The following is a 68,595-nucleotide window of genomic DNA, read 5'->3' on the forward strand; positions in this document are numbered from 1 at the left end:
ATAAGGCCTGATAAATGGCAAATTTAGGATTTGAATTCAGGGCAACCCAATTTCAGAAAGCAGTGGGCAAGAAAACCAGAAACTAAGGGCAGAGTGAGGGGCCAGCATTCCTGGGACCCCTTCCTGGGGTACTTTTTAACTGACCCTTTGGGCCTGGGTGAGCTTGAACTGCATCTTCCATGGAATTGCCCGATCACGTGATTCTTTAAACTTCATCACTCAGCTGGGAATCCTGTGGGCAGGGACCTTACCTGTTTTATTCACATTTGGTTCCCCAGCATCTTGCCCAGAGCAGGGACACAGTAAACAGTTGTGGAATTAGGTAGTGAATGAGTCGGTGAATGAACTGGTGATCAACAAATAACCATCTCTCATGGACACACCTGCCTCTGGGGTGTCATTTCTTCTGAGCAAATGGATACAGGGACTTGCACTGCTTGTGCCTCTGGTGGGGGTGGGCCTGATAGGATGGTGGCTCTGCTGTGGGAACCACTTTTCCCTAATGATGCCTCTATGTACAGGAAGCAATGGGAGGGGAATAGGAAGGGGGATGCTGTAAGGATTTGGAAAATAACAGGAATAATGGCAGGAGCCAGACTAAGTTTGTATTTGGCCCACAAAGGTCTAATGACTAATTTATAATGATAATAACAAAAAAATTGTATGAAAAAGTGATTGGGGATACTTTTAAAAGAAAATATGTAAAATGTATTCCATGTTTTCATTCATTAACACATTAGCAAAGCAGATTTCTCTGTAAAACACATCCTGCTGACAGGAATTCAGTGATGATTGAGTAAAACTACTTCCTGCCATTACTGTACTTAAGTACGAGGGACACAGACACCAAACAAGCAGTCTTAAACCTAGGCATATTTGTGTATGAAGCAGATATAGCCTAGTGGTTAAGAACATGACCCTGGAGCCAGACTGCCCAGGCACGAGGCCTGGCTTGCTCCTTCCTGGCTATATGTTATAGGGCAAATTTCTTAACCTCTCTGTGCCTGTTCCTCATTTGTAAAATAGGAATCATAACATATTTGTTATGAAGAGTTAATAAGTTAATCCATATAGACCTTTAGAAGGTTACCTGACAATGTTAATAAAGCAAGTACAAGGCATGATGGGAGATTATGACGGGAGTAAGGCATGCCTTCATGAAGAAATGATTTTTACCACTGAAATGGGAAGGACCAGGAAGAGATGGAAGAAAGGGAAGGATTGGGAGAGCAGTTCCAAGGAGAAGTGTAACCAGTGGATGCAACTGGTCACAGGTTGTTAGGGGGCATCTTGGGGAGGGGTGAGTTCTCCCTCCAGGCTCCTCTCCCCGTGCGGGGTATCCCAGTGTCCTGTGCTCTGTTGGGGATAGAGGGACTTCCAAGAGATGAGGACTGAGCTCCCCAGGGTGGAGCAGAGGGAGTATCCTCTGAGCTCCTTCCACACTGCTCCCTGGCTGCCTGTAGCACTGGAGGGCTCCCATTTTTAGTTAACTTCTTTCTGCCCACACTCATCTTAGCCACAGTCCTGGAGGTGAAAACCCCTTCACCTCACCCTTAAGTCCTTGCATTATCTTTGAATTTTTGTTTTGGCTTCAAAGTGGGCTGGGGGAGGAAATATGGTTTCAAGAAATTGGGGAGGGAAATGCACAGGACCACCAACTTCTGAGACCTAGCCCAGCACAAGGGCAAATTTCAGTGATAGTGGAGCAGAAAGTACGAGGGAGAAAGTAAAGCAAGTGAGGCACCTGATCTAGAGAGCCTAGTTAGTACATACAATGTTATGCAGTTGGGGCTTATCATTTTTTTAAGATTTTATTTATTTGTCAGAGAGAGTGAGAGTGAGAGCGCACAAGCAGGCGGGGTGGCAGGCAGAGGGAGGAGCAGGCTCCCTGATGAGCAAGGAGCCTGATGCGGGACTCAATCCCAGGACCCTGGGATCACGACCTGAGCCAAACGCAGATGCCCAACCGACTGAGCCACCCAGGCATCCCCCCCCCCCTTTTTTTTTAAAGATTTAATTTATTAGAGAGCAAGCACGAGTGGGGGGAGGAGCAGGGGGAGAGGAAGAAGCAGACTTCCCACCAAGCAGGTAGCCTGACAGAGGGCTCTCCTGGGACCCTGGGATCATGATTTCAGCCAAAGGCAGATGCTTAACGGACTGAGCCACCCAGGTGCCTCTGGGGCTTACTTAAGAAAAATGGAAAGTGTGTTTGGGGGCAGGGGATGGTTTTTGTTTTGTATTTGTTTTAAAGATTTTATTTATTTACTTGACAGATAGTGAGAGCAGGAACACAAGCAGGGGGACTGGGAGAAGGAGAAGCAGGCTTCCCACTGAGCAGGGAGCCCAATGCGGGGCTCAATCCCAGGACCCTGGGATCATGACCTGAGCCGAAGGCAGACGCTTAACGACTGAGCCACCCAGGCGCCCCGATGGTTTTAACCTGGAGGGTGGGATCATCAGACTCAAATGTTAGAAAGACCACACTGGCTCCAAATGAACTGGAGGAAAATCTGACTGGAGGCAGGAGCAACTGCTAGGAAGCTAATGTAGTAGGCGGATGACAATGGTGATCTAGACCAGGGTGAATTCAAGAAACGTCAGATTGAACCATATGAAAGTGCCACTTTTGTAGGTCAACAACTGTCAAACAGTCCCATTTGGTTCAACCTGATAGAAGGTGGTGGATTAAAAATAGCCACAGATACTTCAAGCTCCTCCCATGAGAAGATATTTATTTCCCTACCATCTCTGCACTGGCCTTGTCATTTTCTTCGACTAAAAGAATGTGACAGGAGTGTACTGGGGAGGGGCTCTCTGGTGGCTCAGTCAGCTAAGTGTCTGCCATCAGCTCAGGTCATCCCAGGGTCCTGGGATCGAGCCCCACATCGGGCTCTCTGCTCAGCAGAGAGCCTTGCTTCTCCCTCTCCCTCTACCTGCCACCCCCCCTGCTTGTGCTCTCCGTCAAAATCTTAAAAAAAAAGTGCACTGGGGAGTTCTGAGCCAAGCCTTTAAGAGAACTTAGAACTTCTGCTCTCCCCTCCTGAAACCCAGAGACCATCTACCATGTTATGAAGATGAAAGACCATGTGGAGGGGCGCAGCTGTCTCAACTGAGCCCAGACACCGGCCAGGGGAATACAGCTGCATGAGTGAGCCTGGGAGAGACCAGCAGAGCCACCCAGACTAAGTTCTTTTGAACCATTGTTTTGGGGGTTATGTGTTACACAGCAACGGATAATAGATACAAAAGGACTTGGAGATTATTGGTTGGGGGGCAGGAAATTCCTGATGAATCCAGATTTCTGGCTTAAGCAACAGACAATTGTAGTGCCATTTTGTGAGATAAAGTTAGAGGAAGAGTCAAGAGCAGAACATGAATTTTTTGGAGTGATGGTATTTGGTGGTAGTACAAGATGATGGGTTCAATTTTGGGTATGTTGAGTACAGGATTCCTTGAAGACATCCCAAGTGCAAGTGTCATGTGGGCAGTTTGTTTGTTTGTTTGTTTTAATTTATTTATTTGACAGAGAGAACAAGTAGGCAGAGAGGCAGGGGTAAGAGGTAAATTAAGAGGTAAATAAAAAAGCCTACCAAGGAGACAAGAGAAGTGGTCAGAGTAGAGCAAGACCAGTGAGTGTGGTGTCACTTTAGTCACCAGAAGAGTGGTTAGAGGAAGGGACTGTTACAGTGCTAAATGCTGTTGAGGAGTCAAATATAATTCAAAAGTGTTTTTTAGGGGCTCCTGGGTGGCGCAGTCGGTTGAGCGTCTGACTCTTGGTTTTAGCTCAGGTCATGATCTCAGGGTCGTGAGATCAAGCCCTGTGTTGGGCTTTGCACTCAATGGAGAGTCTGCTTCTCTCGCCGTCTCGCTCTTCCCCTCCCCCTACTCCTTGGGTATAGTTTCAGTTTTGCAAGATCCAAAAGAATTACGGAGATGGATGGTGGTGGTGGTGGCTTTACAACATTATGAATGTATTCAATACACTGTACACCTAAAAATGGTTAAGATGGTAAATTTTGTTGTGTGTATTTTACTACTACTATTACTACTACTACTACTACTACTACTACACACACACACACACACACACACACGGAAAAATTGAGGGGAGGGGGAACCAGCTAGTGGGGTGGGAGAGGTTGAAAATATGAGAGGGAGTAGATGGAGCAAGTCCTTAAACAGCCACAGGAAAGGGAATTTGGTGCACTGGTAGAGAAATTTAGATAATAGGGACTTCTCCCATTGTAATAGGAGGGAGAGGGAAGGATAGGTGTGCTTGGGGAAAGGTCTGGTGGCAGAAAGCTGAGGGAGTTTCCTTGTGTTGATTGTTTACTCCAAGTATGGAGATAATGGAGTTGGAAGGTGGAGGTGAGTGAAAGTCTTAAAATGGTAACTGGACAGAGTGGAAAAGTTAACCTGAAAGGACTAATGAGGGGCACCTGGGTGGCTTCATTGGTTAAGCATATGACTCTTGGTGTCAGATCAGGTTTTGATCTCAAGGTTGCGAGTTCAAGCCCTGCGTTGGGCTCCACACTGGGCTGGAGCCTACTTAAAAAAAGAAAGGACTAATGAACCAGGAGGCTAGAGGTACTGCAACTGTTTCTGAGGTTGTCCCCTCCATCGGCATTAAAGACGAAATCAGATGAATAGAACAGTATTTGTCCCTCTAGCATAACCTTACTTGTTTTAGAAGCTAAAACAGTGCCAGAACACTGGGACCTATTCTGTTGTTAAACCTGGATTCAATTGGCATTGGTTTATCAGGACATTTCTTGTGTAAATTTAGAAGCTGTTGGTGTCTGAGAGGAACACAGACCAGAGGACAACACACCTACCACACTTGACCACACACCTGACCAGAGGTGACTCTTGTTCTTTCAAGTCTAAGCATGGGGATGTGTGCTCTCAGGGATAAGCTAACCTGAGACTACTTGGCTTTTCTCCAATTGGAGAATTCCAAGGATGGTGGAAGCATATGAATAAAGATAGAACAGTACAGTTCTATCTTTATGTGTACTGGTACTTCCAGGAGAGTTCCATTTAAATACTGCCCCCCACCCCACCTTCTTAAGGGAGCTGACAGTAGCCCTGGGCTATAGATCTGCATGAACAAAAGATCTGCCATCCTGCCTGAGAGAGATGGCTAAAGTGGAAAAGAGAATGATCTCACCTGAGCAGCTGACACCCAAACAGTCACCAATCTCAGACCACATCTAATATTTTCCTCCACCTACTCCTATCACCCGTCTTACAACTAGAACTACTATGGAGAAACCCCTTGCTCCGATGAATAATCACACCAGAATGGTTTCTAAGCCAAGGCAGAAGCATCTAGCAACAGGGGCCGGAGGACGAGAGGGCATAGGTATTGAGTGTGACAAATACCCTCCAAGCAGATCTCCACTTGGTCTGACTTCCAACAAAGTGTTTGAAGCTACTCTGGGAAAGCCCTGGCCCAGATTTAGGATTGGGAATGCAAGGTACTGGAGTCTCCTAGCATCAGCCCCTCTGGTTCCCTTACCTCCATTGTGTCATTTTTGGAAGATGCTGCACTCTGATTCGATCAACAGAATAAAGAACAATTATTCTCAAGCAGAAAAAGCCAAGTCAGGTAAAACTGCAAAGTTCCTAAGAACGTGACATCTGTGTCTAGGACCAAGAGAAACCTGAAGACCCCTGAAATCTACCAGATGTTGAAGAGGGGCCAAGTCCCTGCTTGCAGAGGTGACAGGCCTGAAATCATACATGCTATATATGAGACTCACTCCTGATGCATCTGTTCTTTCCAAACCTTCCCTTTGGGTTTCTCCCCAGAATTTTATACAATGGATCTTTTAGAGCCACAAATCCTTTTTGGAATAACAAGTAGGTATAAAAGCCCATCAGTTTTGCTGTGATATCCCTCCAGTCCACTTCTTTTGTGCTTTCAGTACAACCAGTGGCACCTTGGCACTTGCTTTGTGATGGGACTGATGCGATCATCTTCAAACTGTTTTCTCAGATGCCTGCCTTTTCCAGCTCCAATATATCCTACATACCTCTGCTAGACTACCCACCCCTGCAAAAACCCCCACCAATTTCACCACTTCCTTTCTGTGATTTAACAATCTGTGACTGTTCACTAATAAATCCAAACACTGTTCAATCAGGTTTTCGTTTTGTACCTCATGAGACTTTTCTCTGTCCACAGGGCGAAGCTGCTCTCCTCACTGCCCTTCCAGGATTTATCCTGGAGAAGCTATTTTAGTTTTAATATTACTTTCCACTGCCTGTGGCAACTCTTGTCACTTTTCTCTCAGAAGCAAACTCCGCTCCTTCATGAAATCTCTAGCCTAAGAAATCCTTACCTTCTGAATACCAGTGACACAAACTGCCTTCATGTTAGATAAACAAGATGAAACAAAGGGAGAAGACCTGCTTTCAAGGCCTATTTGTATTTCTTTACTAGGACTAGAAAAATAGAATGTAAGGACTTTGTTTTTACTGGCATCTACCTTCTTTCTAATTAGGTAACCAGTATTCTCTGGTTTACCAACAGGAAGAAAGAAACGTGAAAAGCCCTGTGGCAACTGAGTAGGGCCCTTGGCCTATAGAGACATCACAACTGGTCATGCTGGAGCAGTGTCAATTCTGAAATGGAATAGTAGTATCAGGTGATGACTAACCTATGGAATCATAAATGTCTCCACTTCGGCATGATCACTAATACCGGCAACCCAAAACATACTGGTTTTTTATACTCATTAATGGTGTCCTGGTAACATGCACACTTCATAATTAAATTCAGTTAACATCAATAACAAATACATCACCAGTTGACTACTTCTTATGCACACAGCCATTCAATGACACTCCAAAAAAACCCAATAAAATCCACTGTTTATGGATAATGAACATATCTAGAATCTTCCACTGGACCAAAAATCTCCTTTTCCAAGTGAGTTTCTCTGTTCTAGGACAGTTTATCATTCCATACATGGGAACTTACTAAAAATAGTAAAAAAAACTTGGGACTGAAGCTTATGAAGGGCTCAGTACATTCCAGTACATCACTGATGTCTCAAGACAACACGGTCACAGAGGCTGTGGACCACTGAGCCCTGGGAGCCAAGCTGACGGGGATGAATATGGATTGTGAAGAAATATGGACTGCAGTGATACTGGGGTGACACTGCAGAGCCATCCATAACAGTGAGTCTTTCCTTATTAAAAGACATTCCTTTGGGAGTCTGTCCCCAGGAAAATGCATTTAAACTCAAAATATGGCATACACTTCGTAGACTCCATGAAACCCATCTAGTGAATTCTTAGAGGAGTCCAAGCCCCCAGATTCAGAACTGTTGATCTAGATTTCTGCCAGATACCTATTTACTCCTACTATTGAAAAGTCTGAAGCCTATTCCTTCCCATTTTCCTGCTTAGATTTAGGGCTACGCAGTAGACAGATTATAAATGTTGTGAGAAGTGAGGAATGTAGGTCAGCCTGCAGCCTTGTGAGGAGTCAGTACTACTCCTTTTTAATTATTGCCTTTGTTTTAGTTATTTCAGGGTTGGTCCACAGCACTGCAGAAGATGGGAAACAAAAATTTCTTCTCTTCTTAAAAGACTCCTAAGGTGGGTCAGAGTTGGCCAGAAGCAGAGAAGACTCTACAGTCAAATGCCTGCTGGGGAAATGTGGCAGGACTGGCAGTCTGTTGGTCTCTCTGCAGTGTCTGTAATGTCAGATTAAGGAAACCACCTGGAGGCTGGCATTGGCCCCTTTCCTTCCCAGGAAACAGATCTGGTCCTAAAACATGGAAACACTTATAAGGATAGTCTGGGATTGGAATAGTTTTCATCACAGAAAATCCCTCTTCCAGGGCTGGGCCTAGACAAAGTAGCCATTCTGTATCAAGGTCAAAGAGCTGGAGAGGACTCCTTGTGGCTGGGGTTTCAGTTTCATCTCATCCTTGCTCTGTAATTCCGTGGGTACCATCGGCCTTGGCCAGGTATGAGGAATCGTCCGTTACTAATATTCGCTCTGACTGTTCTGCACAAAGATGCCCAGTAAGGAGGGAGCCAAGTCCTTGGCAGTTACTCCTGCAGTGCACAGGTGAATGGCCATAGTCCTTCTAGTCCCTTATTGTACTCTGTATTCCAAGAACTGTGAACACAGTCGTTCGGAATCACTTTACAACCAAGACACCAGATATCTGAAATCATACCCCAGCTCTGACAAATCTTGCCTTCTGGGATCTGGAGACAAAGCAAGTATTTGGGACTACTGTTGATCACTTCTGGAGCTGCCTTGAGGCTGGCCATGAGTGACCTGAAGCACAATTTTCACTGAAGATCCAAACCTTAGATCACCTTTTATTTGCCTGGGGCTCTAAGGGGTCAAGGTGACATTAGGGATTATAAAAAAGATGCTGCAAGTGCCTGTGAGCCCAGGTTGTGCGGCAAGCTAGGGGGCCACCACAAACTCCACAATGATTTGTCCACAGGCCTTGCTCAAGCACAGGCAAGGGACCACCAGTAATCAGATGTGCACCATACAAAGATTGCACCTGCTGATGAGAACCAGGATGTTGTGGTCCTGCTACACAAGCCTGCATACACCAAAAGTCCCAGCGTGGCATTTTGGTCCATGCTTAGCAAATCCCTTCTTGCTGTGGGCATCAGGACAGAGGGAGCTGACAACACTCAGATGAGCTGTCCCACCCCAAATCCAAAGCACCAGCTCAGAGGCCTCATGCCATACTCCAAGCATGATGGCTGGCTTATACACCTATCCTACTTGGGGCCTCTCTCTCCGTCCCTCTTCACCTCTATTCTGTCTGGTGGCTGTCCTGAACGCTCCTGGCCAGAAAATAGGCAGGGGCTGCCACAGGGATCTTGAGCAAGTGATTAGCGACAACATCAGGATGGGGAAGAAGCTGGCCAAAAAAAGGACGGAATTTCCAAAAGGTAAATTTCTGTGTATTCACGCCTAATCCTTAGAAGTTGTGTAAACAATTTTTTTCTACCTTCCCCCATCAGTTGCACAATTTTTGTCTAGTCCAAACGTAATTTAAAATGAGGTAGGTAGTTTCTCTCTCCTCTGCCTTTGTCTTTGTGGGACTGTCGAGGCCTGTGCCGTGAAAGCACCGGTCTCCCGTGCAGGCGGAGTGCCGGGGGTGGGCACTGGCGACTGGTGGAGCGTCTCAGTTGGCTATCTTCTCAATCTCGTCCAAATCATCCGTGTCCAATCTTTCTATTTTCTTATCTGGGGAGAAAAATGAGAATTCGGAGAGAAATCAACGCGGGGCTCCCATGGAGACACACACCTAGGGAAGGGACAGCACGGCAGGGAGAGAGGAAACACACAGGGTTCTGCCCGGCCTAGGAACAGGGCCATGCCTCAGGCCACAGCCATCTTTCCCTTGACCCCAAAGACTCCCGGTGCCTGAGCGAGGGACAACCCTAGGCCCTTCGGCCTGGCCAGGGGGGCACTGTCATTCGAGTCCCTGGCCCTGAAAACTCGCCAGGTGTGCTCTTTGAGACTTCCATACTGTAGGAAAGGAGGGGACTGTTACAGGGACACAGGCTTCTCTCGGGGCCACGGGAGAACCCACCCTTCCCCCCTCCTTTGGACTCCCCCTGTGAGGAAGGGCCCTGGCGGGGGCCACTCCCAGCCACTCACTAAAATGCTCCTGGATTCTGTTGAGGATGTTCATGCTGTGCTTGCTGTCAACCATGTTCACTGCCAGGCCCCTCTTGCCAAAGCGGCCCGTGCGCCCGATCCGGTGCAGGTAGGTCTCGTTGTCCGGGTTCCCATCCTTGTCCACGGGGAGGTCAAAGTTGATGACGACAGAAACCTGTTCGACATCAATACCTGCATGAAAGGTGGAGAGGAGTCAGGACGGGAGACGAAAACCACCGCCAACCAAGCGAGGCTGACACGCACCAGCTTCAGGTGGAAGGACGAGTCTGGGGCAGGCCGGCCCTGGGATTCGGGGACGGGGGCACGCAGCAGAACCCAGAGGGAAAAACAGAACTTGGGCAGGTGCTAACAAAATTACACTGCCAGTGAGCGAGCCTCTGCTAGACACCAGTACCTGGAGATGCGGCCAGAACCTCAGTGGGGGCCCCAGAGAGAGCAGGCACTGTCCTGAACCAGTGAGACGCTGGTCCGTGTCCTTCCAGCATCGGGGCCCCTGGCTTCTGTGACAGTTCTTATCTGCCGGGGGAATCCAGTCTCTCCAGCACCAACCCCACGTGGACTCCCTCAAACCAGCGGAGTGCCCTGTACAGGACGACTTCCCTGGCGACCCGGGGCCTGGCGGACAGACGCATTCCCTGCTCACCGCGGGCACACACGTTGGTGGTCACCAGCACCTTCTCTTTGCCCTCTCGGAAGCGCTCGATCACCGCAGCCCTCTGCTCCACCATCATTTCGCCACTCAGCAGGGCCACCTGGTGGCCTTCTTTTGAGAGCTCTGCTGCCAGCCAGCTCGCTGTTTTGCGGGTCTGGAGTGAACAGAATTGTTTTAAATGAATGTTTTTAATGTTTAAAAAAAAAAAAAAGATACCTGCAAAAAAGTGGTTTATTGCTGTTAAAGTACATGAAGACCTGCTGAGTTGAGTCAGCAGGAAAGGCTTACCAATTTCACAAATAATTTTAGCCATGTCATTTTTTTTTTTTTTTTTGATGAATTACATAAAATCATCTTAGTGTTCAGCTAGGAAGAGTGAGGTGTGAGCCAAAGGTCTTCATTCTCAAATAGTCTATATTCTTAATGTTTATAATTATTTCATTGGGGTGCCTGGGTGGCTCAGTCGTTAAGTGGCTGCCTTCGGCCCCGGTCATGATCCCAGAGTCCTGGGATCGAGTCCCACATTGGGCTCCCTGCTCAGCGGGAGGCCTGCTTCTCCCTCTCCCACTCCCCCGCTTGTGTTCCTGCTCTCGCTGTCTCTGTCTCTGTCAAATAAATAAATAAAATCTTTAAAAAAAAAAAGAATTATTTCATTGGATGTTATCTGGAGTATTTTCCAAGTTATCTCTAAGAAGTAGAACCAAAGAAGGTTCAATTCTTCACAGTCTTTCCTTCATAACTTATTACAATCTGAGAATACTCCCTGAGGCAGGTGGAGGCGATTCATCATTTCCTTTCTGGCCACACAGGGCACCTGGTCCTCCTCAGCACTGACGAGGAGCGGGCTGAGAGGAGGGGCAGGCACCCCCTCCAGTGCAGCGCCTCCCCCGGCAGGGCCTCCACTGCTACTCACATGGCAGAAGATCATGGCCTGAGCAATGGTGATGGCCCCGTAGAGGTTACACAAGGCCTGGAACTTCTCATCTCTGTTATTGCACAGGACGTAATACTGCTTGATGGTGTCCAATGTCTCCTCCTCGCGCTTCAGTTTGATAATGTTTGGGTCTGGGACCACTTTCTGGGCAAACTTCCATACGGAGTCTTCGAAGGTGGCAGAGAAAAGCAGCATCTGGCAGTTCTGGGGCAGCATCCTGCAAGGGAAGACCCAGGTATGTGGCATGATCCCGAGTCTTTCCCTGGAAGGAACAGAAGAAGGCCGCCCCGGCTTGCATGGTCTACATGCCCAGGAAAGTGGCAAAAGGGGGAGGAGAACAGCAGGGAGGAGGTGAGAGCAGCCATGGGGCAGGAATGGGGCTGTTGTTAGATTCCCTAAGTCTCCTTCCTCAACCCACGGTCAGTGCTGATGAGGAAATGGCCCATCAAACAAATGCTTCTGGAAGTACTAAAGAACCTGACGGGAGCAAGAAGTGTTTGAAGTAAAAGGAGAAGATGCTGCAGATCAGGAGGCTGAGAAGTTCCTCTTGGCTCAAGAGTTCCTACCTCTGGATGCGGATGCTCTGATCTTGGTGGCCCTGAGTAGCTATCATCACGTCAGCCTCATCCAGAACAAACACCTTGATCTTCTTGGGGTCAATGAACTTGAGCTTGGCGCACCAGTCCAGAACAGTCCCAGGGGTGCCAATGACAATGTGCTCACTGATCTTCTGACCTCTTTCCACTGTGGAGACAAGATGTTTTCTGTGGGTATTTCCATGGTAAAGCCAGCTTTCCTCTCTGAGAAAATCTAAAGCTATGATGTATTTTAATGCAACTGTTTTGATGTTTGCATTAATATCTTAAGGAAAGGTTATAATATCATTATAGTATTTAATAATGCTGAAAAGACATCGTAAGGATAGAAACAGTGACAAGATGAAAGCCTCTTCAGTAGTGTTCTTCTCCATTCTCTGTAGTCATCCAGTTCTCTTTCAAGGAGGATCTGTTATCTTTCTTTCTTCTCTGTCAGCATCATTCCCCCAGCCCAAGGTTGCACTTCCTCACAAGCTCTCTCCAGTGCACTCTGCCCCTCAACTATCCTGGCATCTACATCAAACAAGCCGGTTGCCTTTACACACCCCTTGCCCAGGTCAGAAAATAGGATTCATCATGAATGGCTTTGCTTTCTCAAACACAAACTGCTTCTCTTAGGTAAAGTGCTTCCCCAGACAAGACCTGGTGGACCATGGCACATTCTTGACCGTGTGCGGTTTGAAACTGAGATGTGCCTCTTCATTTTGAATTAGATGGCATTTATAGATTGAATTTAAGTCCTTTAATTACAACCTTGAGCTGACATACACAAACTCCTCCTAATCACTGCCAAAATTTTGCCCAAATGTGAATGTTGAGTCAATTCAAAGCCAATAAATGCTGCCTCTTACTTCTGTTAAACAAACCAATTACTGCCTCCCACAACAGTTACTCAGACTCTGGCATTCTAACTTCGACCCAAACTGCAAAATTTTAAATGTATTATGATCATCTTCCACTAAGTTTTATAATCTTACTACTTTTTAGAAGCAACTTCAAGTTGGTATTAGGATATTGTACGCTGAGTGGATTTCTATGAGTCATAGTTACACGTGTTAAAGATTCATGGCCAAACTTTCAACACTTTTTATTTTTTTTTTTATTTTTTTTATTTTTTTAAAGATTTTATTTATTTATTTGAGACAGAGAGAATGAGAGAGAGAGAGCACATGAGAAGGGGAGGGTCAGAGGGAGAAGCAGGCTCCCTGCCGAGCAGGGAGCCCGATGCGGGACTCGATCCAGGGACTCCAGGATCATGACCTGAGCCGAAGGCAGTCGCTTAACCAACTGAGCCACCCAGGCGCCCCTTTCAACACTTTTTAAATTACTTAAATATTGTTAATTTGTTGCAAAACAAAAGTAGGAAAGATGAATAAAGAAAAAATAATAAAAATAAGCTCCAAACAAAAAACAAGACTCTTAAATACAGAGAATAAACTTGTTTGCCAGAGGGGAGGTAGGTGGCAGTTGGGTGAAATAGATACAGGGGATCCTTTACATTTATTACACTTATTTTGATGAGAACTGAGAAAAATACAGAATTGCTGTATCATTATATAGCTGAAACTAATAAAACACTGTTAATTATAACTCAATTAAAAAAATTAAATGCCAGGGCGCCTGGGTGGCTCAGTCGGTTGAGCGACTGCCTTCAGCTCGGGTCATGATCCTGGAGTCCTGGGATCGAGTCCCACATCGGGCTCCCTGCTCAGCGGGGAGTCTGCTTCTCCCTCTGACGCTCCCCCCTCTCATGTGCTCTCTCTCTCATTCTCTCTCTCAAATAAATAAAATCTTAAAAAAAAAAAATTAAATGCCAGAGTTAATTGTCATGAATATTCTAGAACATTTTTGTTCTTCTAATATCATTAAAAAGAAATTAGGCAATTAAACAAATCCAGAATGTGCAGCATTTTATGAGCAACTGGTCTGGCCTGTTCAAAAAGTCAGATGTACTGGGGGGAGGTGGAGGTGGAGGGACTATTCTAGATTTAAAGAAATGTAAGATACACAACACCAAATGCAGTGCATACACACCAATTTGATCTTGGTTCAAAAACAAAACCGTCATAAAGACTATGGGACTTTTAGGACTATTGGGGAAAAATAAAAATGGACTAGATACTAGTTATTAGAGAATCTGCTAATTTTCTTGGTTGTGATAAGGGTTTTGTGGGTATGCTGAAGAACGTCCTTATTATGAGATGCATGCTAAAGTATTTATTTAAAAAAAATTTTTTTAAAGATTTCTTTAAGGGACACCGTGGTGGCTCAATGGGTTAAGCATCTGCCCTCAGCTCAGGTCATGATCCCAGGGTCCTGGAACTGAGTCCCACATTGGGCTCCTTGCTCAGCAGGGAGCCTGTTTTTCCCTCTGCCTGCCGCTCCCCCTGCTTGTGCTCTCTTTCTGACGAATGAATGAATGGAATCTTAAAAAAAAAAAAAAGGAAAATTTAAGTAGGCTCCACTCCCATTGTGGAGCACCATGTGGGGCTTGAACTCACGACCCTGAAATCAAGACCTGAGCTGAAATCAAGAGTCAGCTGCTTAACTGACTGGTAGCCATCCAGGTGCCCCAAGATTTTATTTCCAAGTAATCTCTACACCCAATGTGGGGCTTAAACTCACAACTCTGAAATCAAGAGTCACATGCTCTCCTGACTGAGCCAGCCAGGTGCCCCCATGCTAAAGTATTTAGGAGTAAAGATCCACAGTGTCTGCAATTTACTTTCAAATGGTTCCCCAAAAACATACACACACATATAGAGCAAATTTGGCAAAATGTTAAATTTTCAAATCTAGGTGAAATGTTCATTTTTATTATTTCAACTACTGTATATGTTTTGAAATTTTTAAAATAGAAGTTGTTAGGTTAATGAATTAGGATCATATATTCAGGGCGCCTGGGTGGCTCAGATGGTTAAGCGTCTGCCTTCGGCTCAGGTCATGATCCCAGGGTCCTGGGATCGAGTCCCACATCGGGCTCCCTGCTCCTTGGGAGCCTGCTTCTCTCTCTCTCTCTGTCTCTCATGAATAAATAAATAAAATCTTTAAAAAAAAAAAAAAAAGGATCATATATTCATACTCACATTTATTGCCTCGGACAGCATAAGCTAGCTTCAGTTCAGGGTAAAATTTGCCCATCTGCTCAATCACTTTTCCCGTTTGAAGGGCGAGCTCGTAAGTTGGGGAGAGGCACAGACACTGGCGGGGAGAGAGTGCAGAGTGAGATGTCAAGGGCAGTGGGGACTCACCACCAGGACTTACTCCTCCAGCTAAGGCTGAAGAAGAGCATGTAAATTAAAGTGCACGCCATTTGATTCTTTAAGCTGCAAAGTCATAAGTTAGAATTCCTAAGGGTTAGAACTCTGGCTGGGTAAATACACTTGAAGGGATCGAGTCCCGCATCGGGCTCCCTGCTCAGCAGGGAGTCTGCTTCTCCCTCTGGCCCTCCCCCCTCTCATGTGCTCTCTCTCTCCTCTCATCCTCTCTCTCAAATAAATAAATAAAATCTTTAATAAAAAAAAAAAAAAAAAAGAAAATAGCTATTGGCCACAGGAATACAAAAACCCACATGAGAGCAAGGATCTGAAATTCCAGGTGGAGATTAGCTTCCTTTTCACTTAGAAAGTTCTCAGAACTTTCCAAAGGATGATAGTTGTAGATGGAAGAGGTTTTTTCTTTCTTTCTTTCTTTTTTTTTTTTTAAGATTTTATTTATTTATTTGACAGAGAGAGGGAACACAAGCAGGGGGAGCGGGAGAGGGAGAAGCAGGCTCTCCGCTGAGCAGGGAGCCCAACGCAGGGCTCGATCCCAGGACACTGGGATCATGACCCAAGCTGAAGGCAGATGCTTAACGACTGAGCCACCCAGGCGCCCTAGAAGAGTTTTTCTGAAAGTAAAGGTGCCAAGCCTGTCAGCAGTATCTCAGAACTGGCAAACCATGGAAAGGGAATAGGATGCATGTTGCTACTGGAAGATCAACCATATTGTTTGTGCTAGACAAGGTGTTCTGGTTTATGTAAAAAGTAATATGCATCTTGGCTTTCAGTCCATCAAATGTAATTTCTAGCTACACATTAGCAGAAAATCCAAATTTACCAAGCCCTTACCTGGGGGTATCTGTTTGCAGGTTCTACTTGGCTGAGCATGGCCAACACAAAGGCAGCTGTTTTACCAGTGCCAGACTGAGACTGGGCAATTAAATTCTGTGGGCTGCACAAGAAAACAAACTGTTTAGGGGCTTAAATCTCAAGTATCCTTTTAGTTAATAACAATGAAGAAGAAATTAGTTTACAGAAGGAGGCTTTGATTTCTGCAGTAGTTATACATGCTTGCCCCACAAACACAAAGCACCACAGAGAGAAGACTGGTGGGATTTAAAGCACTCCATATCTTTTATTCTCGACACGGCAGCCAGTGATTCTTTTAAAATGTGAGTCAGCACATGTCACTGCTCTGCTCAAAAGCCTTCCAGTCACTCCCCATTTCATTCAGAGTAAAAGTAAAAATCCTGCATTACAGGGTCCCACCTGATCTGGCTCCCTAGTAGTTCTCTGTTCTCAGCTCCTACCACCTGCTCCCTTACCCACCCCACCACAAAGGCCTTGGTGCTGCCCCAAAAGCATGCCAGCCATTCCCCCATCCCAGGGTTTCTGTACTCTGCTGGGACAGCTGTCCCCAAATGACATGTCAACTCTCTCTCCTTCAAGGTTTTGCTCACACATCACCTACTTGATGAGATCCTACCCTAAGCACTTGATTAAAATTGCAAGCTACTTTGAAATGCCTTAAAAAATGAGGTATTGGTGGATAGATATGTGATAAAGTAGAGTAAAATGTTAGTGACAGCGTCTAGGTGATGGACATATGGGTGTTCACTATAAAATCCTTTCAATTTTAGGGCACCTGGATGGCTCAGTTAAGCATCCAACTCTTGATTTTGGCTCAGGTCATGAGATCTAGCCCTGTGTGGGGCTCTGTGCTGGGCATGGAGCCTGCTAAGATTGTCTTCCTCTCCCTCTGCCCCTCCCCACCCCACTTTAGTGCTCTCTCCCTACTCTCAAAAAAAAAATTCTCTCAATTTTGTTTTTTGACAATTTTCATAATATAATGTTGGGGGAAAATTACAGTCAGTTCCCTTGGTATTCCTGATCTCCCTTATTATGCTCTTTTTCTCATTAGTATTTATCACTTTTTTTTTTTTTAAGATTTACTCATTTGACCCACAGAGAGAGAGCACAAGCAGGGGGAGTGGCAGGGAGGCAGAGAGAGAGGGAGAAACAGGCTCCCCACTGAGCAGGGAACCTGATGCGGGGCTTGATCCCAGGACCCTGGGATCATGACCCGAGCCAAAGGCAGATGCTTAACTCACTGAGCCACCCAGGCGCCCCAGTATTTATCACCTTCTTTAAAAACAGCTTTTAAGTGTACAATTCAGTGGCATTAGTTACATTTACAATTTTCTAACACACTATATACTATATATATTTATTTTTAATAAAAATACATTTAATAAATTTAATAAAAATAATCTATACTCCAGACTAAGCTCCTTATAGGCAGGAATTTTGGTCTGCTTTGTTTACTAATGTAACCAAATGCCTAGGATAGTATGTTACATACCTGCATTCAATACATATTTGTTAATGAAGAAAGGTACTAGATAATTCTCTCAGGTCTCTTCTAACATTGATGATTTAAAAATTGAACATACTTAGAGGTGCATAAATGGAATATTTATTTGTTTCACATTGGTCATTCGTATTTATAGATCTTAATGCTTTTCATAGATGCTCAAAGTGTCAAGCTAAAAAGAGACATTATTCATCATGAAAAAAGTCACTATTAAGACACAGAACAAAGAAAAAGAAAATACAGACCTAAAATGTCTATTTTTAGACTATATGAGAGGAGTTTCAGAATTTAGGATTATATGCAGTACAACTTTACATAATCATATATAATGTAGGGATCAGTTTTTATAACAAGTTCCGCATGCTCTTGAATGTTCTTGCTCAAAATGTGGTCTGAAACTAGCAACATCAACATCACTTTAGAAGCTTCTTAGAAATAGTGAACCTCAGATGGACTGAAATGAGAATCTGCATTTTAATAAATTCCTAGGAGATTCATGTGCCTATGAAAGTATGAAAAGCACTGCCCTACAAAAGCACCTTAGTAATTACCCTATTCTGGTTTTCCAGAATCCTACTTGGTTTTTGCTTACTATATTTGACATAATACATTTTATATATCCATCTAATGAAAGCATGGTGTTTATGAATGATGAATGTTTATTTACCAACATAGAAAGATAACCATCTAAGTTTTTAAAAAGCATTTAAGATTTCATATGGTTCCATTTTTTAAAAAAGGTATAAATATGTGAGTTTATGTAAAAAAGTCTAGAAGTCTCTAAATATTAGTATAGTGGGTGGGGGAAGATTACAAACAATTTTTCTTGTTTTTTATTTTCTAACTTTGCTAAAATAAGCATGTATTACCAGTATAGTTTTTTTAAAATAAAGAAATTTTAAAAAATGGAAAACTAAAAATGGGCTAGAGTTGTATCAGGATACACACGGCTCGGCAAGCATCAAAGGCAGTGCGTTCTCTTGTATCTTGGATGGACGGTTGAAGCCCATGGCGTAGACTCCCTGGAGAAGCTGTGGTTTCCTGGGAAAACAGAGATGAAAGTCACTGTCTCTTTGGTTGAGGAACGAAGCCAAATGTCTGAGGGACTTTTTCCTCTCTTTCTTACTGTTGTTACACACAGTTTACTTACAACTAATAATACTTGAATTGTGCACTTGGCACAATTCACATTACCTGGAAATTTTACTTAACAGCCCAAAGCAGCTAAATTCTTTGATTAAACTTGTATTAGCTAGCAGCAGCTCTTTCTGCCCATGGGTCCTGTGCTCCTGCTTTAATAAAATCACCTTTTTGCATTAAAAAAAAAAAATTAAAAAAATAAACTTGTATTAGCTAAAAATGTTCTGTGATAAAATATATATACACATACACACAAACATAATAGGCCTAGGGTCTCTAACACAAAGGGGAGAGTCAGAAAGTAAACACTCACAACCGAAGCTCCTCAAAGGACTTCACTGAGTAGAGCGGGGAGTTTGGGTCCCGCTGCAGGACTTCCACCTGGTTTGTGTTATCCACAAGGTTGCTTCTGATCAGCTTGTTGAGTAAGGACTGGGCAGCTCTGTCCTCTGTCAGGAAAAAGACAGCAAAGAATTTCATTTTTGTAATTTTTTTTGAGAGCAAAGAATTTTAAAAGGCCATGAAATCCACCATGAGCTCATCTGAATTCACTTGTCATTGGCATTTTAAGCACTAACATGTATTCATGCTAGGACTTCTAATTCAAGACATCATAATTTTGACTTATAAATAGAATTAAAATTGCTTTATTAAAGATTAAGATTTTGATACTGATACCATGCAGTTGGGCCTCATACTCCTCTCCAGGACTCTATTCCAAACCCTCCTTTCTGGAGGTTATCTACTCTTCCTATGTCAACCCAAGTACTTACTCCCCAGTTTGTGCTCAATAGAAAATTGAAAATTATTAGCTTGGCCCAATGAAAAAAACCCCAGAAATTAAAAAGTTTGTATCTTGATATCATATAAGCTGTATGTTGTTATCCACCTTTAATGTGTCCAAATAGCATTAACTTTAGTAGACAATGGGGATGCAACTTAAAATTTCTTTTATAATGCCCTGTAAAAGATCATCATTCAGGGCATATTTCCTGCGGCTGTTGAAGTCCATCAGTTGCTCAAAGTAAAATTTCTCTAAAATGTAAACATTAAGAATTCCTTCAGCAACAGCTATGTTGAGTGTTTATTAGCACTATGACTCCCATTAAAGTCAAGCCAAGTTGGGTATAAAAATGAAGCCTTGTAACAATCTATTCTCTTAAGACTGTAGAACCTCGTGGGTATAGCTCTAGGCTGTGTTACCTTTCTCTTCTTCATCTGCCTTCTCTGCATGAGCACTGGTCTTGACAACAGCACCTTTATCAGACACAAAGTGGCCGTCATTCAATATTACATCCCATACCCAACAGCTGAGACAATTCAAATTCTATGAGACACTAGAAATGTAAAGGCCTGGGGAGCAGAAAAATAAATGAGGAAACCAAGCCACAGATAAAAGCATTTTATTGTTCTTAAATAAACAAAGGTATGAAACAGTGTTGCTTATATTTCAGTTCTTCCCTATTCCGAGTCCTCTCATGGTACATCAAACACTAATGGGACTTTCCCTCATAGCATCGGTATTTCTGAATGTTACAGAAGATGATCACAGCAGGCAATGATCACAAACCACCTTGATGCTCAACAGAGGAGTATCTATGCAAACCATATTTCATCAGTATATGAACACTGTAATGCCATTAAGATTCTATGTATATAAACTGTTGTTTAATAGAAATGTATATTCAAACAACATTGTAGGTATGAAAAAATTACAGAAAAAGATTGTAAATGAATTTGGAATGAGGTAAATGTTACTATCCACCCCCCATAATATTATGTACATCAACAAAAATTTAATGGAAATCTTGGATTTTGGGTAGACATTTCAGAATGGCAATAGGTTAACTCTCAGGTTGCTCATACTTTGTTGTATGTTCTCATGGTCAATATATAAGTCAATTAGGCATCCTCATGCTTATTTTAAGCACAATACAAAGCAAAACAATCCAGTTTAGTTCCCAAATCAAATGATTGCCAGTTTCTGCCAGCCCCCTGCTTGGTACATATATAATTTTTTTTTCCAGATAGTTATTATGTCAAAGCAGAAATACTAAAGGAAATCACATTTGTTTTCAAACTAGCTTTTACTCACCATTGGCATCTGGTTTGATTTTCTCTTCCTTAAGATGCAAGTTGCTCAACTAAATGGAGAATATGGGGGGAGGGGGGAAAGTGTCAGGAAAATCACTTAAAAGATTTTGAATCAACAGAGCCTCCCCAGTGAAGCTGGAGAGAAATGAGCTACTCTCAGGATCTATTCATTAAGTTGTTCTGCCGGGCTCCTTTTGTCGACTAAATGAGTGAGAATAAACAAAATTTCCCATAAACATAGCAGTAAAAAAAGAACTGGTTACCTAAATGACTCAAAATCCACACTCCCTAATTACAGTTCCTAGAGAAAATTATAATTTATGAGTTTGCTTAATGCCCTGATTACAAAGACTCTCTCAGTAGAATACCATTTGTCATTCTCTCATATTCCAAACAACGGGAAATTTTAAAAGATATTGGAAAAGGCAGTCACACTTCAGACAAGAACATCAAGGTGGGAGGGCTGCAACAAAAAGCATCTGTGAACAGGAATCAGTTACGTTGCACGATAGGTTTGAGCTTCAGGACTGCAATATGCTGATATGCACCCTCATATTCAGGTTGCCTTGTTTTTTGCCTTGTGGTGGAAATCTAATATTTGAAACTGAACAGTCTGGGGCATTGTGGCACACTGTGTAATCAAAATACCTAACAATCTGAAGTAGGAATACAAAGGAAGGGTCAGAGCAGAGAGACATTTCAGAGAAAGAATTATTAGGACTTTGATCAAACACCGTAAATTAGGCATATCCTGGCAGGACTTATCTCCTCTATTAGAATGAAAATACCCTTTTATTTGTCAGTTTCACCTCATAAAAGCTGGGGGGGTGTAGAAAATACCTTAAAGACAGGAGTATTTTTGTTTAATTGATCTTTGGATCTAGCACAAAGCAGGTGCTCTAATCATAAAATATTAAGTGGGGCTTAGGACATCATCTAGTGAAGGGTAAGAATGAAAATGGCTATTTCTTAAAGCACCACCTACAGTGGTTCTTTATGTTTTGAGGTTCATTCTGCCTTTCCTCTAAGTCCAGGAAAGGGGAAAGGCAAGAGAGGTATGAAACAAACGTCTCTTTTAATGGATGGTTAGTTGGGATGGAGGAACCACACTTCTATTGTTGGAAACTGAAAAGGGAGTTTCTGGTGTCTCTGCTTTGGTGTTAGGGGAAGGAGAGTAGGGGGGAACACACTGGACAGACTGGCAAGAAAGGAAATGGCAAAAAAGGAAATCATCATAAAGCAGTAAAAATCCTTCATTAATTCCACATGATAGCAAACACACTAACAGACAATGAATATGAAGTGACCAGCGCAGTGCATGATACACAGCAGGTGTTCAATATATTTTAGTCTTCTCTAAAACACTTCTCCACATCCTACCAACAAACCCTGTTTAAAAATGTGTAGTATCCAGGTCTATTAAGAGGGAGAGAGAGAGAGATTGCGCAGCGGGGGGGGAGAGAGAGAGAGACAAACACACAGACAGACTGCCTGACTTACTGGCGATACTTACAACAGTTAGGTTAATAGTACTCACTCCTAGGGTGATAATTGCTAGCTAAAACAAATGCTAGGGCTGAGGTATAAATGAGTTAATGAAGTATAAATGAGTTACAAACATCTATTACTGTAAAACATTTTAATAATGATAAAAAGGACAAGCCATTCTTTTGTTGATATACTGTTCAAACTGAAGTTAACAGAGTAAAGTAACAGTTAAAGTAACTAAAATGCAATATGTAGTAAAGGTGGTAGTAACAATGTAAGTGAAACCAATAGATGTTTTGATTACAACGTATCAGGATTCTGGAGAGGTTCCAGCGGAATCTAAAAACAGGAATCTAAAAACAAACTCGCCCCTCACTTGGCTCTGAGGACCTCCAAGCCTGTAAAGCAGAGACAGTGAAGTCTGTATTACCCAGTGCAATGTCCGTGAACTGAACACTGAAACTTATATTGAAAGTACAGTTTAGATACCTTCCTTTGCTCTATTTACTTGGACCAAAGAGGAGAAACCAATTTCTCTTGTAACTTCATCAGAAACCATTCTGAAATTAACCAAAAGGCAACAAAGCAAAAAAATCCACTTTTTAATAGCCATATTTTCAATACCTTTAATATTTTAGTTTTTAAGATATGTTAAAATGATTGCAAACTCTACAGTTACACACTGCATTTTATTCAAAAGCTACTTAAGAAAGGATTCTTGAGACAAAAGATTTAAAGGTAAGTGAACTATACAGAATAGGGATTATCTTTGGCAAAATGGTGAAGTAGAGGACATAGAGTACGGTCATACTCATCAGTTTTCTTATCTGTTTGCCCTCCTCTAAAAAGAAATCTCCCAAAGGAACAGAGGGGAACAAAGAGAGGAGCCACGGGGGGAGGAGGAAATAAATATAAATAGAATCTAGTATTTTCTTATCTAAAATAAATAAGGAATGAAGCTTAATGAATATTTAAAATACAGTAACCTTGCACTACACACATCACTGTCACCTATGTCACGCAGTGTCCTCAGTGAGAGTTCGTAAGGCAGAGGGTAACAGAGGCATCTTTACTCATTTGCTCAGTTTTGGAATATTGTGATCTAATTTACTTGTGCATGGTTAAGTAGATTCACAAATCTTACCCAGGTTCAACTTTCTAATCCATAGGATATGGACAAGTAATTTAAAAGATTCCTGCAGGGACACCTGGGTGGCTCGGTTAAGCGTCTGCCTTCAGCTCAGGTCATGATCCCAGGGTCCTGGGATCAAGCCCCACGTTGGGCTCCCTGCTTCTCCCTCTCCCCCCCCCTCAAATAAAATATTTTTTAAAACATTAAAAAAAAAAAGATTCCTGCAAAGGAACTGTGATTTATGCATAATAACAACAATTGCGGGCGCCTGGGCGGCTCAGATGGTTAAGCGTCTGCCTTCAGCTCAGGTCATGATCCCAGGTTCTGGGATCAAGCCCCACATCTGGCTCCTGGCTCGGTGGGGAGCCTGCTTCTCCCTCTCCCTCTGCCACTCCCCTGCTCATGCTCTCTCTATCTCTGTCTCAAATGAATAAAATCTTTAAAAACAAAAAAACAACAATTGCTATTATTTACGTAGCACTTATAACAGGCATGTCCATAACTCAATGAGGTAGGTATTATGATTATCTCCATTTGGAAACCGAGGCACAGAAAGATTAAGCAATTTGCCCAAAGTCATATAACTAGTAAATGATGGACCTAGAATACAAATTCTAGACTGTCTGGCTATAAAGGCTAAGGTTTTAACCTCTACAGAATGGTGCCTGTCATAGTTAATACTAATCTCATAGAAGATAATCATTTTAAGGATGATACAACGGTGCAGCCACTCTGGAAAAGTCTGACAGTTCCTCAAAAGTTAAACATAGAGTTATTATATAATCCAGAAATGCCACTTCTAGGTGTATACCCAAGAGATTTGAAATGTCCACACAAAAACTTGTACATGAATAGTCATAGTAACATTATTCATAATAACCAAAAAGTAGAAACAATCCAAATGCTCATCAATGGACACTGATGAATGGATAAATATGATATATCTAGACAGTGGACTATTATTTGGCAATAAAAAGTAATGACACCTACTGCAACATGGACAAACTTTGAAAATACTATGCTAAGTGAAAGCAGCCAGACACAACAGACCACATATTATGATTCAACTTATGTAAAATATCCAGAATAGGCAAATCTAAAGAGACAGAAAACAAATCAGCAGTTGCCGGAGAAGGGTGGGGAGAAGGGAGTGACTGCGAAAGTTTGAGGGAACTTTTGGAGGTGGTGGAAATGTTCCGTATCTTGATTGTGGTGGTGGTTACACAACTGAATGCCTTTGTCAAAATTCACTGAACAAGGGTGAGTTTTACTGTATGTAACTTATACCTCAATAAACTTGACTTAAAAATTGGGCCAGTCCAAGAGATCCAACAGTCAACTAGTAAGAATTCTTGAAAGAGGGCAAAGAAAAAACAAAGGGGGAGAAATGAACAACAAAATATTTCAAGAAAATTTCTCATAACTTAAGGACAAGAATTTTCCAGATTGAAAGGACCCACCCAGGGGCGCCTGGCTGGTTCAGTCAGAAAAGCATGAACTCTTGACCTTGGGGTTGTGTGTTCGAGCCCCACATCGGGTATAGAGATTACTTAAAAATAAATAAATAAATAAAGGATGATACAACCCACCCAGGGCCAGCAAAATGGATGAAAAAAGACCCATACCAAGATTCATTATCATAAATTTTCTGTATACTGGAAACAAATAGAAGATTCTTCAGGATTACAAAGAGAAAAACAGGTCACATCAGGAATCAGAATGGTCTCAGACATCTCAATAACCAATAAAGAAGTCTAAAAGACAATGAAACAATGCCTTTAAAATTTGGTAGGAAATTAATTTCCAACCTACAGCTCTATACCCAGCTATCCAAATGAAGGGCAAAATAAGGTATTTCCAGAAATGCAACAGTATCATAAAAAACAAACAAAAAAAACTTCTGATACACCTCTAGAAAACTGATGGGTGGTTTCACCAAATCAATAAAGATGGAGAGAGGGGATATAGAAAGGAGGGGATCCAACACAAGAGAAGAGTAAATCCCCAGAATGAAGGTGAAGGGAAATCTGCCTGTTCCCCTCCAGTCACCAAAATGAATTCTGCTCTAAGCATAGGGAGAACTAGTCCAATATGAAGCAGGCTAAAAGACCTAGGGGAAATAGAATTAACAGAATACTTTTTTTTTTAACTAAAGATTTTATTATTTATTTTAGAGAGAAAGCAAGCCGGGGCGGGGGGGGGGGGGGGGGGGGGGGGGGGGAGAAAGAGAATCTTAAGCAGACTGCACGCTGAGCGTGGATCCCCATGTGGGGATCGATCTCACCACCCCAAGATCATGACCTAAGCTGAAATCAAGAGTCAGACGTTTAACTGACTGAGCCACCCAGGCGCTCCAAATTAATACTTAATGTGTCTGAACATCCTGAGATAAACTAAACAATTAGCAAAGAGCTTGGGGTTGAGTTGGGATAAGTACCAAAAACATGAAGCAAAAATGCAAGGCAATTATAAATTCCAAGGAAAAACAAAGTTTTATAGGAAAGTAAAAGTATTCATAAACTACTAATAATGTAAACATGAAATACTGATCTAACTAAAATTATAATATAATGAAAAGGTAGGGAGTGGGAAGGTGTGCATCTGTGGTGGAAAAAGGATGGAGGAAAGAATCAAAATCAGAAAAAAAAAAATCAAAATCAGTAAATACCTAAAATTGAAAATTCAAAAACTAGCAAAACAAACATGCTATTTAGAGAACAAGGAGGTCAATGATGTAAATTAGCTTCAAAAGAACTATTAGTTGTCTCTGAGGAGGAAAAAATTGGTGGTGGTGGAACCAGTTTTTAAAACTATTTGACTCCGGGCGCCTGGGTGGCTCAGTCGTTAAACATCTGCCTTCAGCTCAGGTCATGATCCCAGGGTCCTGGGATCGAGTCCCGCATCGGGCTCCCCGCTCAGTAGGGAGCCTGCTTCTCCCTCTCCCACTCACCCTGCTTGTATTCCCTCTCTCGCTGTCTGTTTGTGTCAAATAAATAAAATATTTTTAAAAACTATTTGATTCTTTGAATTATGTGCATATATTATCAGTTATATAAAAAATAAGACAAAATCCTTGTTCTCAAGAAATTCGCAGAAATAAGTACTAACAGAAGTAGGTTCAAAGCACTATCAGAACTTAAGAGTGTTTAGGTGGAGGAATTAATTCTACATAGTCACGTTTAAGTCATATCTTGGTTAATGTGTGTGAGGCCCAGAATAAAGTTAAGGTGATCAGAAGAGGATTTACTTACTGACTACCAGGCCTACAGAGTCGATCATTCATCATCATTAAGCGAGCAAGGAAGTACACAAAGATGAGTAAGCCACGGTCCCACAGCCCAGGAAGCTCAGAATCCAGAGGTGGAGAATGACACAAAGGTGATTATAATCCAAGTGGGGAGAGTGCAACAATCTACAATCAGTCTCGATTCCCGGAAGACAGGCGGCTGGGCTCTTCATCCATGGGAGCACTCACCTGCTCTTATGTAACCCAGGAGGCGGATGGATAAACAAAGCCAGTTCAGGGTCCAGGCTCCATCCTCACACGCACCCCATACCCGTCCTGACCAAAATAGCGAGTGTCCTATCCAGGAGTGATCCCCGGCCAAAACTGACCCCCTGACCCTTTTACGGCTGAAGCCAACTCACCGACTCGGCCGCCGCCTCCTGCTCGTCCACCGCCAGAGCCCACGAGTCGGTGGCCATGGTCCCAGGCGCCGGTGAGACGCCGGTGCTGGCAGACTCCCTGGCTGGGGCGGCGCGATCGTGGGCTCCCTGGGGTCGCAGCAACCCAGCTCCAGCCCCACCGAGGAAGAAGTCATTCGCTCAGGCGCTGGGGACCGGAAGCGGCGCGCCGTAGTGACGTCAGATCTGCGTCCGCCCAGTCGCCCCTCGCCCACTTCGAGCTGTAGTTTCCATCGCTTTCAGACCCACAACCCTGACCCCTGCTTAGCTCAGGCTTTCTTCTCTAACGTCCAGAAACTCTGACTGCCAACTGGCTCTCCAACCCACGAGCAAAACCACCTTCCCACCCAGCACGCCGGCATAGAAGCTCATATAGATTGAATATATCAAAACACAGAACCATTACAGATACGGTAGTCACCAAAATGCGTATTGAAACAATATCTTAAGGTTGGTCATTTTCAGTGTCCAGGGGTTGGCAGTCAGCCATGTCAAACACCATTTGGTTAAAAATTTATCCCGCAAACTATGTGGCAACACGACTTACAGGAATGCCACCTTCAAAAATACTCAAGGAAGGTGCTAGGGAAATGTGTTCCAGCTAGAGGATCGGACACAAGAAAAAGCAAGGAGGTTTGTGTCTGAAGGACATTCTTGGGATTGACAAGAGCCAGGGATGAAGAGATTGGTAGGAGATAGAGGCAAAGGGCCATGCAAAGCGGCTTAATGAGCAAATGAGTTCATTCCAGGGAACTCTTCCCCATCTGGCGTGACTTTTGGAGTTAGCTGTGCCTGGGTTGGAATCCCAGCGCTCCCATGTAAAAGTTGAATGATTGGGAGAATTTTTTAAAAGGAAAAAAAAATCTTGGGCTTTAAAAGAGGTAAAATAAGGATTAAGTGTGACACTCCCTTTCCCTTAACTGGAAACAAACAAGGTTCTCTCCCCTTGTTACTTCACTATAAAGAAGCTGGGCATTTTCCTGCAAGCTGAGAAAATGAATCCCCACTTATCTCTCTTTGCCATTATTCTACTTCAGTAAATTAATTTCAAGCAGTAGTGGGCTCTATGTGGGAGTTTTACCTGTAGAGTATGAGTAAGAATGTTCAGGAAAGGGTAAAACAGTTCCAGGCAATACTCTATTTGCCATGATTCTTTTTCTCCTGTACCCTTGAGGGGGTTCATTTGGTGAAGATTTTTTGGAACCTACAGGGGAGGATGTTCAAAAAGAAAAAGGCAAACACACAGCCAGAGAAGCCATGACCTACATCTCATCATATCAGAAGCAATCCTAGGAATATTTTGCCAGCAAAATTATATTGATCACAGGGCTAATGGAGGTTATGGATTTTTTTTTTTTAAGTTTAATGAGGTTAAAAAAGAAATCATCCAAGGTGCAGGACTGTATATAACAGGATCCACTTGTGAAAAAGAAAACCCTCATGTGCTTGTAGATACTATAGAAAATGTATGAGATACACACAAATCTGCTAACAGTAACTGCTTTTAGTGAGGAGCTCTAGAAATCTGGGGAGGGAGAAGACTTTCTTTTCGTTGTGTACACTTCATCCTCTGAAATTTATTTTCCACGGGCATATTTTCCTTTTAAAATTGTATTTCAGACAAACAAGAAAGGGGATAATATAATAAACATCTAGGTTCCCACGTTAGGGCTTAAGAAAGAAAACAATTAAGATTTGATTGAAGCCCCCAAGAGACAGCAGCTCTCCTGAATTATGGTGCTTATCCTTCCCATAAATGCTTTTTACCATGTGTTGCTTTCTCTATTTACAAAAGAAAACAGGGGTGCCTGGGTGGCTCAGTTGCTAAGCGTCTGCCTTTGGCTCAGGTCATGATCCCAGGGTCCTGGGATCGAGCCCTGCATCGGGCTCCCTGCTCAGCAGGAAGCCAGCTTCTCCCTCTCCCACTCCCCCTGCTTGTGTTCCTGCTTTCGCTATCTCTCTCTCTGTCAAATAAATAAATAAAATCTTTTAAAATAAATAAATAAATAAATAAATAAATAAATAAATAAATAAATAAAATCTTAAAAAAAATAAAAAAGAAAACAACCCAAAACTTAATAAGCATCAGGATGCTAGGGTCTCCTGTCTCCACAGATACCAGCACGACGCGAGACACCTGCTAAGAAGAAATCCGACTTCCAAAGCGGAGCGTGGAGAGAGGAATCAAGGTTATAAGAGCAGCTGGATTAGAATGCAGCCTCCTGCATTTACTCCCACATGACCTTGGCAGCCTCCGTATTCTCTGAAGTCATGGTTAAGTACCCACTGCATCATTCAATGATTCAACAGTCAAAAGGTTATGTGATATAGCGACTGGCCTATGGCGAAGGCTTGATAAATATTAGCTATTATTACTATTCCTGGCTCTCCCTTCCAGGGGTAGGGGTGAGGAAGACGCCTAAATGTGGAAAAAGAGGTCTTGTTTCTAACCTCAGAGATACTCACATCGCCCACAGGCAAGGCAAGTGGAAAGCGCCCCAGGGCGCGGCCTCGGATGCGGCCAGCAGCCCCAGCCATTGCCCCTCAGCATGGCGGTTACCTCCGCCAACTGCCCACTGCCCCAACCTCATTGGCTGAGGCCTGGAAGCTGGTCCGGCGAGCCAATCAGCGGAGGGGACGGCACAGCCTCGGGCAAGCCTACCCAGGTACCTGGGGGCGAAAGGCTGAGTCTAGGCTCCAGCAAGGTGTCCTTTGTGCATTGAACTTTGTCATTTTTTGCTGAATATCCTTTGCTAGACTGGAAACTTTATGAGGGTAGGGCAGTGTCTGCATTCCTTAATGTTGACCTTCAGGGACTAATGCATAATTGACACCCATTTGGTGAATGACTAGATGAGGAATACACATCCCCTAAGTAGGTCAAACTTTTAAGTCTTTATCTCTGAACAAATAGGTGAAGAAGCTCATTCCTAGTTTATGCCCTTGCTACTCCAAGTGTGATCCTCCTCCTCCAGCAGCAGCTGCAGCACAGATATCAGTACCTATGGGAGCCCATTAGAATGCAGAATCTCAGGCCTCACTCCTAGACCTACTAAATCAGGATCTGCATTTTAAGATATCAGGTGATTTCTTAACAACTTATGGTCTGAAGAGTATTCAGTCACTCCCATTTGACCTGATAGCAAATAAATGAACGATCTAAGTCCATTTTATAGATGATAAAAATATTTTAGGTGTCACGGGAGAATTAGAATCTAGGACTACATATTTCCAAAACTAAGTATTTAAGTTGCACTATCTTGAGCTCTATTAGCTTCCTCATCTCCCAAGAGGTTCAGCGAATGTTTTACTTCAGAGTGAGCCATGTATAGAGCATGGGACTCTTAATCTCAGGGTAGCTGAGTTCAAGCCCTACATTGGGTGCAGAACTTATTTAAAAAAAAAAAAAAACATGGGGCGCCTGGGTGGCTCAGTTGGTTAAGCGACTGCCATCGGCTCAGATCATGATCCTGGAGTCCCGGGATGGAGTCCCGGGATGGAATCCCGCATGGGGCTCCCTGCTCAGCAGGGAGTCTGCTTCTCCCTCTGACCCTCCCCCCTCTCATGCTCGCTCTCTCTCTCTCTCTCTCTCTCATTCTCTCTCAAATAAATAAATTAAAAAAATCTAAAAAAACCCCAAACAACTATGGGCTTTGTAGTTAAACAGGAGTGGGTTTGGATCATAGCTCTGCAACTTTTCCGTGTGAACTTGGGTGAGGCAGTTACCTCATCTGTAAGAAGAGATGCCATTGACCTGTCTCATATGCAGTTTAAAAATTAAATGAAATAATCTATGAGAAATGCAATGCCTCGCATATAAATACTTATTATTTTTCAAAGGCAAATCGAGGACCAGATGCCAACTCAATTGTCCCTCGTCGAGTAAGTCATTTCTTCCACACCAAATCCAAAATCTGACAAAGACAAGCGTAACCATGGGCACAAGAAATCAGAATCCCTTAAGTCTGCACACCATTTTGCAACTAAAATGAACAGAACTGTATAACAAGAGTGTGACCTCTACCAAACACACGTCGCCGGTTACCTTTATTAACCAGGTCAACTATTAGTACTTTGCAAACCAAAATGCCGACCTCCAGAAGCCCACATCCTACCCGGTCACGTAACGTATCCCGGCCCTTCTTTTCCCGTCCATTGCATCAGCCGACTTAGAGCCGCCTTCCCGGAAAACAACTAGTAAGCTGATTCGTGCTCGAGTTGATTGGCATGTTAGCTGACCAATAAGTGTCTCGTAAAGGTAAATCTAGGCGGGGCACTTTCCATCGGGGCGCTCTGATTGGGCAGGGCTGTGCGGGTTGCGGTCTGTTGAGACTCCTGGCGGGTGCTGCTGCTGCGCGTCAGCGGGGACAGGTAACCTCTGGCTCAGGGTGGTGGGCTATGAGGGAAGAGTTAGGGACGGCGACCCTCGGGAGAAGCAGATGGGCCTCGGAGAGTTTTGCGGCGCCGCTAGAGCTGCTGGGTCGGGGGCCTGAAAGCGCAGCCGCCCCAGCGGGTCCCTGGGGCCAGGCTCCACGAGGCCTCTGGAACCGGGGCCTGGACTGGAACCGGGGCCTGGACTGGAACCGGGGCCTGGACTGGACTCGGGGCCGGGGCAGCCGCCTGGCTACAGCGCAGCGGGAGAGAGGCATATTGTAGCCCCCTAAGCGCCGGTGGCGGAGTGGCCGCGGGTGGCCTTGCCGAGGACCAAGACCTTGGGAGGATCACGGTTGCCCTTGACTACCCGCCCAAAGCTGAGGTTTTAATCCCCCAGGGGCGGGCGAGGAGGTTGTGGGGGTTGGGGCGCGAGGGTGGTCTAGATGGGTGTAATTCCCCTATGAGCCATTTCCTGAATTCTTAAAACTAGCTGGTACTGGTTCAGGTTCATCTGGAAGCACTTCCTATGCCCCATCATGTTCTGCTGTTACTTTTAAAGAGAGTCTGCATTTCCCGGTGTGCTTTAAGTTCGCTAACAGTTTGCTATTAAAGGACCATACTAATCCTGAAATACTTATTTAGCAATCGTTGTACTAGATGTTGAAGCTGTTCCCCTATGGTGAGCAAAAAAGCCAGTCATGATTCTCACGGGGGTGGAACTTACAGCCTGATGGGGGAGATGGACATGGAGCAAGCAGTCCAATGGGTGTGGAAGTTATAAAGGAAGACACTTGGAGCTATGAGGAAAAAAAAAGATAGGGAGAATCTGGGATCAAGAAGGAGAAGGCTTCCTTAAATCAGTGTCTTCGGAATTGATATATCAAAATTGAGGAGTTAACTAGGAAATGGGCAAGAGTGGGGCAGGGTAGACAGCTTACTTGGCAAATGAAGAGCACATTGAAAGGTTCTACCACTGGATCCTTAAACCCAAAGGCCGGTGTGATTTAAGGTACTCAAGACCTTTACAGCCTGTGCTGGGAAGTAGAATCTCCATCCTTTCTGCCACCTTCCAGTGGATATACAATACATACAGCGTTCCAGTATATATTGAATAAATGAATTTGTGATGGTGACATGGCTTTTAAGAGTCCCTGCCTCTGTAGGGCTTATAGTGAATATATTGGATCCTTACATCATTTTGCAGTTCTTTCTATATGACTGTCTCCCCGTTGAGGGCATAGACTCATTCATCTTGGTTCCTGGCACAGTATGCATTTATATATGTTGAATGAGTAAGCAAAATGGGAGATTTACGAGTCTTTTGGAATACAGCTTATTTACCTCAGCCTGTTTAGAGGAGGAGCAGGGAACATTTTGAAACTGCTCAGATGTTGCTCAGTCAGAACTGGCACTGTACATTCATTTTTGCCACCATTAAGATTCATTGAGAGTCATGATGAGGAGGGATGTGGTGTGGCAAAGTTTCTAAAAACCCTAGCCTTGACTCCTTTGCAAGGACATAAAAGTCCTTATCGGTGGGAGTTTTGGTCTGCTCTTGGGCTCTTTCAGCCCCCGTGTTTCACCATCTTTTTGGCCAAAGGGCTTTGGTTTGAGTAATGAGTTGATTGAATTGTGAATTAATCATTTGAAATTGTGATTAACCATAAATCACTGTGTACATCTTCATCTTCCTTAGAAGGGAAGAAACAACTTTGCACTAAGTGACTTGAAGTAATAGCATCCATGTTCCTTTAGTGCTTTCCAGTTTACAAGTTGCTTCCAAATAACTGATGGGTATTGAGTCTCACAACAGCCGGGTGGAGTAGGCAGAGTTAGATACTACTTTTTTTACAAAAGAAACAGGGCTCAGTGGGTTAAGCGTCTGCCTTCCGCTCAGGTCATGATCTCAGAGTTCTGGGATCGAAGCAGGGAGTCTGCTTCTCCCTCTGCCCCTCCCCCACACTTGTGCCCCTGTGTTCGCTCTCTCTCTCTCAAAAAATAAATCTTTAAAAAAAAAAAACCCAAAAAACAAAAAAAGGAAACAAAAGGAAACAAATTTGGGACAAAGTGACTTTTTTATGGTTAGAGTTGGGTCTTGAACTCTAGAGACTAATGTCAGCCAGAGGGTTCCCATTTTCCCAGTGCTGATGGCACTATGGCACCATGCCAGTGACTGGCACCTGCCCACCAAGGGCTGTCACTTTTCTCCATCCTGCCTCTCAGGGAAATCGTAATGGATGTGAAAGGGCTTTGAAATTGTCAAGTTGTTTCATTTCCTAAATTTCTCTCTCTTCTGAACCCCTTTCTCTTTGGCTCTGAGCTGACCTCCTCAGGGTGGCTGCAACATCCTCACCTCCTAGTAACCTAATAGCTGGGAAGGTAGCAGTCAGCCTGCCAGTTGTTCTGGGGGTGCTCAGGCTAGATGGAGGCAGGTATAGTCCTACTTGCAGGCAGTCCCTTGTATAACTAGGCCCATCCCCAGGTCCACTGCTGTTGACAGCAGCCTCCCCAAGATGGTCAGGCCAAACCTAGAGACCCTGGCTTTAGGGATAATGGGACTTTGCAAGATTCTAGGCATGTAGATGAACACAGAGCTGGAGGGGGCCTTAGAGTTCATCTCGTATGGACCCCTCCATTTGTTGGTGAGGTGAAGTGACTCTGTAAGGGTTTACAGCTGGGACTGGAACCCAGGTCTCCTGAGCATCCTCCCAGCCCTAGTAGGCTTCTCTGCTGGATTGTAAACCATGAGGTTTTTATTCCCATTTCCTAATTCCTGGCCAAGCCTTGGCACAGAGGATGCAGTGTACATCTTCATATTTTGGAATAAATGAACACATGAAGAAAACACTCCTGCTCTACTTGATGTGTTGGTGTATTGAACCTATTGAGGTTGTCATGGGAAGGAAGAACACGTGGAGCTCTTGTTTGCTGGTGCAGCAAGTTTTGCTTCGATAATGATTTTAGCCTTGGATGTTACAACATAGAGGTTTTAGGATCAAACAGCTTACCGGTGTCCTGCTTTGACTTGGCCTGAGAAGCCAGGAGTCTTGTGTAATGCCTACATATCTTAGTTTCAATTCCCCCTAATTTTCCTTCATTTTTTCTGTGGTTAGTTCCATAGGGTTATTTTCAAGATGGACTCGACCCTAACAGCAAGTGAAATCCGGCAGCGATTTATAGATTTCTTCAAGAGAAATGAGCACACCTATGTTCACTCATCTGCCACCATCCCATTGGATGATCCCACTTTGCTCTTTGCCAATGCGGGCATGAACCAGGTAAGGGTTTTTTCCTTTTTCTTTCTTTTTTTTTTAAGATTTTATTTATTTATTTGACAGAGAGAGACACAGAGAGAGAGGGAACACAAGCAAGGGGAGTGGGAGAGAGAGAAGCAGGCTTCCCGTGGAGCAGGGAGCCGGATGCGGGGTTCGATCCCAGGACCCTGGGATCATGACCTGAGCCAAAGGCAGACGCTCAACGACTGAACCACCCAGGCGCCCCTTCTTTTTTTTAACTTTTTTTTTTTTGCCCAGCGTGGGGCTTGAACTTATGACCCCGAGGTTCAAGAGTCACATGTCCTACTGACTCAGCCAACCAGGTGCCCCTAGTCTGTATGAAGTTTTGCCTTTATTATTCTAAGGAAAAAGCTGTGTTTTTTTAGAGTCATTGGCTAGGTTAATCTTGCTGAGCCCTGAAGAGACCTATTGACCCAGCTACCGTGATTCTCCTTCAAGTCTTCATTTTCTTTGTTTTTTTCTATATCTTTTTCTTTTCTTTTCTTTTTTTAAAGATTTTATTTATTTATTTGAGAGAGAGAGCACAAGCAGGGGGAGCAGGAGAGGGAGAAGCAGGCTCTTCACTGAGCAGGGAGCCCGATGGGGGGCTCCATCCCAGGATCCTGATAATCATCATCTTAGCCAAAGGCATATGCTTAATGGACTGAACCACTCAGGGACCCCCCCCCCTTGTTTTTTTCTTTATAAAATAAGTGAGTACTTCAAGATTCTTTTCAAAGCTTTGCTTTCATTCCCATTCTGAGCCATTCACCTTTTTTGATTTTTTTAAACTTTTCTATTATTTTTATTTTTTTAATTTTAAAGATTTATTTATTTAGAGAGAGAATGTGTGCGTGTGGGGGGGTGGGTGGGAGGGGTAGTGGGAGAGGAAGGGAGAATCTCAAGCAGACTCTCCGCTGAGCTTGGAACCCCACATGGGGCTTGTCCCAGGACCCTGAGATCATGACTTAAGCCAAAATCTAAAAGTCAGATGCCCATATTGATTTTTTTTTAAACTCTTTCTTGAAGCTTCTGCCACCAATGCCAATTTGGGTCCACTACTGATGAAACTTTATTAGTAGGATTTATGTTTGGGGCAGTTGAGCTATAAAAGATAATTTGAAAGTTTGGTTGTGATATTGAACACTGTTTATCAGGCTGATTGTGGACTGGAAGTGGATTCAGGTTACATAGTGTCTTCAGGGCTTTCCTTGGTGGTTTTCTTGGAACGCTCTTTACCCCAGTGGACCGACTGGCCCTTAGAATGTGTCTCACTCTGCACTAAGTGATAAGTTGACATTTTCTTTTCTTTCCTGGCATAGAAAATTAGAAGCAGTGGGAACATTTTCTTTCTTTCTTTTTTTTTTTTAAGACTTTTAATTTATTCATTAGAGAGAGAGAGAGCCAGCGAGAACTTGAGTACAGGGGAGGGTCAGAAGCAGACTCTCTGCTGAGCAGGGATCCCAGGACCCTGGGATCATGACCCGAGCCAAAGGCAGACACTTAACCAACTGAGCCACCCAGGCGCCCCAGTGGGAACATTTTCTGTCTTGTATAACATTAACTTACAATTATACACATGTTTTCAATTATGTGTGTGCGTCGAGTCCTTTGTCTACACCTGGAATAGGGGGCACTAATTTTATGTGGACTTGCAAGGGGGTGGGTTTTTGGAACACTGGGAAGGTTCTGTTCTACTCTGGCATTCCTAGGCATGGGTTTTGTCTTCTCCCACATGTGCCGACTGTACTTGTTAGAGGAACCATGGGAGTCCAGTGCGCTAACGTTCTCTGAGTAACAGTAATGATTAGACTGTTGTGTGTCACACTTACTTTGTGCCAGGCACTGTTCTCTGTCTTTTACGTGAGCTGACTCATTTAATCCTCACTCTGTATTGATGCACTGACAGCTCAAGTAAATTGCCCAAGCTGACGTAGCTGGTGAATGCTGGAGGGTAGATTGGAACCCGGTAGTTGTTTGCTTAACTTCTGTGCTATACCGCTTCGTAATCAGAAATACCTTGATGGGTTTTTGCTCCTTTAAAAAAAAAAAAAAGTTTAAAAATAGTATTTATTAGGCATCTGCCCTTTTTCAGGTACTATGCTAGGTACTGGATATACAAAGATAAGTAATAAAGTTTTTGCTTTTAAGGAGTTCATGGTCTAGTTTAGAACTGTCAAATGGAACTTCCGCAATGATGGTAATGTTCTATAGCCGGGTGCCCAGCATGGCAGCCACCAGCCATGCGTGATGGTTTTTTTTTTTTTTAGGTTTTTAAATTATTTATTTACTTATTTAAGTAATCTCTACAGCCGGCATGGGACTCGAACTTACAACCCTGAGATCAGAAGTTGCATGCTCCACTGACTGAGTCAGCCAGGCACCCCATGCATGGTTATTGAGCTAATGTGACTGAGGAACAGAATTTTTTGTTTTTAAAAAATTTTAATTAATTACTAATAATTTCATTTTAATTAATTGTACAAGTCATAGGTGACTAGTGGTTACCAAATTGGTCAGGTCTAGTGGGAAAATAAAGCAAAGTTACATAACAATGATACGTCAAAGTATAACTTGATAAATCCTCAGAGCAAAATAATACCTTCTCTCTGCACATCAGTCGTTCATCAAGTTGTGCTGATTTTTTTTTTTTTTTTAAAGATTTTATTTATCTATTTGACAGAGAGAGACACTGCGAGAGAGGGAACACAAGCAAGGGGAGTGGGAGAGGGAGAAGCAGCTCCTGGCTGAGCAGGGAGCCCGATGCGGGGCTCGATCCCAGGACCCTGGGATCATGACCTGAGCTGAAGGCAGATGCTTAACGACTGAGCCACCCAGGCGCCCCAAGTTGTGCTGATTTTATTCCCTTAATAGATCTCAATTTTTTTTCTTCCTTATCACCATTAAGCCCGCACATCACTTTTTAAAATTTATTTATTTTCTTTTTAAGTAAGTCCTGTGCCCATCGTGGGGCTTGAACTCATGACCCTGAGATCAAGAGTTGCTTGCCCTACCGACTGAGCCATCCAGGCGCCCCCAACACATCACTTTTAGAAAAAGTTCTTCAAGAAAGATGTTATAAGCCCTGACCACCAGAGACTCCTGAGGAAGCTTGGATTTCACCACATCAACCTCTGACTGTTACCACAGATCCAGCAGGTGTTTCCCTGGTACAGGTGGTGTTGCTGGCAATGGTGGGGACCGTTTGAGAACTAGGACCAGGGAGAAGCTGCTCCAAGATAGGCTGCTTCTGCTGTGGCCCCAGCAGGCCACGTGCCTCGCGAGTTTCTGTATTCCAGGCTGATTAAATCACAAACTGAACAGTTTCTGTGTGGTCTCTTCCTGCCACCATGTCACCCCCTGATAGATCTGCAACTCTGTCAAAGCTGAAACGTTCCCTTTCTTTTTTAGTTCAAACCCATCTTTCTGAACACTATTGACCCATCTCACCCTATGGCCAAGCTGAGCAGAGCTGCCAATACCCAGAAGTGCATCCGGGCTGGGGGCAAACACAATGATCTAGATGATGTGGGCAAGGATGTCTATCATCACACCTTCTTTGAGATGTTGGGTTCCTGGTCTTTTGGAGATTACTTCAAGGTAAGCTCAAAGAGGAGGTCTACTAAGACTTCCTGGAAGCAGTGCCTAGCATTTGATGATTTCAGATTATGTTTTGGATGTCTTGTATAAATTGATCCTGAATTTGTCTGGGTTGATAGTGAAGATGTTATAGTTTTATATTTGGATTCCTAGGATCTGGACTGTTTCTACTCAGACTAATAGATTTTGGTTTGGCCACATTCCACATCTTTCTTTTTGTTCTTTTCGTAGGAATTGGCATGTAAGATGGCTCTGGAGCTTCTCACCCAAGAGTTTGGCATTCCAGTTGAGAGACTTTACGTTACTTACTTTGGTGGGGATGAAGCAGCTGGCTTAGAACCAGACCTGGAGTGCAGACAGATTTGGCAAAACCTGGGGTAAGAATGCATCTCACATGTTGAGTGTGGAGGAATGAGGTGATTTCTGACTTGGTGCCACAGTGGGGTATTAGGGCTTGGAGTGCATTGCCATTTCCTGTTTTGGGCTATGCATTTTGAGGTGGAGGGGGGAGTGACTGGGAGCAATTATCCTTTGGTGCGTTTGTTGCCTTTTCTTTCTTTCTTTCTTTCTTTCTCTTTCTTTCTTTCTTTCTTTCTTTCTTTTCTTTCTTTTTCTTTCTTTCTTTCTTTCTTTCTTTTTCTTTCTTTCTTTCCTTTCTTTCTTTTCTTTCTTTCCTTTTCTTTTCTTTCTCTTTCTTTCTTCTTTTCTTTTTCTTTCTTTCCTTCTTTCCTTTCTTTCTCTTTCTTTCTTCTTTTCTTTTTCTTTCTTTCTTTCCTTCTTTCTTTCCTTCTTTCCTTCCTTCTTTCCTTCCTTCTTTCCTTCCTTCTTTCCTTCCTTCCTTCTTTCCTTCCTTCTTTCCTTCTTCTTTCCTTCTTTCTTTCTTTCTTTCTATTTTTTTAAGAATTGTTTGAGAGAGAGTGACAGAGGTGAGTAGGGGGAGGGGCAGAGGGAGAGGGAGAGAGAATCTCAAGCAGGCTCCATGATGAGCAGGGAGCCAAACACAGGGCTCAGTCATGACCTGAGCCAAAACCAAGAGTCAGACACTTAACTGACTGAGGCACCCAGGCGCCCTGTTCATTTTCTTATGCTTTTTACTTTAACTCTTAAAAAAGGCAAAGCTTTTTATTACACTTAGCACAGTCTCTCTGTTTCATTCATTTATTAATTACTTTTACTCTAGTAATATTATTCCAATCCAGCTTCCCCTGGTACTTGGTCTGAAACCCCTCCTTGGTTAGATTCTGTGGTCTACATGTACTTGGACATTTAGAGCAGTAACACACTTGAACCTTAAATACTACTCTTGATTGGGAATCCTGTTTTTTTTTTTTTTTTAAGATTTTATTTATTTATTTGACAGAGAGAGACACAGCGAGAGAGGGAACACAAGCAGGGGGAGTGGGAGAGGGAGAAGCAGGCTTCCCGCCGAGCAGGGAGCCCAATGTGGGGCTCGATCCCAGGACCCCGGGATCATGACCTGAGCCGAAGGCAGACGCTTAACGACTGAGCCACTCAGGCGCCCCGGGAATCCTGTTTTGCTTGGCTTGTGTATATCTGGACTCTCTTTATCCATTGTGCACAATCTTTTCTGAGTGCTGTGTTACCTAGCAGCTCTCAGCAGAGTTCAATATTTTAGAAATAATTTTAATCTTATTAAATTCCTTTTGTTATCATTTTAAGGTGAAAAACTTGACTCAATTGGGGCATAGAAAAGTGACTTGAAATACTCAGCAGGCGTTTTAATGCTTCTAGTGTTTCCATTTTTTAAAATGAAGGAACAGGGGCCCTGGGTGGCTCAGATGGTTAAGCGTCTGCCTTCGGCTCAGGTCATGATCCCAGGGTCCTGGGATCGAGCCCCACGTCGGGCTCCTGGCTCAGCGAGAAGCCTGTTTCTCCCTCTCCCTCTGCCTCTCTCCCTCTCTATCTCTATGTCTCAGATGAATAAATAAAATCTTTAAAAAAATAAATAAGTAAAATAAAAAATAAATAAAATGAAGGAACATTTGCAAAGAAAGTATTTGCTTAAATTCTGGTCATATTGAGCATAGATGTTTTCATTTTCATGTGTTCCTTTCTAGGCTCTATCCCTATCTTTTCTCATTTTTATTTAGTTATGATATTTTGTTTACTTATGTATATCTTATATTCTCTTGTAGTCACTCGTGAGAATCCTGTCCTGCTTCTTTAGTCCCTGCTGTGCAGGCTCAGCATTAGTCATTGCCAAGGAGGGCGCCTTTTTTTTTTTTTAAATAGAAATGAATAAGGATCTCCTTTTGTAGTAGATGCAAATCTGGGCAGAATCCTTGTCAATGGCTATAACTGGGCTTATCTTCCCTACTCTCCGCAGGCTGGATGACACCAAAATCCTCCCTGGCAACATGAAGGATAACTTCTGGGAGATGGGTGACACAGGCCCATGTGGTCCCTGCAGTGAGATCCACTATGACCGGATTGGTGGCCGGGATGCTGCACACCTCGTCAACCAGGATGACCCCAATGTGCTGGAGATTTGGAACCTTGTGTTCATCCAGTATAACAGGTGGCCTTGGGGCCCGGAACTGTTGCTGCTAATAGCAGCACCTTTCCCTAAGCCAAGTAGAGAAAGAGGAACTCAGAGCACAAGGCTATGTTCTCATCCTCATCTTTGGGGACAGTGGAGCAGAGCCAAAGCAGGCACTAAAGGCATCTGGGCATCTTGTGGACGTTATTTAGATTTTCTCTCTCAGGTTTTCTTTCCCTCTGATCTCTGAGACACGGCTGGACCTAATCTTTTGTAAATTAGTTTTATTCCACATAGTACCTGCTTCAGGACTATTCCTATAATGTCATTTTTGCGGTAATTTGGACTGCGATTGTATTTTATTTGAATTTTTTAAGATTTTATTTATTTTATTTATTTGACACAGAGACAGACAGAGTGGGGGAGAGAGGGAGAGGGAATCTGAAGCAGACTCCGCACTGAGTGCAGATCCTGATGAGGGACTCAATCCCACAACTATGAGATCATGACCTAAGCCGAAACCAGGAGTCGGACGCTTAACCAACTGAGCCACCCAGGCACCCCTATGGACTGCGATTTTAAAGCTCATTTCCGGGACGCCTGGGTGGCTCAGTTGGGCTGGGAGCCTGCTTCCCCCTTTGCCTGCCATTCCCCCTGCTCGTTCTTTCTCCCTCTCTGTCAAATAAATAAATAAAATCTTTTTAAAAATTATTTAAAAAACTCATTTGCTTGAGGCTTGCCTCACTTTTTTTTTTTTTTTTTAAGATTTTATTTATTTGAGAGAAAGTGAGAGAGCACAAGTGGGAGGGAACAGCAGAGGCAGAGGGAGAAGCAGACTCCCCACTAAGCAGGAAGCCCAATGCGGGGCTCCATCCCAGGACTCTGGGGTCATGACCTGAGCCGAAGGCAGATGCTTAACCAACTGAGCCACCAAGTGCCTGCCTCACTCTTTAATAGGCCCCAGAGTACTTCATCCCTTTTCCCCTCCACTCTCCTCCCACCAAATCAGGCAGAGGCAGATGACAAATAGTCAGAGCCTGTAATCTGTGCTACATAACCGAGTTTTAACCAGTGGAAAAAGGTGGCACTTAGAGTCCTTGTTTCAACTTCCTCTTTCTCTGGATCCTGCAGGGAAGGCGATGGCATTTTGAAACCTCTTCCTAAGAAAAGCATCGACACAGGGATGGGTCTGGAGCGACTGGTGTCGGTACTGCAGAATAAGATGTCCAACTACGACACTGACCTTTTTGTTCCTTACTTCGAAGCCATTCAGAAGGTACTGGTCCTATTGCAAACATTGCAGACATCTGGAGGTTTCTAGGTTGGACTCTTAGCAATACTGTCAAAGATAAAATAATCCTATCTTTGCCAGCTAAGGGTACCTGTGACTATCTGTCAGTTTAATTGTTAATAACCTAAGAGGCTCTTGAGTACAAGGCACTGTGGTTTGTTGAGTGCAGGGACCTGACTGGAGGCTCTTTACTCTTGCTGTCCCCTTTCTTGGTGTTAAAAGATCTGGCAAGAGGGTCATCCTGCCCCCCATGCCTGCTCAGTCCTCTTGGAATCTTCTAGGGCAAGGCAGTGTCAGAAGGGTGTTTCCTAATGAGCCGTCTCCTGGTTTTTATCTGTAGGGCACAGGTGCCCGGCCATACGCTGGGAAAGTTGGTGCTGATGATGCCGATGGGATCGATATGGCCTATCGGGTGCTGGCTGACCATGCCCGGACCATCACCGTGGCATTGGCCGATGGTGGCCGACCTGACAACACAGGGCGGGGGTAAGTCTGTTACACACGGGGCAGCGTTAGGACTGCCACTGTGAGTTTGATGACTCTCTGTGGAACTTAAAGCCATTCTTTATTCTTGTTTTCTTTGCCTTTTAGGTGGTTGGAGGGATCCCTATATTTTTTTAGGGATTAAGAGAGTTTTAGCTTGGGTTACAGAGTCCCACTATAGTAAATCTTTGCTGCTAAGTACAAGATAAGATAGAGATTGTATTTTAGGTTGTCTGGTAGGATATTGGCAGGGTGGGATGGGGTAGATACTGATTAGCCCCGGGTAATTTTATTACTGATAGGCAGGACCTGGGATTTGGGTCATCAGCCATCTGGGCTGAACTTGCCTCCATCTCTGGGTCAGCAGGATGTGGTAGAAAAACAAACCAGGGTTACCCTTGATGCATATTTGTGGGTATATTCCTGAGTTTTCTGCTGGAATTAATGTTAATGACCTCTGGGGCTCACAAAAAGGTCTTAGGATAAAAGAAAGTCTCTGAAAGAGAAAGACAAAAAGCTGGTCATGTTGCTTTGGGGAGAATTCCAAAAGCCCTATTACAAAATGCCTAGCTGGGAAGGTTGTCTAGAGGAGGTGGTCTTCTGCCTGTTTCAGGTATGTGTTGAGACGGATTCTCCGCCGGGCTGTTCGATATTCCCATGAGAAACTCAATGCCAGCAGGGGGTTCTTTGCCACGTTAGTAGACGTTGTCGTCCAGTCCTTGGTAGGTGTATCTCCTTGCTTAACTTCTGTTCTCCTAATGCACGTAGCTTAGAGGGATGGGGTGGGAGTTAGCATACTGTTAATGAGAGTTTTTAGGGGGGTCATGGAATGGTCCCTGTCTTCATTGAGCCCACGTCTCTGTTTCCCCTTTGCCAGGGAGACGCATTTCCTGAGCTGAAGAAGGACCCAGATATGGTGAAGGACATCATTAATGAAGAAGAAGTGCAGTTTCTCAAGACTCTCAGCAGAGGACGCCGCATCTTGGACCGGAAAATACAGAGCCTGGGAGATTGTAAAACCATTCCTGGTAAGGACCGGTTTGTTCCTTTCTTCATCCAGGCTGGTTCATCTTTCCAGAAGAGGCAAGCCCTTTTTCAAAATTGACAGTGGAGTCCCGTGTCTCCCAAGGGCTAAGGATAGCTTGGTTATACTGCTTTTGGTATAAAATGGGGTTTATAGTAAAATTGTAAAAGTAATATGTTATTGTGGTAAAGTATTTAAATAACACAGAAGTTAAAAATGAAGATTCTCTTTCCTAAACTCATTTCTCAGAGGTAACAGTTCTTAAGAGTTTGTTGTATAACTACTCAGGGCTTTTTTCTATTTGCATACACATGTATGTAGGGGCCTGTGTATGTGTTTTCCAGCAAAAATGGGAATATATGGTATATAGTGTTGTGCAACTTGGCTTTTTTTCTTTTTTGTTTTTTCTAGACTGGAAAATTCCAGAAAAAAATTTTTTTTAATTTGTATTGCAGTATAATGAACAAGGGGAAAACCTGATGAATTTCCACAAACTGAACAGACTTGTGTTCTGATTAAGAAACAGAACTTTACCAGGAGACCTCTTGTACTTCCTCCAGGTCAATTCTGAAAGAGTTGATGGATTTTCTGGACAAGTGAACAGAATCAATATTAACTTGCCTTGTCTCCAGTTCCTTCTGTCACTGTCAGCTTCCTTTGGGAAGGGCTTGGGGTGGCAAAGGAGGGGACTTCCTGTGTCATTCTTACACAGTTCCTTTGTGCTGTGTAGGGGACACTGCTTGGCTCCTCTATGACACCTATGGGTTTCCAGTGGATCTCACTGGACTGATTGCTGAAGAGAAGGGCCTGGTGGTGGATATGGATGGATTTGAAGAGGAGAGGAAACTGGCCCAGGTAAAGAATTTGGGGAGTGAGCAGGAAACCCGACACCAAACAAGGCAGGACTTGGCAGCAAAGAACAAGAGTTTCCTTCCATTAAAGTTTTTGGAATTCTATTTTTCCCAAGACCAGTGAGTGTCAAGCAGGGGCAGTTTGGCCCCAGGGGATATTTGGCAGTAATGTATGAAGTTATTTTTTGGTTTTCACAGCTGAGGGTGGAATGCCACCAGCATTAAGTGGGTAGAGGTCAAGGATGCTGCTTAACATCCTACAGTGGACAGCCTCCTAGAACAAAGAATTAACCTGGCCCCAAATGTTGGTAGTGCTGAGACTGAAAAACTGTTATAGAGCTTTATATTGGGCTTAGTTTAGCAATTTGGAGTCCTTCAGAATTCTTTTTCCCACATTAGGGTAACTTTTGGTTATTTCTCTTACTGGCAGCTGAAATCACAGGGCAAGGGAGCTGGTGGGGAAGACCTCATTATGCTGGACATCTATGCTATTGAAGAGCTCCGGGAGAAGGGTCTGGAAGCAACAAATGATTCCCCAAAATATAATTACCATTCAGACTCCAGTGGGAGCTACGGTACGTTCGTGTGTTACTGTGCGTACCTCGGCCGAGTCTCCAGATTAGGAACCTGGGGTGACTGGCAGAGCCTCTCCTGGAGTGCTGTGGAGTCACGTTCTGTAATTTTATACTTCTAGAGACCCGGGGCAACTAATCTTCTACCTCTTCATTTTGGAATAATTATAGATTCATAGGAAGTTGTGAAAAAACTTAGGGACAGTCTTCGTACTCTTTACCCAGTTACCCTAATTGTAACACCTTTCAGGAAACCAGGAAATTGGCATTGATACAATGTTCGGTGGCTGTTGAATTTTGCATCAGGATAGCGGCAGTCCAGGGGCGCCTGGCTGGCTCGGTAGATCATGTGACTGTTGATCTTGGGGTCATGAGTTCAAGCCCCACAATGGGTACAGAGATTACTTAATTTAAATAAGTAAATTAAAGTTAAGAATCAAAAGAAAGAAACAGGCAATACGTGTTTTCGCTTCTTCACTTCAGCAGAGATCCCTGAATCTATCCAAGCAAGCCCACAAAATGAGTACATTCTTTGTGAATTGACCTTGGAAGTAGGGAATGTATTACTACTCCTAAATACTTCTCAGATTTGCTAGGTTACTGTTCAATAGCTCAGAGACAGAGTGACCAGAACTGTCCCAGTGATGTGAAAGTCTCCCCTGGAAAGCCTCTCGGTCCCAAGGTCACTCTGCTGACTGTTAACATTCCCTGCTGTTAAGCCTTTTTGTGGAGTCTAATGGTCTTGCTTGTAAAATAAAATTAGACAATTAAGACCTAAGGAGAGTTTGAGAAATAGAATCCAGCAGATGACGACCACGAATGTGTGAAAGAAGTCACTGACCCTGCTTTCCCCTTCTGTGCAGCCTTCGAGAGCGCGGTGGCTACAGTGCTGGCCCTGCGCAGGGATAAGATGTTTGTGGAAGAAGTGTCCACGGGCCAGGAGTGTGGTGTGGTGCTGGACAAGACCTGTTTCTATGCTGAGCAAGGCGGGCAGACCTATGATGAAGGCTACCTGGTGAAGGTTGAGGACAACAGTGAAGATGTGAGCCGGCAGTTCATCCTTGTTAGCCAGGGATGGGGGCGTCCCAACAGAGGGCCGGGCCTGGCCTGGGGTGGCTTTTCTGGCTCCTCACACTCTTGGCCTTGGGGAGCAGACATAACCGATCTTTGGGTGTGGTCCATCGTCAGTGTTTCTGAGGCCAAGGGAGCTGTGTCTTGTACCACTGATCCCACTGCCATTAGGTCCCACTTAGCAGGATCCCTGCGGTCGGGCTGCACTGGTTGATCCTGGATTCCTCCAGGCTTTCCTCATTAATAAGAAGAGGTAGCTCTCTGGAGGGCAGACTTCCTTGCAGAAGTCTCAGCCTCTAGCTTTGCCATTGCTGACTCTGTGATCTTGGATGAGTTACCTTGTCTCATGGGCTTCAGGTTCCCTACAATGGTTTTAAATTCTCTAAGATGCTCCTTAAGGGAACGTCTGTGTTTCTGTGTATATTATATATGCATATATTTGTACACATATAAAGTGGTCTGTATATTTAATGGTAAATAGCTATGGTTAAACTGTAAAAATGAAACCGTTATTTTACCAGGAAAAGTGAGTTTATTGGGAAATTGCAGAGAATTGCCAATTTGGGACATGCAAGCTATGGCAAAACCACAGGCAAGTCCAGCAAAGGAAGGAGAGGGACTGACATTTCATGGAGAAGGAGGAGGAGGAAGTTGGGAGGGCTTGTTTTAAAGGAAAGTCCCTCGGAGAAAATCACAGCTCTGGGGTGATGATGGTTTCTCATTGGCTGAGTTGCAGGGGTAGTTGATTTCTCCGAGGAGATGCAGTGTGCATCTTTCCTTGTTAGGGCCCCTACTTGATGGTTCTTTCCTGTTGAGATTCTGCTTGGTTCTGTAATTGACAATTCTTTCTGAAATTGACTACTGCTCCTGCTGGAGCTTCCCCTTCTAGCCACCGGGCTCCACCTCAGTGTGGTTCCTTTTTATTAATTTTCAGTGGATAATGGTGCGTGTATATATATACAATAACTATAATGGTATTAATGGTATAATGTATGTATAAGGGTATACACACACACTAGTAAGTAGGGGCTTAGAGAATGTAATATGTATATATAAAGAGAGGATATCATATATATACACACATATATATGTATATATATATCTGGGTTTATTTACATATTGTTCTCCTCCTGGACTCCTCTTAGAAAACAGAGTTCACAGTGAAGAACGCTCAGGTGCGAGGGGGGTATGTGCTGCACATAGGGACCATCTACGGCAGCCTGAGAGTTGGGGACCAGGTCTGGCTGTTTATTGACGAGGTGAGTTATGTTATGCTCCTTGGCACTGGACCTGGTTAGTAATCCTCTCCTTTTTTAATTTAAATATCAGCTTTATCGAGGTATAGTTGACATATAAAATTCCAAGGTATTTCAAGTGTAGGTCATGGTGACTTGATACACGTTATGAAAAGAATTCATCTCCTTTGGCTTTAAATTGGTCCAGTCATGATTGTAACTCCTAAGTGAAACTGTGAATAGATAGAATATTCTAAGTCAGATGAGGGGTGCAACTGTGAGTTACTAAATGGATATGTTCTCAAGTCAGATGCCGTGATTTTATTTTATTCTATTTATTTATTTTAAGTAACCTACACCCAGCATGGGGCTCAAAACTCATAACCCTGAGATCAGGATTCACCAGCTCTTCCATCTGAGCCAGCCAGGTGCCCCAGATGACAGTGACCTTAGTTGAGATTTATAGACTCATCTCATGGATCGCCTTTCTCCAGATTAACCGTGAATACTTCTTTAGGAGTCCGGGGTCTTGTATTAATTAAGAAATAGGTTCTGTTCATGTGACCGAGCTCCAAATAACAATAGCTGAAAACAAGGCAGAAATGTGTTTCTCAAAGGACAGGCTGATACAGAGGCTCTGCCCCACCAAGTCGTAGGCCCCAGCTTTTCCTTGCTTGTTTTTCTATCCTCATTCCTGGGGTGTTGCCCCTGATTTCATAGTCCAAGAAGGTAGCCACTGGATCCATTTCCAGGCCAGGAGTTGACAAACTTTCTTGTTTGTTTTTGGAAAGTTCCAGATAGTAAATACTTGGGTTTTGTGAGCCATACCATCTCAATCACACTGTACACCTCTCACGTTGTAGATGCTATATAAACACATGGGTATGGCTGTGTTCCCATAAACCCGTTTATAAAAATGGACAAAAGGCTGGATTTTGGCCCACAGGCCATAATTTGCCAACTCTTATTTCTTATTCTAGGCAGTGGGAAAGAGGAAGGGGAAGGCATGTTCCTTCCCTTTTAAGGGTGTGTATCACATCTGCTCACAACCCACTGACCAGAATGTAGTCAGATGGCCACAACTAGCTACAAGGGAAGCAGGGAAATGTAGCCCTTATTCCGGGCAGCCACATGTCCAGCTTAAAATTCTAGCAGTCGGGAAGGAGAGAGCAGGTGTTGGGGGATGACTGGCAGACCTCTCCACCAGCCATCCCTGCCTTTCACAGGCCCGACGGAGGCCCATCATGAGCAACCACACAGCCACACACATCCTGAACTTCGCTCTGCGCTCCGTGCTTGGGGAAGCTGACCAGAGAGGCTCCCTGGTTGCTCCTGACCGCCTTCGGTTTGACTTCACTGCCAAGGGAGCCATGTCCACTCAGCAGATCAAGAAGGCTGAAGAGATTGCCAGTGGGATGATTGAGGCAGCCAAGGTAGGTCAGATTGTGCGTCAGCCCTTGGGTCGTGAGCCCCGCTCCTTCCTGCACCGGCACTTCTCTCCGTGGAGCCTTCTCCTCAGTCCTGATGCTCTTCCTCATTGGACCACATCCTGCCGAGCACTGTTTGAAGCAGTGATTCTCAACTGCATGGGGAGTAGGGAGTGGTGGCATCCCGTGGAGGGGCCTTAGGGCCTCTGGGGAGGGAGCGGAGGGAGGTCTTTGCTCCACTCCCTCCAGAGCTCTTCTGGTTCTGTCTTCTTCACATGTAGCGCATCTTATATGGAAGAAGATTTGGTTCGCAGTTTAGCAAAATAATTGGAAATTCCTATTTTGATCTCCTTGACTTCACATGTGGTGCCTTATTTCAGGAGGCTCAGGGCACGTGATGAGAGCTAGGACTAGAAACCAGAGTCCTGCCTGTAAGACTGGGCTGCCTCTGCCACTTCCTTCTGCACCTCCAGAGAAGATCTTTTCCCAGCTGTTTTCTGTCTTTTTTCCCTGGCAGCCCGTCTACACCCAGGATTGTCCCCTGGCAGCAGCTAAAGCCATCCAGGGCCTACGGGCTGTGTTTGATGAAACCTATCCTGACCCTGTGCGAGTCGTCTCCATTGGGGTCCCAGTGTCCGAGCTGTTGGATGACCCCTCTGGCCCTGCTGGCTCGCTCACTTCTGTTGAGTTCTGTGGGGGAACGTGAGTACATCAGGGGGAGCAGTGGATGGACTCGCTTTTTGTTAATTTGGTGCTCTCCTGGGAGGATGTGAGTAATAGGCTAGACCCACTCTTGTTTTTCTAAGGTCGAAATGAAGTTCTCAGAAATATACTTCCCAGACAATATTCCCAAGGACTTTAGGGTCCTGTGCTCCTGTCAGACCCCTTGGTGTCCGACATTGACATTTCCTAGGTTTGTGATGAAATATTCTTCCTAGGACGGGGAAAAGGATGATCTTAACATTTAGTTCATGGTTGCTTGCTCTTGTGTCCTGGGCTGATCTGACAAGAAGGCCTATGAATTCAGGATTCAGGAAGGCCGTGGAGCACTCACCAAGCTCCTGAGCTGGTCCTAGCCCTTCTCCATTCCTGGGGATTCATGAACCCCATTGTCTCAGGGCCTCTGTGTCAGGCCCCACAGCACACCCAGCTCAGGTTGGCTTGCAAGAGCCACTTGTTTCTTCCAACTTGGAGTCGTCTGTAGCCCTTGGGGTCATTTTGGGATGGTGTGGTGGCCTGGGATGTTCCTGCTTACAGGGGAATCTTGTTGAGAAGAACATTCTTAAGGCCATGGTAGAGCCCATCCGGGGCCTCCTGCAAGCAGCAGGCAGGGAACAGGTGCATGTGTGGAGGATGGGGTAGGGATCTGGGGCACCACATTCCTGGCCTCCCTCTGCCCAGCTGAATTGGGCTTTCACCTGAGTCCCACTCTGCCTTATTAATGCCTCTTTCTACCTTCTTGAGAGCACAGGAAGCTGCTTGCAAAGCCTTTACACCACTGTCACAGTGACTGAAAGTTAATGAGCTTTTGAGGTTCTCTGAGCGCCTGGGGAATAAAACCTTTTTACAGGATTGTGGTGAGATTTTAAAGGTAATCCTTGGATAGTCTCAGCTAGTGGCAGGGACAGAAGAATATAGTTTCTGTTCCAAAGAGGACCAGAAATAGGAATGAACGTAGAGCCTGCCAGCAGGAACGTTCTATTGGGCATTAAGGATAACAAAGCACTTTTGTTTGATCTCATTTAAGTTTCACAATAGTCCCGTGAGGGAGATTTCTCCGCATTTTATACATGAGAACACTGAAGCTCAGAAAGGTGGTGTTTTGCTCAGTGTCAGTGTGTTCTCAGCCCCAGCTAGGCTTTCTCTGACTTTCCTGGGCTTCCTGGCCTGAGTCCTCCCCTGAAATCCACGTGAAGGGCCTCTTCCCACCGTCCCCTTGAGGGAGCTTCCCGGAACTTCAGAGACCTCAGGCCCTCACCATGGGCTCCCGGGTGTGGTAAGGACCAGGGTGTGTGGGCCCTCTTGTCACCGTGGACTTTGTGCTCTGCCATTCAGGCACCTGCGGAATTCAAGTCACGCGGGAGCTTTTGTGATTGTGAGTGAAGAAGCTATTGCCAAGGGCATCCGGAGGATTGTTGCCGTCACAGGGGCCGAAGCCCAGAAGGTGAGCGTGGCAGTTTGTGGCTTGTGGCTTATTTGCACAAGGCAGGAGGAGCGCAGTCTGTGAATCTGGAGTGTAGACGGTTCCGTAGCTGCTGCGCTCAGAATTGGAAGTACAGTGCTCCCCCCGAACTGTCCTCCAGGGACTCCCACCTGGCAGAAGAGAGCCACCACCGCACAGGACTGCTTAGCTGTACTGTGTTTAATCTTTAAAAATATATGTAAATTCTGCCATTGACCCCATCATCTATCTGTCTCTAGGAGGGTAAGGCATAATTTGGCTGTAGCTTCCAGTGTCCCCAGCATTCACGTCTCCCTGGGGGTACATGCCTAGTTCAAGACACATAGTGTACGGGGATAGTTGCCCCGGGGTGGGGACTGGGGCTGGGGCCTGAGGGGTGCTGAGGCTTGAGGATCGATCATTTCGTTGGGGTGAGAAGGGCTTCTGACTTGGGGGTTCTTGGTTATCCCCTGAGCCTGAGGTAGTGCAGCCTTTCCGCTGGTCAGATGTGTGAGGAGGGTGCTCCTTCCCGGGGCATGAGGCGGCCAACACTTGCTCCCTGAAGGCAGAGGAACTTCTGGTGACTTGGGGGTGTGTTGTTCCATAACCTGCCTTCAGTGCTTGCCACAGTTTACAGATGGCACTGAAGCTGAAAGTTACCTGACCAGGTTTACAGCTCTGTCCCTCTCCAGGCCCTCAGGAAAGCAGAGAGCTTGAAGAACACGCTCTCTGTCATGGAGGCCAAAGTGAAAGCCCAGACTGCGCCAAATAAGGATGTGCAGAGGGAGATCGCTGACCTTGGTGAGGTAGGGGCGGCCTCCCTTCTCAGGCCCTGCTCGGGGCTGATACATCAGACACTCCCTGAAGAAGTCTCAGGTCCTGGCTCTCAGTGCAGTGGCTCTTTGACCTGACTTCTGTTGTCTGGCAGCCTTGCAAAGGGGGCTCTGTGGATCCTGGGCTGCGGACCCCTGGAATCTGCTTGCTGCCCCCACTGCCGATGGCAGGGCCTGTTGTAAGCAGGAGTGGGCACCAGTGTTGAGGGGGTTGAGGGAAGGGGTGCCCACTGTTTCCAGGCCTTCTCATGTCTGTTAATACGTGGAGGCTTCCCGTGAGCCCATCATAGGCTGTGTTCACTGCCTGGTAGGGACCAGCTCTTACAGGGGGTCCCAGCTCTCTCTGTCTGCCCCTTTCTCTCTCGCCCTAATGGGTACAGCGCCGTAGTTGCTCATAGAGTGGTCTCCAGGCTACTGGATACCTTTTTGTTTTTTGTTTTCTCTTTCCTTCTGGATACTAGTCAGGGAACACTTTGGTGTTCAAAGCCAGAAGGGTGGGATAGGCTTGGGCCTCGTATCCTAGCTCCTTGTGGTCTGGATTCCAGTGGTATTCTGGTTCTGGTTCCAGGCCCTGGCCACTGCAGTCATCCCCCAGTGGCAGAAGGATGAATTCCGGGAGGATCTCAAATCCCTGAAGAAGATCATGGATGACCTAGACCGGGCTAGCAAAGCCGATGTCCAGAAGCGAGTGAGTGCTGCCATGCTGGTGGCTGGAAGGGAGTCTGAGGACTCATGTGGTGGAGACTGTGTGGTGAGCTGTCTGGGCCTTTGACCTGAGCCTCTCTTCTGGATTTCCTTGCAGGTGTTGGAGAAGACAAAGCAGCTCATTGACAGCAACCCCAACCAGCCCCTTGTCATCTTGGAGATGGAGAGTGGTGCCTCAGCCAAGGCAACCGGGGGGGGCTGGGGGGGGGGGGCTGGGCCTCCACGTGCCGCTCTGTGCCTGTCCACTGCTTGTCTCCTCTTGGGATCTCAGCCCTCTGGTGGCTGAAGTGTGAGCTTTGTGGCTCTGAGTGGAGTGGTGGAGTGGTAGTCTGAGGGCCCGCTCTCTGGGATTGAGGTTAGGCTGAGCCATGGAGGGATCTGTGGCTGGAGAGCTACAGCTCCTGGGGATGGAAGGCAAACCTCAGAGCTGGAGTGTGGGCAGGGCCTTGTGCTTGGGTCCTCTTCCCCGTACAGTCTCCTGGGACCAGCACCTGCTCTTAGAAGGGGGAGGGTGGCAGGGGGTGCTCAGAGAACTGGGCTCTGCAGACTCGCTGCATGGTGGAGAGCATGGCTCCCCTTCCCCAGGCCTGGCCTGACAGCAGCTTTCCCCACAGGCCCTGAATGAAGCCTTGAAGCTCTTCAAGACGCATTCCCCTCAGACCTCTGCCATGCTCTTCACAGTGGACAATGAAGCCGGCAAGATAACGTGCTTGTGTCAAGTCCCCCAGGTCAGAATACCCTGCAGCCCCGTGCCCGTGGGGAGTGGTGTTGGAAGCTTCGTGGTTCTTACAGTTGTTTGCCAAGAGCCTTTTGAGTGTGCAGCCAGTTAGAAACAGCCATCCTCCTGGCCCCGTTTGTCACCTCCTCCGGCACCCCCCCTCTTGGGCCCTCTCCTTGGACACGTTTCACTGTGGTGATACCTGGCTTGGCGACTCCTTGTGCCTCAGCCCTGGCGGCAGCACCCAGGAGGGCAGGAGTGGGGCTCTGTGGCTCCCCCATCCTTTTTCATTTCGTCCCCTCTCCATGTCTTCCTCAGTCTCGTCTTCTGTCCTGACTCCCACTTCTCCTGTCTTCCAGAATGCAGCCAACAGGGGCCTGAAAGCCAGTGAGTGGGTGCAGCAGGTGTCAGGCCTGATGGACGGCAAAGGTGGTGGCAAAGATGTGTCTGCTCAGGCCACAGGCAAGAATGTGGGCTGCCTGCAGGAGGCCCTGCAGCTGGCCACTTCCTTTGCCCAGCTCCGCCTGGGAGATGTGAAGAACTGAGGGGTAGGGGCAGCTTCCGCTGGGAAGCAGCCTGCCTTCACCCGATGCATCCGTCCAGCCAGCTCTCCATCTGCCACGAGGACTTTGGGATCTTGGGACCCTTAAAAACCCCCATCTGTCCTCCTAACCCAGCAGTAACTGGAACTCACTCACCTGGGAGCTGGCCTATGACTCATGGCACACATTACATTTCTGCCCTAAGCCCTACACACCAGCGCCATCGTCTAAAACCACTACCCCAGGATTGCTGTTTATCATCGTCCTGCTCGTGTCTGTAGATAGAGTTCTTTGCGGGCCTGAGGGTCTGGGTCTGTAGGGAGGGATCCTTTTTGCTGCAGAGAATAAAAGGACTCTGTGCAATACCCGATGACGCCATGTGTTCTCCTAACCACCCGCCTCCCGTATGAGCCCCCATGTGACAGCCTGTGGCTCCCACTGGCTTCGGCTTGCGGTCCGCACCAAGTCCAGCTCCAGACTCCTGAACTTTGGGAATAGCCACTGGGATTACCTGAAGACATCGGTGGAGGTGCCCCATAGAATGGGGAATTGGGGGGGGTGAGATGGAGAGAGGCATTCAGCATTGAACAGAAGATGGGCCGTGGGGTTACTGGAAGCAGTTCCTAGGGGAAGCTCTGCATTTCTTAGGCCTGTGTCCCTCCTCCCCTGCCTCGTGATGTTGAGTGGTCTGGGGGAGGTCAGAGGTGTTCTCTGCTGCAGGGGGTATTTCGGGTACCCCTTTGACCCATCATTCCTGGCTTCCTGACCCGAAGATGAAGGGTGAGGTTTGGGACCTGCCTGGTCCTGAGTCCTTCATTCAGATCTGAAGACAGCTGGGTTTGGAAACCCTGTGTGGGGGAGGTTTAAAGGTACTGCTTGCTTGTGCTGGCTCTGGCTGATTTCACGTTTGCTGGGTACAAGAGGTGGCTGTGGGGCCCAGGTTCACTCGGTGCCGCTGACTCGGAAGGAGGGGGAAAGTGGGTCTGTGCTGGGAGAAGACGCAGAGGCTAGCTGTCACCAGCCTGGGGGTGAGGGACTGTCCCGGCTTGCAGTGAGAGAAGCATGCAGGGGGAGGGTGCTGAGGACCTGGCTTCAACAAACACATGCCAGGTGAGGACCCCCAGGGGTACAAAGAATACACAATCCAGTGCAGCAGAGAGGCCGTTTCATCCATCAACAAGCATTACGCCAGCCAGGGCACTGATGATGGCAGGAAGACAAAAGGCCATTGCCTTCTTGGGGGAAGGCAGAGGGGAACATGTATGAGAAAATCACACATATAAGTGCAAAATTAAAATAATTACAACCTACACAAGTGAAAGGACAAAGACATACGGCCTGGGATTGCTCTGGCCCGAGAGGCTAGAGGTTAGCCAGGCCGGCCCAGCTCCCACTTGTGCAGGCCGCCCAGGCCGTCCATCCATCATCCATCGAGATCCCAAGAGTCCTTGCTGCGGCCTCGGGGCTCGGCTGCGCTCGCTATTCTCCCTCCAGGACGGCAGGGGGCTGTGCGGCGCCGCCTGCCGCTATCCCGACAGCCCTCGCGCGGGCGCGCGGCTTTAAGCGAGCGGAAGAACCCGCGCGGAGGCCGGGTCGGCGGGCGGAAGCGGCTCGCACGCCAGGCGCCGCCATGCCCGGGGACCACCGCCGCATCCGCGGGCCCGAGGAGTCGCAGCCGCCGCAGCTGTACGCGGCCGACAAGGATGAGGCGCCCGCCGCCCGCGACCCGACGCGGCTGCGGCCCGTGTACGCGCGCGCAGGGCTGCTGAGCCAGGCCAAGGGCTCGGCCTACCTGGAGGCGGGAGGCACCAAGGTGCTGTGCGCCGTGTCCGGCCCGCGGCAGGCCGAGGGCAGCGAGCGCGGTGGCGGCCCGGCCGGAGCGGGCGGCGAGGCCCCGGCCGCGCTGCGCGGCCGCCTGCTCTGCGACTTCCGCCGCGCGCCCTTCTCCGGCCGCCGGCGCCGCGCGCCCCCGGGCGGGGGGGAGGAGCGCGAGCTGGCGCTGGCCCTGCAGGAGGCGCTCGAGCCGGCGGTGCGCCTGGGCCGCTACCCGCGCGCGCAGCTCGAGGTGTCGGCGCTGCTGCTCGAGGACGGCGGCTCGGCGCTGGCCGCCGCGCTCACGGCCGCCGCGCTCGCCCTGGCCGACGCGGGCGTCGAGATGTACGACCTGGTGGTGGGCTGCGGCCTGAGCCGCACCCCGGAGCCGGCGCCCACCTGGCTGCTGGACCCCACGCGACTCGAGGAGGAGCACGCCGCCGCCGGCCTCACAGTGGCGCTCATGCCTGTGCTCAACCAGGTGGCCGGGCTGCTGGGCAGCGGGGAGGGCGGCCCGACCGAGAGCTGGGCCGAGGCGGTGCGCCTGGGCCTGGAGGGCTGCCAGCGCCTCTACCCCGTCCTGCAGCAGTGCTTGGTGCGGGCTGCCCGCCGGAGGGGCGCCGCCGCGCCGTCCTGAACCAGAAGCCTGAGCAACGACGGACGCGGAGGGCCGAGCTGCCGCCGTCCCCTAAAAGACCCGTGCCGTCAGCATCCAGACTGCACGGAGCTGAGAATTCAGAGGGCTGGACAGGGTCCGAGGAGGCGTGCACAGAGCTAATGCACTGGACAGCTGTGTTGGAACAGTTTTTGAGAGACTTCCGTTAAAGAAACTTTTCTATTTGAGTTGGTGCTTCCCAGCTACGACCCAAAGAAACTTGCGAATGCGGCCTGACTCCCAAGTTGGAAAGGACTTTTCAGCTGGCCTCGCCTGGAAAACGGGACTTGGAGCTTTTGTCTTGTAAGGGATGGACTCTATGCAGGCCAGCTAGTGACTCCCTTCTATGTAATTGGTCTGCTCTTGAGAGAATGGACAAGGGGCTGTGCCTACTCATTTATATCTGAGCTAAAACAAACTCCTTTGTATCTGGAAAAGTTTTCTATTGTCGTTCTTCTCGGCAGTGAATTTAAAGGAGCAAGACTTCTGCACTGAGTAGTGGACCCCTGGGGTCGAGGGCTTGGGACAGCATTGCCTTGAATGTGTCCTGTTCCTTAGACCGACATAAGCAGAAGAGACCGGCTGAAACGGAAGGAGGTGCAGGGGCTGGTGTGGGGGAATGTGCCTGGAAGGAGGAGAAGCTGCCCCTTGAGTACCAGAGTTGGCCACTGGTGAGGTGTGACAAGAGTATGGAGGGCTGTATGGGCCGAGGAGCACTCTAGCCTCTGGTTTGGTGCTGGGCAAGACCACAGCTCAGAGTTGGGTAGCTGGAAGGGGTTTGGCTCTGGGTGGAAGCTAGAGGCCTCCTCCACTGCTGGTAAGAAGTGGGGGTCCAGGCTGGCTTTTTTTTTTTTTTTTTTTAAGATTTATTTGTTTAGAGAGAGTGCATGTGTGGGGGACAGCGGTGGGGAGGAAGAGAGAGAGAATCCCACACAGACTCCATGCTGAGCACAGAGCCTGATGCAGGGCTTGATCTCATGACCCTGAGATCAGGACCTGAGCCAAAAATCAAGTCGGATGGATGCCTGACTGACTGAGCCACCCAAGCGCCCCATCAGGCTGGCTTTATTATTTGGCTCCCCTTTCCAGTCTTGGCTTCTGGAAGGGTGCAGATGAACTTCCAGGAGTAAGAGCTTCTGGATGTTGGGAAACGAGATGCAGCCTGACCATTATACATACAGCAGAGCTGGCCTGAGTGGCCACAAGAGTGGAACCTTTCCTGTGTGGCTCCTGAGCCCTGTGAGTTTGTGCTCAGGTCTGAATTGGAAGAAGGCAGGCAGCCTGGTCCCCTCTGTGTGCCCTGGCTTAGTTAGGAGTTTCTGAATGTGTGTGACTCAGCTTCTCCAGGAAGGCCTGGTCTGAGGCAGCCCTAGGACCAGAATGAGGCTTGGAGACTACACCAAGAACCCCTGACCGGGGAAGAGAAACACAAATTTTATTTTTCTCCCTTTGGCATAATTTCCAGAGCAGATCTGAAATACATAGTATCACAGCAGCCAGAGACAAGATAGAAATGGACATAAAATTGATAGCCTTATTCTGAAGGATAGCTTTTTAGGGTGGATGGGGAGTCTGGAACCAAAGGGGTTATGTAGGGCACACACTGAGGAGCTTAAAGCTCAGTTTCAGACTGGAAGGGGCACTGTAGGCACATGAGTGTTTCCTGGGCACCACTGTGGCTGGAGAAAGCTGGGCTGGCCACTGCAGGACGCTCCACACTCAGAACTGGCAGGGCCTGGGGTGGGGGGTGGGGGGCGGGGAAGAGCAGCCAGAGCGGTACCTGCAGTCCCCAGGGGCTGACGTGCACCCAAAGGGGGCCTGGGCGCTGCCTCTTGCAAGACGGCCTTGGCTTCATGAGGATGGTGAGCTTGTGCTAGGCAGCTGCCGGCCTCCCTCCCAGCCCCTATCTGGAAATACGACCTCCAAAGCAAAAGCCACCGTTACGGGGAGGCTTCCTGGCTGGTCTCGCTGAGCCTTGCCTCTGCTTTCACTGCACTCATTCCAGAATGGGTGCCTCTGGTTGCACAGTCACCTCCGGGAGGCCTTCAGAAACCCACACGAGGCAAGGAAGGGAGCCACCTGGGAAGGAGCCTGGAGGGCTTCCACCCTTCTACCAGCTGCCCTCCGGATCCAATGCCGGATTCTTCCCCTGTAGGAAAAATGGAAGCAGGACTCTGGCCAGGAGAGCTGAGAGGTATGGGATGGCTAGGAAACGGAGGCCTGCCTGCTAACCTCTTCCCTCAACCCCACATCCCTTTCTCAGCAGCTTTGGCAGCTCGGTGCTACTCTAGATTGTTCCTGAGGCCTGGGAATCCAGAACCACCAAAGCATTCCCTTCATGTAGCGTGGTCTTCTCCCAGATGTGACTCAGGCCCGGGCAGCAGTAAGGGCCCTCCAGAGCCCAGCAGTCCAGGGGGCAGAGCCGGACAAGTGGAGGAAGGAAGACTCATTACTGCCAGCCCCTCAGCATCCCGGACCTCGCAGAGATGGCCCAAACAAACGTGGGGCTTGGCCTGCCGCAGGGAGCACCAATAAGGGAGGAGGATATGGTAGGGCAGGTAGGGCTCCTCCCCAGGGAGCATGGTACCTGACAAGATGGGGCAGGGCAGGAAAAAGGCAGAAATGGGTTTTAACCGGTTCTGGGGCCTCAGGCAAGGGGTCTGGGGCCATTCTGCACTGCTCGAAGTCCACCTCCCAGCTTCCTGGAGATGGTATTTTAAGCCAGAACAAGCCCCTAGTCCCCTGAGCTCATCCAGCCAGTGGCGAGAGGATAAAAAGTAGTGCAGGGCCCATCTTCTGGGGATTGTATGGGGTAGATGTCACATGTCTCCCTTCAACCACCGCTGTGGGTTCCTGCACGGACCTGAGGCTCTCCCTTGCTTACAGGGAGGCCGCAAGGAGCCAAATGCAAGGAGGGTGAGGATGAGGGGAGGCACCAGGCCACTCACTGCCTCCTCTGGGTCGAGCTGTCCTCAGAGCTGTCTGCTTCGGGATGGGCCCTCTGGTCCCTGGGCTCCTGCTGGAGTTCAGTGATTCTGCATGAGGAACCCTTACTCCCTGGGCCCCTGGTTTCTTCACTGTCCTCTGACCCTGTGCAGGGGGAGTCACCAGTTAATGGCCAGGTTTTGAGGCCCCAGCTGATCTCAGGCCACTTGGTGCCCAGCACTGATCAAGGGTGCCCAGGGCTTGAGAGGACAAGATGGGGAGGGGCTGGGACACTGTTCTGCCTCCAGATAGCTGCTGAGTGGGTGGGGGGGGGGGGGCTCACAGAACAACCTAGAAGCCACAGGGTCTCCAAGCCAGTGGAACAACTAGAGGGAGAGGGTGAAGGGAGGGCAGGAAGGAGCTCTGCAGACGGAAAGCCCCCAGGTGCCCTGGCACCCTCAGCAGGGGGGAAAGCTGGAGCTCACTGGGAATGTGGGCCCACAATTGGAGGTGTTCGACCTGGAAGCTGGTCCCTCTGCTGGTCCATGTGCTCCAGATTCTCCAACAGACGGTCCACCTGGGCTTTGATCTGGCTTAGCTCGCCCCTGATGGAGTGCAGCTCCTCAGTCTGGACTGTTTGGAGAGGGGCCAGAGCTGGTGTCCCACCAGGCCCGGGGGGCAGAGGGCTCCCCGGCCTGCCCTCACTGCTAAGGTTTGCCCAGCTCTTCCCTAGCCCTGTAGGTAAGGGCTGTGCCCCCTCACTCACGCTTTATTTGCTCTTGGGGCAGGTGGCTCTTCCTGGCACCCTTGTGGGCACTGAAGCTGCTCTTGACCCCCAAGCCTACCTGGGTCCTCCGGATCTTAACAGGCACGCGATTGATGAGTGGAGGGATCCTTGGGTATTCATACACCCTACTGGGACAGGACAGAGAGGGAGTCAGGCCAAGTAGCTCCACCTGTTTACCCAGAGGACGGAGGAGTAAGATCCACCTACCTGTAGGGGACATCTTCCCTGTACAGCTTATAGTCCAGGTCATAGTTACTCCTGCTGCAACAGAGACAAATGGAGAAGGGTCACTCTCCATGGCCAGAGTCCTTGCCTAGACCGCAGTTCAACGTGAAGAAACTTCAGGCATGCAACTTTTCCTTAGAACCCCAGGATTCTCCATTAGAAGAGCCCTGAAGGACTTAACCAAGGCCACTTTGGGAGACCACAGCTTCCCCATGTCTGGCCTCTGAGAAGGGGCACTTTCCAGGTGGCTCCAGGTGACAGGAGGGGGACAATTGCCTACAGCCTTTTGGCCAGCCAGATAGGGGCCCTCCAAAGTTTCCTCTGCCTGACCCAGGAACAGCTGACGTTCTGGATCTTAGTCTGGCAAAGCATGAAAGGGAAGAGTTAAGTCGGGGCCTAAAGCCACGGTGGGGGTGTGAGAGCCTTTAATCCTTGCGTGGGGATCGCCAGGATGCTGCCCAGCCAGGCAGGGTGAGGGCTGTGGCCAGGCCACCTTCCTCTTTGCTCCAGGCCTGCGGGGACAGGAGGAGTTTAGGAGGTCCCAGACTCTCTCTGCCTGGCCTCTGCCCCTTCTCTCCTCTGCCCTGCATCTCCGGGGAGGGAACTGGTGGGTCCCGGCCTGGGCAGCGAGGCTCTGTGGGGACACAGCTGCAGAAGCTTCAGGCGCCCCCTACGCCTGGGGCTGGAGGGGTAATGAGGGGGACGGGAGGGGATGCGTGCGGGGGGCAGCACAGTTTCTAAACCAACTTTCGGGTGCTGTGCGGCCACGCCCCCATCTCAGGCCCAGCCCACGAGGGGCGAGGTCTATAGGGACACTGGGTCTGAATGGAGGACGTTCGGGGGACCCCTTCCCCTTCATCCTGGTTCCCCCGCGCCCAGGCCCGCGGGTGCGAGTTCCGGCCACCCCCGCTCCCGCCCCCGCTTTCTGGCTTCAGGAGGTCTGGAGGGGCGGCCTGGAAGCCTCAGGGATGCTGATTCCGCGGGTGGGAGGCGCGTCCTTGGAGAAAGGAAAGCGTGACGGCGGAGCGCGGGGACATTGCGTACCCAGCCCCCGGGGGTCGCGGTAAGGGCGTGGGGGGGGGTCCCCGGCGCGGTGCCGAAACGGGCAGCCTCCTGGGGGCCGGGAACTAGCGGGCGGGGGCTTGGGGGCTAGGACAGGCCTGAAGCTGAGGCGTCCCAGCAGGGTGCGACTGCTCAGAGAAAATTCTCACTGGTCTGGGTCCCCTTAGATTGTCCGGCGCGTTCCCCCACCTGTCCCCCACCGACGGGCCCGAAACCTCGACGGAGAGCAGACGCGGAGCTGGCGGCTGCTAGACCACCTGGGTCTCTGTGGCAAACCTTTCTAATGCGTAGCTTTGGTGGTTCAGTGGGAGAATTCTCGCCTGCCACGCGGGAGGCCGGTGTTCCATTCCCGGCCAATGCAGACACTTCGCTTTTTTTTTTTTCCCCACCTTCCCTTGCATTTTTTCCTAAAATGACTTTTTGAAGCAGCCAGGAGTGAATGGTACAGGAATGTTACTTCACTGACCGTTTAGCACAGACTTGAGAGCTGCCCGAGTTGAGATGGGCTGGGATGGGTTTGGGAGTTGGGTCTCAGGCCCCATGCACCCTACAGCGGTGCTTGCTGCAGGCAGAGTCCCTCTGGGCCTGAGGAAGGGGGCCCCTCACCCCACCCCACCCCTCTGTCATCAGCCAGGGCTGAAGCCTGGGCGCTGATCCTGTGGCCTTGCCTCTTCCCCCCCAGGGGGCAGCCGCCTGCGCCCATGGCTGCACGGCTGCATCTGGTCCCTGGTCTGGGCTAATGGTTACGGTCGGTAAGTCGGAGCTCCCCACGAAAAGAGAAACAGGACGCAGCTTTAGAATGGTGTTGTGGGCAGAGCTCAAGCCACCTCAAGTGTCCTGAGGGCCAGGGGCAGGGGGAGCAGACTTGGGGCAAGTCTTTCACCACACACCTTTCCCTTCAGGTTGAAAACTTCCATTTTGAGGCCTGGACTGGACCCGTTCTTACGGAGACGTCATTCAGCAGTTCAGCGGCCACCAGAACCCCATCGCCACCCTGCCCTTCCTCTGGGCACCATCCTGAGGGCTCGAGCCACGGCCACCGCCGCCCACCCACTGCTGCCCCAGACCCAGGCGGCTCCGGCGCCCCCCGCCCCCCCACAAAGGGCTTCATCCTCCCTCCTGGAGTCCCCTGGGCCAGATCATTACAAAACCCCTAGAGTCTCCCACGAGACACGCGGCAAACCAGCAGACCGCGTAGGCAGCTCTGCGTCACTGAAGAAACACCAGGTTAAAGAACCGAGCGCTACCCAGGAGCAGACAGCTGCTCTTCAGCCCAGAACAAAAGCAGTGGCAAAGCCACCCACCCTGGCACACTCACAGGGTGACACACACCCTCAGGCAGGTGCCGGCAGGGAGATTGGACCTCATCTGTGTCAAGGTCAAGCTGAAGGTGCAGAGACTGCTCGGAGCAGCCCCCAGCTCAGCCCTGCCATCTCCCTTCCGGGAAGACGAGGCAAACCCAAAAGCAACCAGAACCTTCAGCACAGGGCATTTACACAGTGTGGTTCCTCACAGCAAACACCTGCCCTACCGCCGCCTCCACCGCAAGGTGGAGACCACCCAAGTGCCCGCAGGGGGGCCAGGAGCTGAGCGAGGCCACCACAGATGCCCGGCTCAGGGGACGCGCCGTCCTTACGTCTGTGAAGATGGCATGTTGGCTGGCAGAATTTGGTGAGCTCCTTTCTGAAAACGTTTCAAGAGTTCCTAACATTTTCTTTAAGCTTCCCAAGTTAGGGGCAAGATTTCATCCAGGCAAGTTCCCATTTGCTACTTCCCAAACATCTCTAGCTGGAAGAAGCCCCCAGGCACCACGCAGGTGGGGCTTCCCGGGGAGGACCTGGCCCCAGGTGGGAGGTAGGGCCCCGGTCTCTGTCAGCAGGGTGGTGCTGGGTGACATCAGTGACCAGGGCCCTGGGAATGAACTGGGTCATCTCTCTCAGTTTACAGACAAAACTTGAGGCCAAGGGAGAAGAGACTTCCAGATGCCACAGTGAGTAGTCTGAGCTGGTCTCCTGGGGATCTTGTTCCATCTCAGGGAAACCCAGAGCGTCGGACAAGCCAGCCACCAGCCTCCCTCCCCGGCAGGCTGCGGGCAGCCCTGGACAGACTCACCAGGAGATGGCTGTGCCCTGATGTCTCTTCTGGCCCGGCTGGGCTGGGCCTGGCCTGGGCTCTCCAGCCATGTCGAAGTCTGAAGAGAGAACAGGAGAGCAGGGCAGAGCCTGAGAGGACGGAGGGAGGGGTGCAGAGGAAGGGCCCAGGTGCCCACGGGCCCCACTGGCTTCCAGGCTGGCCCTTCCCTGCTCCGCCGCTCCGAGGCCGTGGGTACTGCTCTGTAAGAGGCAGCGCGGCAGAGCATGGCCCCGGTCAGTGGGCAGCCCCGCCTGGCCTCCTTCACACCCCGAACCCACAATGGGAATCAGCCCCCTCGCCCGTGGCCTGGAATTGGGGGTGGTACCGTCAAAAGGCAGGAGGGAGAATATTCGTGATCTCCGTGTCCTCTGAGGAGACCCCTAGCCCTGGCCAGAGTCAATGCTCGAATGTCCTCCTGCTGCCCGTCTGCCTGCCCACTTGCCTGCCTGCTGCTGGCCCACGCGCCCCAGCTGCCTGTGGGCCAAGCCCCGGGGGCGGCCGTGGCGGAGCTGGCCAGGGCAGCTCTGAGTGAGAAGCAAAGCCCGCAGCTGGCCGGGGCTGGGGATGGACACCCCCCTGCCCTCTCTCAGTGGGGGGGGCAAGAGTCCGCTGAACCCATGCAGGGGAGGGCTGAGACGTCCAGCGAGGCGGCCTCTGTGCACCTGTCACGGCAGATCTTCTCGTTTCTGGGCTCCTCTCCTCTAGTGTTCGGCACTGGAGAGGGCAGCACTGCGCCCATGGCAGAGGGAGGGGCTTCTGTTCATCCCGGACCCCCCCTCGGTGCTCAGGGCCTGGCACTCAGCAGGCACCCGTTGATGTCTGCGGGATACGTGGATGGAAGCCCATTAAATCATTCCATTTTTTGTTTGGGATTTGGATCAGACCCCAGAGTTTCGCTTGTGACTTCAGGGCCCCTCCCTGACCCCACCCCCTTTCTTCCTCAATCTGTGATCATCATCCGTGGTCCACCGTGGCTGCCAAGACGGTAACGAATGTGAGCCTTCTCCTTTTCCCATCCTCAAGACTTCATGCCATACAAGCGCCGAGAGCACTCAGCACCTGCTTGCTTGCTTTCTGGGAGGAATAGGAGACTGGCGACAGTGTCCCCGAGGCATTGACAATCCAGACCGAGTGTTTAATTGGGAGGAAGTTGGCAGTTTGTCACCTTGGACTTTCTCTTCCATTGGTGGTCCTGATTCATCCCCTCAAGGACACATCACACAAATGACCGTGCGCCAAGGTAAATGCCCGCACTTCCTTCTTGCCTGGCTTTCTGCGTCTTTTCCTTTGGCATATCTTTATACCTGTGGTCACCTTCACATTTGCAATATCCAAAGGGGACGGAAAATCACACCCATGTATACCACACAGGGCATGGGCACATAGAAATGCCTACTGTGCCCAAGATGGAAGGGTCAAGTGGGAAAAACCATTTATGGCCCCTAGATTGCCAGTCATGGGCTAATTATCACAAGGGGGCTAGTGGAGTATCTGGGAAGTTCACCCTCAATGGCAAACCTTGTCTGATGTGTAATGGGCATCTTCCTGGGCACCTGCCACCTTCAGCCCAGAGCAGACAAGCCTGGGTGCATGGCTGAGCCCCACCTCCACTCAGGGGAATTAATCAAGATTCTCCAGAGAAACAGAACCAGTAGGAGGCATATACCGAAAGAGATTTATTATAAGGAATTGGCTCACACGATTATGGAGGCTGACAAATCTCAAGATCTGCAGTCAGCAAACCAGACCCATGAGAGCCGATGGCATAGTTCCAGTCCAAAGACCAGCAGGTCTGAGACCGAGGAAGAGCCAAAGCTTCAGTTCAAGTCTGAAGGCAGGAAAAACAAAACAGAACAAAACAAAAAAAACGGATGTCCCAGTCCAATGGCAGTCAGGCAGGAAGAGTTCCCTCTTACTCTTGGGAAGGTAAACCTTTCTATTCTATTCAAGCCTTCAACTGATTGGATGAGGCCCACCCACATTGGGGAGGGCAGTCTGCTTTACTTAGCCCCTTCAAATGTTTCATCCGAAAACACTTTCACAGACTCACACAAAATAATATTTGGCCAAATCTCTGGCCACCTTGTGGCCCAAATTGAAACATAAAATTAACTATTACAGGGGCCAAGCGCTGGAAACAGGTGGAGGTCTGTGCTCCATATTCATCTCTCACAAAGGGACACGCCCTCTTGCGTTCCCCCAGGCTGTGAGGGCCTGATTCGTGAAACACAGACAGGCATAATGAATGACAGCAGATGACACAAGGACAGGGAACATCAGCAGTCAGGTGGGAAGAAAGCAGAAGACAGAAACAGACCAAGTGGATGGAAGGACTAGAATAAGGACAGAAGAGAGAAGCAGAAGGGGGTGGATATACTGGACAGCTGATCTTCAGAGTTCCCCCGAGCTGACTCCCAGATGTGTCCGTCCTGAATTAATCAAACAGATGCAAAGTAGTTCACTGATTTTCATAGAGCTCCCAGGAAGAAAGGACAGGGTCATTGTATCATCCCCAGCACTAAAATATATCGCAAGCAGCAGCCAGCAGTGACTGAACTCCAACAATCTCCTGGACCTTGTGCTGCAGACCTCACACCCATCATCTCAACCGTCATGGCAGCTTTGCAGGGCAGATGCTGTTGGTACCCCCATCCGACTGTATCTGGGGTCAGGTGGAGAGCAGGCTGAGAGGAGCAATGGGATCTCCGGCCCCTGCCTTGCAACCACTACCGTGTTCCAAAAAGTCAGAGGACTTACTTGAAGGTGCCCAGGGGATCAGCTGGAAGCAGAGTCTGGTTCAGGGAGCACCTCCGGGCTGCGATGTCTTGGCGCCGGATGGCTCCATGACCCACTCCAAAAGGGGGCGAGAACCTGGTAAGGGCTTGGGCTGACGAGGGCAGCACTGCAGGCCGGGGTCCTGGATGTACCAGGTGGCTTCTTGCAGTGGACACGAGTCATTCTTTTCGGCCACTTCACATCTGAGCCCCCTTCCTGTGTTACAGGTATCCCCTAGCTTGGAGACAGAAACTGCCTCCCAGGAAAAGAGCTGAAAATGCCCCTTTCTGCCTCCCTTTCCTCACCTTCCTTACCCCTAGGGCCTGGGCACACTACGTGGCTCCTGCCATCAGACCCATGGGCCTCACTTTGAATTTGAGCGGTCAGTGTGACGCAGCTCGTCCCAGCAGGTGATGGTGACAACGGCAGCAGCTACCTCCAGCCCCGTCCCACGTTGGTGACGTTGACTGTGGCGTCTGTCTGCGGCAGGGGCAGTGAGGTGCCTTCCAGGCCTGATCCTCTGGCCTTTCCCAGAGCTCCTGGGAACTCACCAGTCTCTTTGGCAAATTCCTTTTCTGTGTAGAGTCGCCAGGATCAGTTTCTGTTGCTTAAAACAAGAACCTTATTGATACAAAATAGGACTCCTGCATGGAAGGAGCGAGAAGCCCAGGGGGAAACGGGGGCGATCTAAGGCTGGGTAGTGGCCAGAGGACGGTGAAAATCCTGCTAGCATTAAGGGACAGGATACCGGCAGCCCATGGCATGCCATGGTGAGACACTTAATCCTGCGGTCCCCCAGAACAAAGCGTCCCTCAAAGGCAGGGCTTTGGGGATCTGGTGGCTCCTGACAGAAGAGTATACAGATGACCCCAAAGTCAGGGGCTGCTGGTCAGAGGGTTGTGCTAATGGCACCACACAGCTTGAAGGAAAGAAAGACAAGCTCAGGGGCGCCTGGGTGGCTCAGTCGTTAAGCGTCTGCCTTCGGCTCAGGTCATGATCCCAGGGTCCTGGGATCGAGCCCCGCATCGGGCTCCCTGCTCCGAGGGGAGCCTGCTTCTCCCTCTCCCTCTGCCTGCCGCGCTGCCTACTTGTGCTCTCTCTCTCTCTCTCTCTCTCTCTGTCAAATAATTAAAAAAAAATCTTAAGAAAAAAAAAAAAGACAGGCTCAGAGCCCAAATTCTCTGCTCAAGGCATGGTTAGAAAACCAGGGAATTTTTATATCTTGCAGCTACAAGGATGAGAGAGTGAGAAAACCAATCTTAACAGCTTGATCAATGGCTAGGAACTGACACCGTCAGGTGGCCTCATACCCTTGCCTGGTCTCTAACTGGGAAAGAATGGAGAGTGGAGGGCAGAGGCCATCAGAACGGGGCTCTTTGGGAAGGTGGAAGACTTAGGTGCTCCCCCGCCCCCAGCCTCCCTTGCCAGCAGCAGCTACCTGTTGATCTCTTGATCGTTCTGAACACCCTGGAGGCAGGAACTTGCTGGCTACTTGCCAAACCCATACCCCTTCCCTGGGTGCATATCTAGGTGGAGCTTCTTGCCCTCCCTCACTTGCCCTCCCTCACGGTAGGTGGGCTACGGGGCTGAGGGGCGGCCACCAGCTAGCATTTCCTTAAACAATACACCCCCTAATGACTTGCGGTGAAGGAGTCCCCTTGTGAGCTCTCTCCCACCACCCCTTGTTTTCTCTGGACCGAAATAACAAGTCAGACCCTTGCAGGCCCCAGGGGGCTGATGACTTCAAATCCAGAAGGAGGATATTGAATCACCAAAAGAACCGAGGGATTTTGCTAATTTATATTGGCAAAAACCTGGCAAAGTGATCAGGGGACGGATTCTGAGGTTGGAGGATGGGGGTAGGAAGAATGTGAAATGGGGTTGAATGTATTGATACTTCGGATTCTGTGGGGCCAGTCTGAGTAGCTGGGATGGTTCTGATTGTTTGCTCAGATGGTTGCTTGAAACTTGGACTTAATTGTGGCCGCATAACCTAAGCTAATAGTGAAGAAGAAGAAAAATGAGCCTAAGACTTAACTGAGCATTTACTACCCACCAGGCACAGTTTTAAGCACTTAATACTTATTTCACAAATTTACTTAGCAAGTAAGGTTTAGATGGTGTTCTGTGGATGAAGGAATCGAAAAAATTAGGGCATGAGCTCAACTGAGCTGATGTTCATCCATGTTTACTGGTTTCGGGCTCTGGTCCAGACACTTTAGTGTACCAACTCGGTTCATGATTCTCATTTTTATTTTATTTTTATTTTTATTTTTATTTTTTTAAGATCAATTTATTTACTTTTTTTAAGATTTTACTTATTTGAGGGCGCCTGGGTGGCTCAGTTGGTTAAGCGACTGCCTTCGGCTCAGGTCATGATCCTGGAGTCCCAGGATCGAGTCCCGCATCGGGCTCCCTGCTCAGCAGGGAGTCTGCTTCTCCCTCTGACCCTCCCCCCTCTCATGCTCTCTCTCTATCTCATTCTCTCTCTCAAATAAATAAATAAAATCTTTAAAAAAAAAA

The 68,595-nt window shown here is 47.6% G+C and overlaps 3 protein-coding genes across 10 annotated transcripts; 2 read left to right on the forward strand and 1 right to left on the reverse strand.

Annotated features, from left to right (window-relative positions):
- Positions 1-6,586: 6,586 nt before the first annotated feature.
- Positions 6,587-31,191, reverse strand: LOC116644586 (ATP-dependent RNA helicase DDX19B). 6 transcript variants are annotated; one of them, XM_032424281.1, is made up of 12 exons: positions 29,503-29,589; positions 20,734-20,782; positions 19,842-19,895; positions 18,952-19,087; positions 18,447-18,539; positions 15,974-16,076; positions 14,951-15,065; positions 11,835-12,012; positions 11,248-11,485; positions 10,326-10,488; positions 9,662-9,853; positions 6,587-9,244 (listed from the first exon to the last, which is right to left on the reverse strand). In XM_032424281.1, the coding sequence occupies exons 1-12, from the start codon at positions 29,572-29,574 to the stop codon at positions 9,183-9,185; spliced, it is 1,455 nt and encodes a 484-aa protein (XP_032280172.1). In that variant the 5' UTR covers positions 29,575-29,589; the 3' UTR covers positions 6,587-9,182. The 6 variants fall into 6 exon arrangements, with proteins under 6 accessions (XP_032280172.1, XP_032280166.1, XP_032280171.1 ...); XM_032424275.1 differs by lacking the exon at positions 29,503-29,589 and adding an exon at positions 27,001-27,418 and having other exon boundaries at positions 6,593-9,244; XM_032424280.1 differs by lacking the exon at positions 29,503-29,589 and adding an exon at positions 31,152-31,191 and having other exon boundaries at positions 6,815-9,244.
- A 142-nt stretch (positions 31,192-31,333) lies between these two features.
- On the forward strand, positions 31,334-54,064 carry AARS1 (alanyl-tRNA synthetase 1). The gene is made up of 21 exons (XM_032424327.1): positions 31,334-31,407; positions 34,524-34,688; positions 38,097-38,285; positions 38,517-38,662; positions 40,633-40,824; positions 41,917-42,061; positions 42,417-42,562; positions 43,173-43,281; positions 43,437-43,587; positions 44,314-44,438; positions 44,865-45,009; positions 45,870-46,048; positions 47,223-47,336; positions 48,539-48,745; positions 49,257-49,441; positions 50,795-50,903; positions 51,593-51,706; positions 52,302-52,421; positions 52,536-52,622; positions 53,053-53,166; positions 53,516-54,064. The coding sequence occupies exons 2-21, from the start codon at positions 34,545-34,547 to the stop codon at positions 53,699-53,701; spliced, it is 2,907 nt and encodes a 968-aa protein (XP_032280218.1). The 5' UTR covers positions 31,334-31,407; positions 34,524-34,544; the 3' UTR covers positions 53,702-54,064.
- A 1,263-nt stretch (positions 54,065-55,327) lies between these two features.
- Positions 55,328-64,733, forward strand: EXOSC6 (exosome component 6). Of its 3 annotated transcripts, none has more exons than XM_032424492.1 (3): positions 55,328-56,982; positions 62,067-62,835; positions 63,105-64,733. In XM_032424492.1, the coding sequence occupies exon 1, from the start codon at positions 55,329-55,331 to the stop codon at positions 56,145-56,147; it is 819 nt and encodes a 272-aa protein (XP_032280383.1). In that variant the 5' UTR covers position 55,328; the 3' UTR covers positions 56,148-56,982; positions 62,067-62,835; positions 63,105-64,733. The 3 variants fall into 3 exon arrangements, with proteins under 3 accessions (XP_032280383.1, XP_032280384.1, XP_032280382.1); XM_032424493.1 differs by having other exon boundaries at positions 55,328-56,841; XM_032424491.1 differs by having other exon boundaries at positions 55,328-56,836.
- Positions 64,734-68,595: the final 3,862 nt, after the last annotated feature.

The sequence above is a fragment of the Phoca vitulina genome, unplaced genomic scaffold (assembly GCF_004348235.1).
Source record: "Phoca vitulina isolate PV1807 unplaced genomic scaffold, GSC_HSeal_1.0 scaffold30, whole genome shotgun sequence".
Lineage (NCBI taxonomy): Eukaryota > Metazoa > Chordata > Mammalia > Carnivora > Phocidae > Phoca > Phoca vitulina.

Bases quoted from the DNA above. Each gene is read 5' to 3' on its own strand.
- LOC116644586 (XM_032424281.1), bottom strand. From the start codon at position 29,574: ATGGCTGGGGCTGCTGGCCGCATCCGAGGCCGCGCCCTGGGGCGCTTT. The intron at 20,783-29,502 runs GTGAGTATCTCT...TTCTCCATTTAG, and splicing joins TTGCCTTGCCTGTGGGCGAT to TTGAGCAACTTGCATCTTAA. The intron at 16,077-18,446 runs GTGTGTATCCTG...TTTCTTGTGCAG, and splicing joins CCTTTGATGCTTGCCGAGCC to CCCACAGAATTTAATTGCCC.
- AARS1 (XM_032424327.1), top strand. From the start codon at position 34,545: ATGGACTCGACCCTAACAGCAAGTGAAATCCGGCAGCGATTTATAGAT. The intron at 34,689-38,096 runs GTAAGGGTTTTT...TTTCTTTTTTAG, and splicing joins CCAATGCGGGCATGAACCAG to TTCAAACCCATCTTTCTGAA. The intron at 45,010-45,869 runs GTACGTTCGTGT...CCTTCTGTGCAG, and splicing joins AGACTCCAGTGGGAGCTACG to CCTTCGAGAGCGCGGTGGCT.
- EXOSC6 (XM_032424492.1), top strand. From the start codon at position 55,329: ATGCCCGGGGACCACCGCCGCATCCGCGGGCCCGAGGAGTCGCAGCCG.